Genomic DNA, 72,089 nt, shown 5'->3' on the forward strand with positions numbered 1-72,089 from the left:
CCTTTTCATGCGTCGTCAATACTTCCGGTCGATACCGGAAGTGAATTTAAGAAACGCAATTTTTCAACTTTTCTTTTTTAATATTTTTGTTTTAGAATTGAATAGAGACCCTTTTGCAAAAGCCAAATATGTAATTTGTTTGAAAATCGAAAAAGCCAATCTCGAGATATAAGCATTTGAAAACGCGAAGCGGCGATCCCAATGGCCGAATGGTTAGCGCGTTGGATTGTCACGCAGGCGATCCGGGTTCGATCCCCCATATGACCCAAAATTTTTTTCATTTTTTCTGCTAGATTTTTCGATATTTTTAAATTTTAAACCATTTGGAACAATATATGATAAACTTTTAAGCATATCTTGCGTAATAAGGGGCCACAAGGGGCCAGAATATCACATCTTTGACGCTTTATATCTCAAAAAGCGGGAACATTTTGATAAGCAATATTGAACAAAAAATGTTCAGAATAATGTTCTTAACAATATGCATACTTTGAATTTTTATAAAACGGCCCCGTTAAGGACTTGTAGGGGTGGCCCCTAAATATTTCAATTAAGCATATCTCCACAACAAATAAAAATCTCTGAATAGGTGTTGAACAAAAAATCTTCAAAATCACAAGACCTTTCATTTGATATCAAGAAAAAGGGGCTGACCTCTCAAATTAGGGGCTCAGAGGGGCCAAAAGTCTTTTATCTATAACTCTTTAACGATCAATATTTTGATGTACATTACTGAAGCAAAAGTATTCATCTTATCAATTTGAAACAATATATGATAAGAATTTGATCATATGTTACGTAACTAGGGATCAGAAGGGGCCAGAATGTCAAATCTTTGACGCTTTATATCTCAAAAAGGGGAAATATTTTAATAAGCAATATTGAACAAAAGATGGTCAGAATGATGATCTAGACAATACGCATACTTCAAATTTTTGTAAAACGGCCCCGTTAAGGACTTGTAGGGGTGGCCCCTAAATTTTTCAATTTAGCATATCTCCACAACAAATAGAAATCTCTGAATAAGTGTTGAACAAAAAATCTTCAAAATCACAAGACCTTTCATTTGATGTCAAGAAAAAGGGGCTGACCCCTCAAATTAGGGGCTCAGAGGGACCAAAAGTCTTTGATCTATAACTCTCTAATGATCAATATTTTGTTATACATTACTGAAGCAAAAGTATTCATCTTAACAATTTGCAACAATATATGATAAGATTTTGATCATATGTTACGTAATTAGGGGTTAAAAGGGGCCAGAATGTCAAATCTTTGACGCTTTATATCTCAAAAAGGGGAAATATTTTAATAAGCAATATTGAACAAAAGATGGTCAGAATGATGATCTAGACAATACGCATACTTCAAATTTTTGTAAAACGGCCCCGTTAAGGACTTGTAGGGGTGGTCCCTAAATATTTCAATTTAGCATATCTCCACAACAAATAGAAATCTCTGAATAAGTGTTGAACAAAAAATCTTTAAAATCACAAGACCTTTCATTTGATATCAAGAAAAAGGGGCTGACCCCTCAAATTAGGGGCTCAGAGGGGACAAAAGTCTTTTATCTATAACTCTCTTATGATCAATATTTTGATATACATTACTGAAGCAAAAGTATTCATCTTAACAATTGGCAACAATATATGATAAGATTTTGATCATATGTTACGTAATTAGGGGTTAAAAGGGGCCAGAATGTCAAATCTTTGACGTTTTAAATCTCAAAAAGGGGGAATATTTTAATAAGCAATATTGAACAAAAGATGATCAGAATGATGATCTAAACAATATGCAAACTTCAAATTTTTGTAAAACGGCCCCGTTAAGGACTTGTAGAAGTGGCCCCTAAATATTTCGATTTAGCATATCTCCATAACAAATAGAAATCTCTGAATAAGTGCTGAACAAAAAATCTTCAAAATCACGAGACCTTTCATTTGATATCAAGAAAATGGGGCTGACCCCTCAAATTAGGGGCTGAGAGGGGCAAAAGGTCTTTTATCTATAACTTTCTAATGATCAATATTTTGTTGTACATTACTGAAGCAAAAGTAGTCATCTTAAAAATTTGCAACAATATATGATAAGATTTTGATCATATGTTACGTAATTAGGGGTCAAAAGGGGCCAGAGTGTCGAATTTTTGACGCTCTATATCTCAAAAAGGGGGAATATTTTAATAAGCAATATTGAACAAAATATGGTCAGAATGATGATCTAGACAACATGCAAACTTCAAATTTTTGTAAAACGGCCCCGTTAAGGACTTGTAGGAGTAGCCCCTAAATATTTTGATTTAGCATATCTCCACAACAAATAGAAATCTCTGAATAAGTGTTGAACGAAAAATCTTCAAAATCAGGAGACCTTTCATTTGATATCAAGAAAATGGGGCTGACCCCTAAAATAAGGGGCTCAGAGGGGCCAAAAGTCTTTTATCTATAACTTTCTAATGATCTATATCTTACTATACATTAATGAAGCAAAAGTATTCATCTTAATGATTTGCAACAATATATTATAAAATTTTGGTCATGTTTTACGTAATAAGGGTTGCAAGGGACTAAAATGCTATATTTGCTATGCTTTATGTTTCTAAAAAGGGAGCATTTTTATAAGCAATATTGGACAAAAGATGTTCAGAATAACATGATGAAAATCAGAAAGTTTAAATTTAATGAAGGATTTCTTAATGGCATTCTCTTTAAACATATATCTCAGTCAAAATCACATCTCATCTTATCGAGTAATTCAACGGAAGACCTACTCGTTGCTCGCAACGAGATCTCATCTAGTTATTATTATTATTATTATTATTATTCTTTTTTTGACAAAATTTTGTGCACGCGATTTCTCGAAAACTATTCAGCGGTTTTCAACGAAACTTTCACAAAAAATGCGTTATTATATGAAGTTGTGCAGTCTATAATTTGTTTTGGAAAATTCGCTTCCGGTGCCAAGTTATGGACAATTTTCTGATTTTAAAATGTGTTTTTGTCGCGCACTTTTATCGAAAATGGCTAAAGATATGAACTGGAGACTTATTGGAGACAATAGCTCGTGACTTTCTGGTTTGCAGAATCACCTTTTTGTGTGTCGTCAATACTTCCGGTCGTTACGAGATGCAAATTTAAAAAACCGTATTTTTCGAACTTTTTTGTTTTCCAATATTTTTCATTTATTTTTGGAATGCTAACAGTTACCCTTCTGATAATGCTTGCTATATGATTTGTTTGTAAATTGATAAATCCAAACTCCAAATATTAGCATTTAAAAATCTGAAGCGGGTCCAATATGGCGGTTGTCTCTGTCAACTCCGACATTTGGCAATAGGGGTTTACGGAGTCAGCCGAGCGTTTGCTTGAACGAAGGTAACATAAGGATAAATGAAATGTAAAGGAATACTTGGATTGTCACGTCGTATTTACGTTGCAATTCTGTGTCAAACTAAGTTCTTCTTAAACGTCTTCTATAATTGATTTGGCTGGTTCTCAAAGTAGAAAAAGAAAAGACTAAATGTGCAAATGAAATACGATACCTAATACATGTATCTTCTGATTTGCAACACGGAAAAACAGATCTTAAATCATATTTATAAGTAATAGTTTTTCAAGAAAGAATATCAATGAATACAGTAAGTATAAAACTTGTGTCATATTAAACTAATAGAAAAGACAAAATAAGATAACTATTTTTTTTAAAAGATCGTTTAATGGGGTTTGTATTAAAATTATTGTCTCGAAGATCTCACTGCATGAAAATTCGGCTTTACAAAACAAGTAAAGATAATGTAAATTTATTATTTACAATGCCTTTAATTGGCTTTTCTAAAAAAAGTCAAAGTTGGAAAAGGTAACCTTTACATTAACTTTACATGCACTTAAATATGATGTAATGTCCCACATTGTCTTGACTTTACAAAAAAGTAAAGTTAATATTTACAACCATTAAACACCATATTTAGGATATATAAAATCTGATAATTACAGATATTGAATTTAATTAAATACCATCTTTAATTACCACAAAAGTTAATAATTCCTGTTTTCCATTCTAGTGAATAAAGCCTTATGCAATTTATATATAAGATTTTTCTTCCAAGTCGATACTGCGGAAGTCTGGACATCATAATTAATATATACAAAGTAACAAAAAGTTGACTTTAACTTTGTTTATTACTATTTTTTTTACAGACATAAGATCAAAAACATCAAGATTCTTGACAGTATATGTTGCCCACATCCTATCCTGCAAATCACATACACATAAATAAGTATCGAAGACAGAGTACATTTCACGAAAATGTTTTTCGTACGTGACATGTTTTATAATAAAACCAACTGTACATTCTTGAATTTAAAGTTGTGAATCAACATAAAACTACTATGTTCCTCTTTCTTGTGGATATTGGTTTCAGTGGAAATCAATAACTGTCAAAATGTATTTGTCACATCTCCCTTTTCAGAGTCCAAAACTTTTCTTCCCATGCAGGCATTCTTCTAATGCTTTTCCTAAAAGAAAAAAAATATCTATAAGTATATATTCAGTGCTATGCATAAGTATGAATATTTTCAAAGGCATCTGTTATCAGAATTCACAATACCATGATTAATAAAACTAAAAACAATGCACAACCTAATTAATAAATAAAAAGTTCATACATGACCTTTAACCTTAAAAATAAAAATTGTATTAATTTAATAAGATGAGTGGACCTCTTATTATTGACATATTATATGAAGAATCAATGGGTTAGGTCATGTATCCCTTATCACAAAAAGTCTAATCCCTAAAATTACAATTAGAGAATTATGTACCTTTTAAGGGTACTTATCACAATCAAAGAATAAATCCCTGATTCATAAAGAAATGATAGGCTTTCCTGACTACTCAGTAGTCAGTTTACAAAAAGAACAAAATAGTGCTACATATTTAGCTTAGCTGTACATGTGTACAGAATCATACTCAAGTTATGGTTTAGGATATATGTACCTTTTTCCAAAATAGTGTGTTTCTGCTCATGAACTTTTTCCTGATATGGAACAGTAAAAAGGACTTTAGGTGAGAGTCCCTCAAATTGAAGATGACAATCATGCTGAAATAGAATTCATACAGTGATTAACATTTTATACACCATGACCTGGACAAATATATAGTCAATATTTTTATTAAAAATTGTGAATTTGAAGCACACGGTCACCAAAGAATGAATTGATTTTGAAAATTCATACACAATGCAATCACAGTTAATAGCTATGAACTGCCAAACACCCTTTCTTTATCAAAAATACTTTAAAATTAAATCTAAACAATACTTGCCATCTATAATATGAAACTTGAGAACCCGCCTCTTCTTCATGGCAGATCTTTTAATTTTCTCATGGTAGGCTGAGTAGCTTGAGCCTATACAAAAGAAATTGAACATTTTATACAATACATTTGACAATAATGACTCCCGAGCAAGTCAAGCACTAAATAATGTAAATGTTTGTTCAAGTAACATTTCACGATACTTATTATTTGATTTTTTAAAAATGTGCTTGTACCAAAGAACTTTGGGATCCTCAATCATGTTTTGTCATCTTCCTCGCCCCGTCTTGATCGATGTTTTCCCTTCAACAATCTGCATACTGATTTCACTCAACCTGTATTTTAACAAAATTGACACAATTAAAATACAAAATGTTATAAATAAAATAAACTTATTTGTCAATTTCGGAGTTGAAACTCTCAACATCTGTAACTAAGTTTTATGACAACTGATTGTGTATATTCTCAGTAATTAGCAAAAACCCGGTTTCAGTTTCAAATTCCCGACCCGGCTCGGTTTTAACTACTCATTTTAGTCCCACTCCAGAATTGATTTTCTTTGTCTTGTTTAATATTCCAGAGACATACACCTTTACAGAATAAACTGAAACCCATAAACATTTAATCCCCAAATTATCAAAATACTAATCTAACATTCTGGCAGTAAATAACATATACAGCGAAGTTTTGTTTCACTACATTTATGCACAATGTACTGATCTATGCTGAAAGTGAAAACGGTTGGAAATCGTAAACAAACCTGCAGTGCATGCCAATCCGGGAGTTCGAGCAGTTGTCAAGACAAGAATCTCCTTAAATCTAGATGAGGTTTCAAAAAATTACCACAGGTTGCAAACTTCGTCAAAATAGCGATGCAGACCCGCTCCACTTGATTTGAAATGATTGGCTATTCAACCGAATACACAGCGCCATATTTGGGTTACTTATCAGAGTAGATCGTTCGTTTTACATTCGAGAAGAGTTTACATATTATTTGAATGAAGAGGATAACATAATACTGAGCTGAAAATTGTGTGTAAAGTATGTTTTAGTAGTTTACAATACAGACTGTAAATGTGCGGGAGATTTTATAGATATTGAAGCTTGTAAACAAAACCAATAAACGTAGGACTTATTCACGGCAATGTATGGGAACCAGAACAGGGAACCAGTCTAGAAGGCAAAGAAAATTCCGCCAAGTAAACAACAAAGAAAGGGATTTGGGATGTTGTCAGTTGTATGTATACATTATGTGCGACGGTGACTGCAAGGTAATACATGTGTCTTATTTGTCGCGAATAATTCGTTTCATTTTATAATGGAAATTTATCCGTCCCAACACTGGCAGAAATATAATTAATCCCTTCCTCTGTTACCCCAAGTACATGTAACACTGTTCGCTCTCATTTTAAAAAAAAATTCATTGTATATTTTTTTGTAGAAAAAAGGAAAGTAGAGCTAATGCATGCTGCTAAGGATGGAAAGGTCTTGTGTTTATTGGGTGTGCCTGAGACACCAGTCACAGTTGTACCTTATTTCCATTTTAGGTATTGTCTTTTGAGTTTTTTTAAGTAGAGGGAACAATGCATTTTTCATTCAATATAAATGTAAAATTCTAGAGTTTTTTTTTTCACCATTGCTGGATACTCACTTCATGATTTTATCTAAAGAAAAGTATTTAAATTATTTTCTCACATATTTTAAAGAGGCCGGGTATGGTGAAGAGATAATTCATTTTTTATTCAAAATTTTATTTTCCATGCATTTGTACAGGGAGTCTATATACATTTGAGGTGAGCGGCAGATTTGATTTTGAAGAAGGGTGACTTTCAGATGTTGTGATGAAGATTGTTGAAAGGGATTATCAGCATAGAACCAATCCATATGAATGTGCAAGTCAGGTGAGGATTGGGCCTAAAAAAAATTATGTTTGTTTCCTGTAACCCCACCGACCCATTCAAATTATCCCTGGGTGGATTTTTCTCCCTGACAAATATCAAAACTTTGTTTGATCAATCAGCTGATTCCATTTATTAAATTAAAACAATAGCTTATAGTTTAATTTGAGACATAAAATATGTCAACCTAGTTTACATTTACCTTAAATATAAAGAGTAATCATTATTGTAACAACAGTTTCCCCCTAAAACTTTCTGAAAATTGTTTTCTGCCGCTAGGCAGCCATTTTGGATGCCATGTTGGGTGTCCACTGTAAATATAACACCTGGTATTTTCAGTCTGGGGATGTTTCACCATTCATAAGCCAAAAAAAAAAAAAAAAATCCGACCTACCGACCCTTGATGTTTTTGGAATGTTACAGGAAACAAACTTATTTTTTTAAGTCTTGGACTTCAACATGTAATCAAGAAATGTTTATATATTGCATAGCTTAGTGAAAGCATGCCACAAACATTTTAAGTATCTCAGTAAGTTTCATGGATATTACAGATGTATCACTATCATATGTTTGACATTGAGTCGCAATGTCTAAATTTCCATTATGTTTAGTTATACATGTTTTAAGTTACTTAAGTAGGTCTTCAAAAGCTTGTGCTTTAATTTCAATAGAGGTAATGAAAACCTCTTTAAAAATTGTATTGTTTTTCTTTATAATTTTGAAAATGATTATTATTAGGACTTGTACAACACCTGAGTACCTAGATGACTGTTGAACTAATTGGTGAACAAGAAAAGATGTCAGAGAGGGGAATCCAATACAGATGTCATGATCAAGAATATATACTTAACAATGATATGATCAAGAATATGTAAACTTGTAACGATTTAAAATATCTTATCTGTAAATCACTCTTCATTACTTAATTGTTCACACATTATCATCTACACTTATGCTATAAATCTTGTCTGTATACTAATCGCCCCCTCTTATCTAACCCCCCTGCTGATCGTAATGACCTTTGTATTGACTCCTGATCTTAAGGATCTTGTAATGTGCTCCTGATCATCAGGAAGGGATCTTGAGTATATATATAGTGCGACAGAATTTTAGAATAAGATAGGAAGATGGAAATATAGAAGACTTAGTAGATAGAACTGTTAGAGATAGATAAAGTTACTCACTTACTTGGACTATTAAATAATGTATCTTGGATTTATATGTACATGTGATTGTTTTACTTGAATTTATTTTTTGTGAATTATTTTTCCTGAATGTTTCTATTTATGATGTGCTGTGTAAGTAAACTGTAGACTAGAATTTCGGCATCTATTTTCAAGATATGAGGAACAAGGATAAATTAATTTATTCATGCAAACTGACATTATGAAATGTGTTGTAAGACCGCTCGGTGCAGCGCTACAAACTAACTAGGAAATATCTTGGAGATTTATAGATGAACATGCAAGCATTCATGATTTTGAATAGTATTCAGCCAGAGAGTTTTTGCACAAATTTAACTTTCAGTACAGTAATTTAAACTGGATGTGTAATTTTCAGTACAGTTATGTAAAATGAATGTTACTTATTATGATTGTCAATTTCTCAACAGGACATAATTGTAGTTTATTTATACGATCACTCTTGCAGAACAAACACACAGAACTTTTTTTTCTCTGTGTGCATCATACACTTGTAAATGTTTTACACCACCATGTTTACATATTTTACATTGATGACATGTAAATCGAGCACACACATGAAAATGCGTATATCTTGATACATGCAAACATGCATCTACCATAACCTATTACATATTTTCCAAGGTGTGTGAAGTCGAGCACATACATGAAAATGTGTGAAGCTGGACACATACACAAATACACATGCATCTGCCACAACCTATTACATATTTTCCAAGGCGTGTGAAGTCGAGCACATACATGAAAATGTGTGAAGCTGGACACATATGCAAACACATTAACATATACCACAGACATAAAAACATAATCTAAACTAAGTCAAGCACAGACAGGCTCACTGGCCGGTGAAGCTGGATTCATACATGATCTCATGCATTTTGCAAACTGCATCCTCACATATATTCTAATAGATTTTTCACAATTTTTTGTGTTTTTGAATATGTAAAATGCATCATTTTGCATTACAAGTTGAAGATGTTATTAGCCTGTATGTAAGCGCAAATTAAATAGCCTTTTATGTAATTTTTTCACATTTTTAATTCAATTTAAACTGCAAAGTTTATTTCATATTTGTACATGCACCATAAAGAATAAATAATATTGTAACGGTATTATATTTTAAAGTGAAATGGGACCTCCATTTCATAAGCAGAAATGTGAAATTTATACTTATCATCTGTATTTTTTTTATTTTGTCTTACATGTATCTGAATGTGTAAAGGAAAACAAAAGTCAAAGATAGCTCAATATAATGTTTATATTCAAGGTTATAACTGGATATTGTTTGTGCTGTATATCTGACTCATCATATGATGAGAAGGCAAAATACAGAATATTTTAGATCATTTTTGTTTGGAAAATGAAAATTATCAATATGCCAATTTTTCCCATTGTTATATTATTAATTAATATATCATTAATATCAATGTACATATGAAAAATCTATGCTATCCAATCCAGAGAGTTGTAGGCAATCCTGGTGCAGATAATATTTTTTTCCCGTGTTATGTAGTAGAATGGGAACACATTGTATGAGAGGAACGTATATTAATGGTTTTGGTTGTATATGTGGGCGTGGCCAAAGGAAGGCCAATGAGAAATGAGTATTCAGTAAGGTGTTCAAATCATTCTAAGCCAGTGCTCTTCAATACACACACATTTATTTTTGCTTTATATATAATATATATATCATATTTGTATAAATATACCGGTAATGGAAATAACAAAACTGTTGAAATGTACCCGGTATTTTAATTTGGATTTTTTCATACATGCAAATATTATGGGGTGTTCGTGCATTTTTAACTATTGCATTGAATGCACGTCCGGCATTCTCCCTTGAGACATTATTTACATAGCGACGGACACAGGTTTTCCATAGTTAACCATCTATGGTTTTTGCCTGGGCGGTTTTTAATGTTTGTGATAGGGGTATAATTTATTACAGGTAAAATATTTTACAAATGCATTCCAGTGCTCTATTGTTTCACATTCAATGTAATGTATGTTAGATATGTATCAAAATAAACGCCAGCTGCTCCAACTAAGCTAACCTGGCTTACAGCATAGTTGTTGTATTATTTGAGGTGTAGTCTGTCAAATAATGATGAATCAAGTGTTTGATTCTGTAGATGACCATTTCTAATACTAATTTCAACTGGAAATGGATACAAGATAATAAAAAAAAAATATCTTTGACATTTGTCTTAAAATTCTGGGTACTGACTAGATTAGATTCTTTAAACTAACTGTGAAAATCCAAAGTATAAGTGTATTAAACAATAGTCAGCATTTAAATAAGACTTTTATAAAATATGTATATTTAATGAACTTTAATATGGCATTAAAGGTGAAAGGTTATATTTAATTATATTTTCCTGTAAGTAAAGGTTACCTTTTCACCTTTACTTTTTGTAAAGTTAATACAAAGATGACCTTGCTTTTTGGAGCACCTTTAATGAAATTTACTTTGCAAGTAAAGTTTTGTAAAGGTGTTTTTTCAAGCAGTGTCTGATTCAAGTTATTGAGCACAAATGGTATCCAATTCCCTGACTGTCGAAAGGCGAGCCATGTTTTTTGGCGAAACAGTATAACCTTTTCATGGAAATTTAACTAATCGGGAGAGTTCACTTTGGGGATAAACAGGAAATTAAAAAAGGTAAAAATCCGTAGCCGTATCACTGCTTTAGTCGTACTTGCTTACATACGATATGGAATTTGTAAAATTAAATGTGTTAAATATACTTTCTTATCCTCGAATTTAAGGCTATAAGAACATTTCTTTATTTCATTGAAGCTATCACACCTATAAGATAGAACATTCCAAAGAAAAGGCGCTAAGATTAATTCGTGGCGTTTGGCGCGAAATTATGAATAGTGACTCGCCTTTCATAATTCTAAGACAAAAGCACTGTTATACCGAGGTATATACAAGAAAATTTAGAGCACAGGTCCGAAAAGCGTAATATTTAGCGCGTTGGATTTCTTTGCTGGATTTTCATGTTGGCAACTCAATCCCCTTTTACGTGCAATTTTTGTTTACTTTTTCAGATCGATTTAACGTTTTCTTTCCGGAATCGGACGGAAGACCTCTCGTTGCTCGCAACGAGTTTCACATCTAGTATTCTTACTATTTTCGTATTGACCAAATTTTGGAAATGACCTTTGTCCGGTCCTTTTCTCCAGAACAGCTTAAGATATGAAAGTTAACTGTGTCAGATATCATAGATCATGACCTGAAGATTTGTCCATTAACATTTTTTCCGTCGTCAATACTTCCGGTCGTCACAGAAAAGGGAATTAAAACTCGATTTTGAACATTTCTTTGTCTTTCTTTCTTCTTTTTTCTGTGATATTCATAGTGAAAGTTAAAGCCCCTTTTTGATGATTTTACGTATAAACAGTTTCTTGAATTGATTAAGAAGGAATTAAATATCTTTGAATATCTGAGAACTTTCGCAAACGTAGGTTCAACGTTTCCTTAAACACTAAAAAATATTCATTTCATTTTCTCATAAATAGACTTCACGAGGAGAAAACACATTGTGTAATACACAAGTGTGCAGGTAAAGTCTTTGACGCGATGGCGAAAGGACCTGTAGAAAAACTTCCCTGGTTCAATTGAGACGAGATTTTAGTAAATAAAGTGTGTATATTGAATATATTTATATGTGTTCATCTTATCCCCCCCCATTTCTTTTTTGTGAACTGTAAAAGACCTATCTCCAACCTTTCTCACATATTGAAATGAATGCCAATTCGGCTTTAATTATTACATTCTACATAAACTGACCTTGACATTTACATAACAAGACACTCTTCTTAAAGTAAAGAAAATGATAAGGCTTAATTCTTTTTACAAAATAATGGTTATTTACAAGTCTATATTCAAGAACCCCCCCCCCACTCCCGGAAGCGCGCAGACAGGTAGACTTCGCAGATGTAACATCTACAACGTACAATTAACGTTTTAAAAGTTTCATTCATAAAAATCAGTTCCCCTGATGTCATCTGATAACTTGCCATCATTCATTCTTCCTATGTTTTGTATGTAGAATTTACAATTATTTAATTTCATTTTTTTTTATCTTGAGAAAATAAAGATTTTCAGCTGCATTTATTAGCATTTCGCGTTTTCTTGTATATATCTATTACATGCAAATGAATAATGTCATTAAATAATACAGAAGAAATCAAACTTTATTTCCATCTTTTTTATTCATTCATAAATCCTTAGATCCGCTCCAATAGCTGCGCGATGCCCTCACCGCTACAGTAAACAAAACATTCATAACGCCGAAAATGTCCATGATTCCGCTGAACTAAGAAAGTTTACACATGGTTTATCATCTCATAACAAACATCAGCTCTCTCCAATGCAGGATTGCTCGAGTTAAAGAGGAAAATTCAGGAATTATTTTGCGTCAGCCATTTTCTGACGTGAACCTATGCGACAATTTGTAATTAAGGTCTTCCGTCTTCACGGAAGACCTTATAGTGATTCTACTGTTTCTTATTATTAAGGTCTTTCGTCTTCCCGGAAGACCTTATAGTGATTCTATTGTTTCTTATTATTATTATTCTTATTAATATTCTTTTTTTTGACAAAATTTTGTGCAGGCGATTTCTCGAAAACTATTCAGCGGTTTTTCATGAAACTTTCACAAAATATGTGTCATTATATGAAGTTGTTACATCCGAAGAAAAATTTGGAATTCGCTTCTGGTGCCAAGTTATGGACAATTTCCTGATTTTAAAATGCGATTTTGTCGCGCACTTTTATCGAAAATGGTTGAGGATATAAACTGGAGACTTACTGGAGATGATAGATCATGACTTTGTGGTTTGCAGAATCGCCTTTTCGTGAGTCGTCAGCACTTCCGGTTTCTGCCGGAAGCATATTTAAAAAATGCAATTTTTCAATTTTTTTGTTTTTCAATATTTTTCTTTGTTGTTTTTATTCTAAATAGAGACTCATTTGCAAATGCATAATACGTAATTTTTTTTAGAATCGAGAAAGGCAATCTCGAGATATTCGCATTTGAAAATTTGAAGCGGTGTTTTCAATGGCCGAATGGTTAGCGCGTTGGATTTTCACGCGGGCGATCCGGGTTCGCTCCCCCGAATGTCTGACTTTTTTTAATCGCTTTTTCTGCTAGATTTTTTGTTTTTTATGTCAGAATCGGACGGAAGACCTCTCGTTGCTCGCAACGAGTTTCATATCTAGTCTTATTATTATTCTTACCGATTTTGTGCAGGCGATTTCTCGTAAATGCGTCGATGGATTTTCATGAAACTTTCAGCATTGATGACAAATTATATGAACTTAAGGCGTTTTTTTTTAATTTGATGACGTCACTTCCTGTTCGGAGTTTTCTGCGATTTAGTGAGTTTTAGAGGGTTATTTTGACCGGCAGTTTTCTCAATAATGGCTCAAGATAGAAGCATGAAACTTTCAGGCATGATAGACCAAAGTCTATAGATATGTATAAGGCATTTCATTTTTATCGGAAGTGCCGCACGTCGGCGCTCGCTATGACCCGAAAATAGGCCTATCGCGAATTTCACGATTTTTAACAACTTTTCTAAAATATCTTTTTACCTGGAAATATTTTGTTAAAATATATAGAACAAAAGAAGTGTAAAATTTCACGATCTTTCAAATGATATGTCGAAAAAAGGGCTGGCCCCTAAAATAAAGAGCCTAGAGGGGCCGAAATTGTTTTCTTTATATCTGAAAAAGTATTGAGAATTTGTAATAGGTCAAAGAAGCAAAGTTGTTCAAAATGTGAAGTTAAATCTATTGGTGTCGTCAAAATACGTCCGGCGTCGTCACTTCCGGCCAAACCGGAAGTAGTCGGAAAACGCGTATTTTTACCGTTCTTCACAAGTTTTTGAATTACATATGTCTCCGGGAGCGTAATAATTAATTTTCCGTCCGTCGTCGTCACTTCCGGTAAAACCGGATGGAGCAAAAATGGCTTATTTTTGCATTGATTATTATAGTTTTAGAGGATTCAAAGCAATTTTGGCGTTATTTCTCATTTTTGTTAAAAATGAAAGCTACTTCCGGTGAAACAGGATGGAAGACCTTCTTGTTGCTTTGCAACGAGCTTTGCTCTAGTTTTAATTATTATTTTGATATATATATACACATGTATAATATGGTTAAGTTTGAATATGCGTTTTTCACTAAGGCCCTGTCACACCAAGCTGCTCTCACACGGAGTCATTACGGCGTTGTTAAATTTTTAAAATCGCCGTGGAATCGCAGGAAAATTGCACAAATTTCTGTAAAAATTTTCACAATATGAAGATATCACGGCGTCCCTACGGCGACGGATGCGATTCTATGGCGATCTCATGGCGTTCCCACGGAGATCTCTCGGCGATTGACTGCGCTTCCGCGGAGTTTTCACGGCGCGTTAGGAGTTGTCACCTCATGTTCACGGCGTTCTCACTGCGCTGGCTGCGTTCACAATACGTTCACAATGCGTTCTATATACTCATTGATTTATATTCAGAAGGAATGTTAAACATTTCTGTTTAAAGATTCAAGTTACACGATGAAAAGACTTCTAATCATGCCAAGAAATATTCATGTTCTATTTAAATAATTTAGTACTAAATATATTTTAAAAAGAAAACAATTATTAATAGTTTTATGATTAAACTCTTTTCTTTCAATTTTATAGGTTCAGATGTGTTGTTAGATTTTCTTTGATTTTATTATGAATGTAAAAAAAATAAACACACTGAAAAGTTTTCTAAAAAATTTAAGTGAAACAACAGAACAAGTTCTGGTGTAATTTTCTCTTCCATTTTTTTTTTCACTTAAATGCTCCTAGAGCAACAAATACGTTGGAATTATTGCTGATCAAATATGATCCCATTGCTCTTGTTTTGTGATCTGGCTGACAACGCTCTATCAACGCCGTGAAAGCGCATTGTGATCGCCAACAGACGCTGTAGAAACGCCATGGGAGCGCAATGATCGCAGTGACAACTCCGTGCTGTCGCCGTGTAATCGCTGTCGGAAAACCATAAATCTCATTAGAAGCGCCGTAAAAACGCGATAGAAACGCAGTGACATTTCCGTGATGTCTCCGTGGAAGCGCAGTCTACTATCACTGCGTTTGTGCCGCGATCATGTGCGTCTTCACGGCGTTCGTACGGAGCTCCCACTACGTTGTTGAAGATCTCACCGCGCTGCTACGGCGATCATACTACGTTTCTACTGCGTTCTTAGACCGCGATCGCACGGCGGTACTTTGTGCATGCCCAAAGTGATCGCCGTCCCTTGGCGTTCTAGGAGACCCTACGCGACCCCACGGCGTTCAGTGGAGATCTCGCCGCGTTGTCAGGGCGCTGTAGGAGACTCTACTGCGATCACCTCGGCGTTTTGCATTTTTTGAGGACGCCGTGAGGACGCAGCCCCGGTGTGACAGGGGTTAAGGACACAACTAAACATTTAGAAACTAAGTTAGCTTTTGTGTAGCATATCAGAAAATGTTCTTGGAGAGTTTTAGTATTTCTCGTCAATTTAATAATTTAAATCTGTGGTGAGGACAATACACTGTTTTCTTTGCCAAATTTACTTTTCAAATTCAATGCATCAAATCATATATAAACTATTTCTTGACATAAATGATTGTACACTTTTGTTTTTTATTGTAAAAAGTAGTTTATATAAATATTTTTGTATAATGACAGGTCGAGCTGTAAACAAAGCAAGAGGAACAGATTGACTATGCATATTCTTTTTTTGATTCTTCTTCTTGCTATTACAGATGGAACTAAGACCTGTAAAGGTATTGAGAATTTTAAAAAAAATTATAAAATAAATAAATACAGATTTGTCCTTTTCATTTATAATATTTTCTTTGCTAATATAAATGTAATTAAATCTCTGTGAATCTTTTGTATCAGTGAATTTTGCGTTTATTAACATTATAAACGGCTTCTTAGTCACAAGGAAAATCGAAATTCGCTGCAAGGGCATAAAATAGGGCAATTGTTCTTTTATTTTAAGACCATTTGGGAAAAAAATCAATTTTTTTTTCGTTCTTAATACCTCTTTTGTTTAAGGTGACTGGCAACTTGTGTTTCATGCTGTAAGTGGAAATGGTGAAAGCATTTTAGAAACGTGGAAAACAAAAAATGCAAGATGCGATATGTTTAGAAAAGATTGTTCTTGTTCAACTGCCAACGGCTGCCTTCCCCAAAATCTTCGATTCGAAACACTTGGTGTTGTTCCAAGAAGAATCTTACGAAGTCCTTTAATAGATTACTGGGACTGTCTCAATGTTCATCAGGTAGAGTATATTGTATACATGAAGGAATGAAGTATTAGAAAGGAATCTTTTGCCATTCAGAGGGTGATAAAATCAAATGTGTTTCTATATATATATTTTGAGAATTTAAAGTACGATATTTACATGTTACCCATTTTGATAGTCATTTTGTGCCAAGAAAAGTAATATTTTTATATTAATAAAATGTAGTTCATTCTAGCCTTACGTTTTCAGGTCAAATTTGAGTTGAGTACTCGGGGAAGAACTGTAGCATTGAGCATTTGAGTTTGATGGACGTGGATCCAACTACATTAATTGGTTTCATAATAGCAGAATACTACAGACTAGCTGGACGGACATGAAGAAGAGTGGATCTTACAACGTCTTTTCAATTGACAAGTGCATTTTTCTTTCTAAAGACATTTATCTGTTTTTCGTGTGTTTTTTTTTTGGGGGGGGGGGGTAATTAGGGTAGTGAAAAAATTAAATTATTCTTGCAGCTTTATAGAGTATATAAAACTTACATACTAGATTGTTCTCTTGAATTTTCTAATATGAGTATATTTCCTTCTAGAGAAACACGGTACAGTCGAAAATTTTTCATCAATCACAAGTACGGTGGATGCACTGCTGACAGCGGTTGGTTCGTTGTTTCTGAAGCGAAGGGTAACAAACCTTGTGAATGGGAAAAACAAAAGCCGTATCCCCAGTTTCTATATAGCAAAAATGGAAAGATTACCAATTGGAATGATAAAAGTAAGTCTAATCGACGTATCAAAAAAAAAAATTTGGACGGAAAACAGCGCATTGATGAAAAAGTTTTCCGTCCAATTTTTTTCTTTGATACGTCGATGAAAGGAAAAAATATTACATTCATTCCTTATCATTTAATTATGATTTTAAATTAATAAAATAAAACTTTCTTTCACTTTTCTATTAAATTTAGGCATCAAAATGAGTGCGCGCGAATACATCACAACAACGTTAACGTTGCTGAAATTCAAAATGGCTCTGACGAAGAAACGTTCTCAAATATTGTCGTGTCATTACCAACATTCTCTGAAATAATTTACAGTTCTTAAACACAAGAAACTTACCTGTTGTGATATTTCCCAGTGGTTATATTTTCCTCGGTAAGTTATCCAAGTTCGTAAATGTAAATGGAAGCTACTAAAATATCCTAAAAGTACTTGGTCACCGAAATTTTAGATTTCATTTGCGCATCTTTTCATCTAAATTTCAGACCGAAGATATAGCATAAATACGTATCACAACCTGTCAATGCCGTACACCTGGAAGAGTCTGCTGCCGACTGTTTGAGATTAAAAGAATTCGGTCTTCATTCATGCAGTGTCGTTTTTCTCGATCATTCGTTGCCCAAGATTTAACAGATTAACTGTTTTCCCCGCTTTGGTAGCATAAAAACATTTCTACAGGGTTCAATTGTTCATACCAGATATCTCGAAGTCAAATATTTAACAAAAGTTCGATTTCTTTCCTTCTTTCCCAAAACTGTATTTGTTAATTGTTGTTATGCAGACGATTTGATTTGTATAGCAAAGGGGGATAATTCAAAAAGAAACGAAAGTAGAAAATAAGTCAGGAACGTAACGGACAGGTTTCGAAATTCAGGAAAATATTTATTAAAGTAAAAGTATTTAATTATTCTTTCAAGAAGTAACCTGGAAGCTGGAAATTTACATGTAGAGACTGCCTAAGTAGTTCCGGCTGCTTAGTGCAAGCGAACTCTAGATTTTATTGATGCAGGTATCAAAAGAATTTTTAAACCAATCAGAATCAAGTATTTTATAGAAATTAAATGATTACTTTTTGAAGGAATAATTAAATACCTGAAATTAAATAAATAAATATTTTCCTGAATTTTGAAACCTGTTTTGGGAAAGAAGGAAAGAAATCGACATAGTTTTGTTAAATGTTTGGCTTTGAGATATCTGGTATGAACAATAGTATTCTGAAGAAACGTTTTTTATGCTACCAAAGAGAGGAAAACCGTTAGTCTGTTAAATCTTGGTAAACGAATGATCGAGATAAACGACACTGCATGAATGAGTACAGATTCCTTTCATCTTAAACAGTCGGCAGCAGACTCTTTCAGGTTTTACAGCATTGACAGGTTGTGATACGTATTCATATGTTCGGTTTGAAATTTAGATGAAAAGATGTGCAAATGAAATCTAAAATTTCTGTGACCTAACGTTAGAACTGTTAGGATATTTGAGTAGCTTCCCTTTACATGTACGAACTTAGATAACTTACCGGGGAAAATGTACCGATTGGGATAACACAACAGGCAAGTTTTTTTGTGTTGAAGAACTGTAAATTATATCAGAGAATGTTGGTAATGGCACGACAATATTTGAGAACGTTTATTCGTTTGAGCCATTTTGAATATTTCAGCAACGTTAACGTTAATTTCTTAAATCTGGAAGCGGGAATATACATGTAAAGACTACCAAAGTAGATCCGGCTGCTTAGTGCAAACGATCTCTAGATTCTATGATGCAGTTATCAAAAGAATTTTTTATCCAATCAGAATCAAGTATTTTATAGAAATTAAATGATAGACAGTAAAATAATGTATAATTGCTATTTCCGCAATATTTTCTAGTTTTCTTGAACGGCAGAGATGCAACATTGAAGGAAAAAATTTCTTTACGTTCAGTTGTATGAATGCAAGTTCTAAATAAATTCTATTCAAAGCATCATCAATAAGGAAGCTCAGTAGATGAGTGCTGCCTCCGTGATTGAAGGTCATAAGTTCACATTAGAGCAGAAACTAAACTAAGTCTATAACCAGAAGTCTCTGTCGAGACTGTAGCTCTACTGGTTTGTACTTATAACAAAGGATGAGAAAAGAAACCATTGCCACCAGACCAAAACTGTAGAAGGAGTAGAGTTTTAAAGGAATTTCACAGAAAATTCTATTTTTAGTAACCATGGCAACACCATTCATCGAAATCAAAAACCGATGCACTATTCCATGTATCTTAGTGTAGTCTACTTGTGTGCCAAGTAATATTGAAATCAGACCAAAACTGTAGGAGTAGCGATTGAAATGAATTTCACATTTTTAGTAATCATGGCAACACCGTTCATCTAAATAAAAAAGAAAACGATGAACTATTTTATGTATCATAGTGTAGTCTACTTGTGTGCCAACTTACATTGAAATCAGACAAGAACTGTAGAAGGAGACGTCTTTTAAAGAATTTCACAGAAAATTCTATTTTTAGTAACCATGGGAACACCGTTCAACGAAATCGAAAACCGAAGCATTATTTTATGAAGCATGTAGTCTACGTGTGTGCCATGTTAAATTGAAAACAGATCAAAACTGTAGGAGGAGTAGCGTTTTGAAAAATTGTTTACAGACAGACGGACGAACGACGGACACCTTACTATCGCAAAGCTCTTCTGGTCTCTGACAAGTAGTGCTAAAAACCAGAGGCTCACTGGAGTTATGGGTCATCTGAGTATCATGTAACAACTTTCCAACAACTGAATTTGATTCGAGTTTTAAACCAGAGGCCATGGAATTCACAATATAGACGCATCATTGCCTATCATAACTATACACAGTAGCATGCTTATTTTGGTTACTTAATACCCAGAGGTACACGTAGATCAGATTAACAAAGAGAATATGCATTTCCACTTTATACATGTAACCAGTTATACATGTGCACATATCTAAAAAGTTTGGAAATTTTATCATAAATTGTTTATCATAAATTTTATTTCATCGTAAATTGTTGATTAATACTAATTTTAATTCTTAATCATAACCCGTGCAAATAAAGAAAAACACGCAAGTGGCAACAATTCAAAGCATTATGAGTGCTACTGATTTGGTCAATAATAACGAAAATCATTCGAATACTGACCTTATTGACGTTGACGAGACTGAATGCTTATCCAATTATGTAAAATTATACAGAAACCGAGAAAAATAAGTTGTGGAAAAATTGAGCCCATGTGAAGACATATTAATGGGTTAAGATGGTCAAGTGTGTACAACCAAAGTTGAACATTCTATAAATACAGGAGAAAATAAACCCATAAAGTTATCCCCAAAACGATTATCTCCAGCCCTTAGAGAAATCATGGAATAAGAAATTAAAAATATGTTAAACCAAGATATAATTGAGACTAACAATTCTCAAAGGGCGTTTCCAATGTGTTAGTTCAGAAGAAAAACGGTAGCACGCGTATCCGCGTCTACTTCTATGTACATTAAACCATTTAACATGCATTCTCTGTAAGCACCAAAATTTTACTATAGGCTTGGAAACGACATATCTCCGACTTTGATGAAATTTGCACCTTGGTACAAAACCAGCAAATATGGTGTTAGAAGTTTCCCACGTGCACCCGGTTGCCATGGAGACGGATCCATTGAATTTGGCCATTTTTGACCAAACAAAAACATGAAAATTGAGGAAATATACATGCATTTTTATCTTTATGTAGTAAACTCAAATATAAATCTTTATATCATAAGAAAACATCAACTGTTAAGGAATACAGGGCATATAATCAGTTATTCAAGAATTAACCCCACTCTTACAAAATGATCCTGCAAAAGGGCATAGTTTCTGAAAATGTGAAAAATGGAAAATTTGGCATTTTTTGAGAAATTTAAGGTTAAATAAAAAAATTGTGTACGGAAATTTTTCAAATCTTGTGCGTGTCGTCAAATGTCAGTATTAGTAGTGTCCCTTCATGAAAAAATTGGAGTGGGATCTCAATGCTATTTTTAGTAACATGTATCTAAAAATAGAGATATTTCAGAAAAATCAAAAAAATTAAATTTGGGCAGAGTTTAAGATGCCATTGCTAGGTAATTATGAAATATACTGTAAAAGTAAATATGTTAATGTCAGTGACTGGACACCAATAACTACCATGCATATTATTTTCAGGAATTTCCGTTTTCTATTTATAGCTTTGAATGCCTAAATATAGACATGTCTCATAAAATGCTGAAAAATGTCAATTTTCCATCATTTTGAAGCTCCACTGAATCATAAATCATAAACATAAGGATCTCTCCAATATTTCATCAATAAGAACAAGGAATAGTATAATAACTCACAAATTATTGAGGACGGACTCTATCTATAAATAGTACAAATGTCTAAAAATAGACACATATGAAATTAACTGTTTAATGTTGATTTTCCACTAATTCTCAAATTAGAGATGGACAATTTACCGACTTGCTGTCATTAACTGTAACTGACATGATGTGGAAAGAACATTCAATGGAATGCAGCATGATAAGCAGAGGTTTCCATTTCTATTTATAGTAACACATGTTTAAAAATAGACGTACTGCAAAATATCGGGAAAATGTAGTTTTTAGTACTTTTTTTCTCACATTTTGGATGAACAATTGCCGACTATCTGTTTTTAACTGCTATTGGCATATGGTGACCAACAAGTAAAAGAAAACAATATATGAAATACAGAATGAGAAGCAGAGGTTTCCATTTCTATTTATAGTAACACGTGTTTAAAAATAGACATACTGCAAATTCTCGAGAAAATGTAGTTTTTAGTACCTTTCTTCTCACATTTTGGATGAACAATTGCAGACTCTCTGTTTTTAACTCTATTGGCATATGGTGACTAACAGGTAAAAGAAAGCATTATATGAAATACAGAATGAGAAGCAGAGGTTTCCATTTCTATTTATAGTAATACGTGTTAAAAAATAGACATACCGCAAATTCTTGAGAAAATGTAGGCTTTTGCACTTTTTTCTAACATTTGGGATGGACAATGTGCAGACAAGCGGCTTTTATTTGTTATTGACTAACGAGTGTGAAAAAGCTTTAACTAAAATGTAGAAGAATAATGTTTAAGGGTATTTTTCCATATCTACCTATAGTAACGTATATTAATAAATAGACATTCAGCAATTAATCAAGAAAATGTAGAATCGTTCTATTTTCTCAAATTAGGGATAGGAAATTGCAGTAAAACTTTCATTAACTATAACTGACATAATGTAATCAACACGTACAAGGGAGCAGTAACCGAAATGCATAATAATAAAGGCTCAAGTAAGCTTATATGATCATTTGTGCGTTGTCAGTCATTGTCGTTCTCGTTGTAAACTTTTTACATTTTCATCTTCTTATCAAGAACCACTAGGTTAATTTCAACTAAACTTGCCGCAAAGTATCTGTAACATATGATTACTTGATATGTTTATTTGATCGGGTTCGTTATACAAATTATCTATTAATAAACTTGTTGATTGAACACACGTGTTATCCCTAACAGTTCAGGTTTCGGGCATACAGGCAGACATTACATGGTGTCAGAAGTACTAGCTGTGTCAGGGCAGTCATTCAGAACATTCCGTTTCAGTTTATTGCCGTTTCCGAGAGAAACAGCTATTCGCATTCTCCAAAAAAATCTCGGACATATCAGGTCAGTGAATGTGAAATTTCAAGATGGCCGCTGCTGCACAGTTCGACCCGCCAAATTTAGACTGGGAAGCACCAGACATGTATCAGGAATTCTGTCGCTTTAAACAGCACGTACAGTTTGTATTCAAAGGACCACTTACATCTGCTAAGGACAAAGATCGAGCAGGAAGGCTGGGAATCTGGGTCGGTAAACAAGGACGTGAAGTGTACAAGACATTTGAGTGGGACTCTGGAGACGAGGACAAACCCAACAAAATTCTCGACAAATTCGAGGCATACGTTAGCCCAAGGAAAAATAAACGAGCAGCCCGATTCAAGGTGAAACAGAGAAAACAAGGTGAGAGTGAGCCATTTGATAACTTTGTTAAAGACTTGAAGCTAATCATTATGGACTGTGAATATACAAACCCTGATGATGTCCTGATAGACGCTATAATAGCAGGAGTCAGACATGTGAAGGTACAAGAAAGACTTTTGGATCAAGGTGGTGACCTTACACTCGCAAAAGCTCTCAGCATTGGTCGTCAGTATGAAAACTCACAGAAACAGCTTAAACTCATTCGAGGAAGTGAGGATCAGACAGTCACTCAGCAGGTTTCACAAGTACATGCCGTACATAAAAAGGTGTATCAGCACAAACCCCGTCACAAGAAACAGCCTTACGTACCCAAAGCCAAAAGTGAGAAGTGTAGTAGGTGTGGGCTTGACCCTACAGAAGGCCATGCAAAATCAGGTCAGTGTTCGGCAATCGGATCAACGTGCAAATATTGTCATAAGAAGGACCATTGGATAGCCGCATGCCGAAAACGTACAAGAGGAGTTAATACACTACAGGAGACAGATAGTGAAACCAGTTTTTCAGATGAAGGAGTACTTCACATATACAGTGCACAAGATGACAGTTCTGTGGTTAATGACAAGTGTGTAGTGAAAGCAAACATCAACAACAAGCCTGTGAAATTCAGAATAGACACTGGGGCAAAGTCTTCAATTATTGTAAAATCAGTGTTCGACTCTCTTGGATCTCACGCACAGACTCGCAAGAGTACAAAGGTTCTCAAATCCTACACTAATCAGAGGATCCGTCCCTTATACAGTGTTGACCTTCCAATCAAACATAAGGGAAAGCAGGTGAATGCGCAGTTCGAAATAGTAGAGTTGGAACAGGAGAACATTATCAGTGGTGATAAAACTAAAAACTAAATCTGATTGAAAGGATACAGAAACTGGATACCGGGATCGACAATCAACCAGAATCCAAGTTCAAAGACTTTCCTGAGCTAATTAAAACTTCAGGAACCCTGCCGGGAGAACACAACATTGAAATAGATCCAGATGCTGAAGGAGTTATTCATGCACCTCGTAGACAGCCAGCATCACTGAAACCTAGGATCATAGATAAGCGTAAGGAAATGGAACAGAATGGCTACATCACAAAAGTAAATACCCCAACTGAATGGGTCAGTTCGATGGTCGTATCTATGAGAAACGACAAGATTCCCATCTGTTTGGACCCGTCCGACCTGAACACAGTCGTCAAACGAGCTCATCACCCCATGAAAACAGTCGAGGATATTGTTTCAAACATACCAAACGCACGTGTTTTCTCCAAGCTAGACGCAAAGTCAGGATTCCTCCAAATTAAGCTGAATGAGAAATCGTCATACCTTACAACCTTCAATACTCCAATAGGAAGGTACAGATGGCTTCGTCTTCCATTTGGCATTAAATCCGCTCCCGAAATCTTTCAGCATATCATGGATCAGATGCTCGAAGGGATAGAAGGTGCAGCAGCAGTGATGGATGACATACTTATCGGAGGAAGAGATGTAGAACAGCATGATCAGATATTCAGAAAAGTCATTGAGAGAGCTACACAGTATAATCTGAAGCTTAACTATGACAAATGTGAAATCAGACAGCCGCAGGTCTCATATGTAGGACACTTGATTACAGAGAATGGTGTTAGGCCAGACCCAAACAAAGTCCGAGCTTTAGTCGACATGCCAAGGCCAAAGGATAAGGAAAGAGTGAGACGCTTCTTAGGACTGGTTCAGTATTTGGCCAAATTTATACCGAACTTAAGTCAAGTGGATGCACCACTAAGAGTTCTTGTGAAAGCAGAAACACAATTCGCGTGGAATCACGAGCAGGAAAACTGTTTCAGGGAACTTAAAAGACTCTGTAGTAGACAACCTGTGCTTGCGTTTTACGATGTAAACAAGCCGGTGGAGATCCAATGTGACGCATCTAAGGATGGACTCGGTGCAGTTCTAATCCAAGCAGGACGCCCTGTCGCATACTCATCTCGCTCGCTCACAGACACAGAGAAGCGCTACGCGCAGATAGAAAAAGAAATGCTGTCCATTGTTCATGCAGCAACCAAATTCCATTGTTATATATTTGGAAAAGAAACTATTGTCTACAATGACCATAAGCCACTGGAAATGATCTTCCAAAAGCCACTTGCATCCGCACCAATGAAGTTGCAGAAAATGCTACTGGGGCTTCATTGGTACAACCTAAAAGTCCGTTACCGCAAAGGAAAGGATATGACAGTCGCTGATGCTCTATCCAGAGAGTACCTACCTGAGTCTGATCCGGAGATGGAGACTCTAGAAAACATCAATATGTTCGATGTTAGACGTCACTCCAGATCGCTACTTGGACATAGCCCAACGTACCAAATTAGAATTGTCAGACCTATGTAGCATAATAGTACAAGGATGGCCAGACATCAAATCCGAAACACCTCTTAGCGTCAGAGAGTATTGGGATTCTAGAGATCTGTTATCAGTCACAGATGGCATTGTCTACAAGGGATTGAGGATCGTTATACCACCAAGTCTACAAACCCACATGCTGTAACTGATTCATGAGTCACATTTAGGAATCGTTAAGTGCAAACAGAGGGCAAGAGAGGTCATGTATTGGCCCGCCATGAATACAGCCATTGAAGAGGAAGTCAGAAACTGTTCAAAATGTGCCACGTACCAAAACAAACAGAGTCGTGAACCACTTAAGCCAACAAATACACCTAAGATTCCTTATGGGGAAGTTGGATGTGATTTGTTTGACTTTGAACAGAAGAAGTACCTTATGATAGTGGACTATCATTCCAGATACTTTGACGCGATTGAACTGAAATCCACAACAACATCAGCAGTCGTCAATGCTATGAAAGCTACATTTAGCTGTCACGGGATTCCAATGAAATTGCGATCAGACAATGGACCTCCATTTAATTCACGAGAATTCCATTTGTTTTGCAACCAATACGGAATACAACACACCACATCAAGTCCGCATTTCCAAAGTTCTAATGGAGAAGCAGAAAGAGCAATACAGACAGTCAAGAAACTGTGGAAAAAGTCAGATGATAAATATCTCAGCTTGTTAAACTACCGCACAACACCTCTGGAGTCAGTCAACCTATCACCAGCACAACTCTTAATGGGCCGTAGACCACGGAACAACTTACCAACCCGAACAGAGCTACTCAAGTCCAGAAACGCAGGACCAAATCTAAGTCAACAAGTGAAAGATATCAAGGAGAAACAGAAGTTCTATTATGATAGGAGACATGTGAAAGAGTTACCACGCTTAGATATCGGTGATCAAGTAAGAGTTGCACCCCCAGAATTCTCGAACATCAAGGAATGGAAACCAGCAACAGTAGTTGAACAACACAAACAGCCGAGATCCTACGTCGTTGAGTTTAACAACAATCAGAGGCTCCGACGCAACAGAAAACATCTCAGACGAACAAATGTGAATGCTAACCATGTGCCAGAAATGGAACCAGAACCGGATACAGAAAGTGATTCCGAGATTGATTCGCACGAACCTCCAAACACAGTGAACAAACATTCTTCGAAAGGTGTCGTACTCGCAGACTCACCTAACCCTGTCGTTACTTCATCCGGTCGTGTTGTGAGTAAACCGAACCGACAAGACCTCTGAATTCCTATTCGTTGACCATTGTGAACTCAGTAACTAAGTTTATTGCATGGAATTGATTGCCTTAATTATTTCAGAGATTGTCTAATTGAACAGTGCTAATTAACAGAATTTCTAATTGATGAGTCAAATTAACTTTCATTTCATGTATTCATTTGAACTGAATTTTGATTTCATATTGTATTAATCTTTCTAAAGAAAGGGAGATGTAACATATGATTACTTGATATGTTTATTTGATCGGGTTCGTTATACAAATTATCTATTAATAAACTTGTTGATTGAACACACGTGTTATCCCTAACAGTTCAGGTTTCGGGCATACAGGCAGACATTACAGTATCCTTGGGTGAAGGGATAAGACTTGTTCTCTGTTCGTTTATATTGGCCGCCACATAAATTATTTTGCAATAGGTGAGTATTATTGTATCTTTATTGGGTTAAGAACTGGGAAGATGGATGTTGACACAGCCGCTGCTTATTGATAAAAAAGCTAATGATAAAATACGAATTCTGAAATATTGGAACACCATTCTTAGAAATCCAGAATGCAAAACTTTATTTAATTCTCAACCAATCATAGCTTACAGCAAACACAAGAATATAGGTGATGAGATAATCCGGTCTCACCTAAAACTAACACCATGATTTATGTCCGTGACCCCTGATGAGGCTTCTAAATAGCCAAAATACTCTACAACTACTTGCATAATTCAAATCAAATGTTAATCTGCTGTATGCAAAAACATATCTACTAGAAGTGTGGTTTGGAGTGTCGGGTCCTAATAAATCTCTTACAAGTTTGGTTGATTGATGTCGCGTATTTTCACACTGTATCCACTTCTTCCTGAAATCACACGTTCAAACATGCGCGCACATCAGGAAGCCATGTGTTATCTGGCGGACGCCAGATAAATTATGTGGCAGCCGCAGATAAATATTTGACGGCCGCCAGATTTTATGTAGCGACCGCCAGATAAAATATGTATGTTACATGGCACCAACGGGCTTCCGTACCATCCTCTCATAAAGATAAGTTAATTTTTAGTAGTAGTAGTTTTGAAATGTAACAAGGAATCTTTTTCAAAAACTGATACCAATGTATGACAGCTTATTGCCATGAAAATCAAGTCTTTAAAAAGGAGGTAAAACTCTAGAGTCTAGGGTCATAACAAAATACTGGTGAATTTTTTATTTGTTACATTCGTGTCGGAAGCAAATTGAAAGTGGGGAGGGGGTGAAAGAAAAAAAATCGAACCTGAAAAATAAAAAAGGGGGGATGTGTCTATTGTCCAAACATGAAATCCTATTTGGTGGGAGGAGGGATCAAACTTCTTTCAGTACCATTTTTTTCTTTCAAACACTACCCACTTACCCTTCTTCGACTACACTGCAACATGCCTGCTGAAGGGAGGGGGGGCTAAATCTACTCCCCAATGTTTATTACCTATATGATGTCTATCTTTGTAAGCCCCCCCCCCCCCCCCGGTTCCAGCACCTACATGTACGCTTATGCGTAAAATAAATTTATAAAAACCAAAGCACTAAATATTTTTAAATCCTATAGTTAAAGTCTGGAGAAATATGTACATATATGTGTGTAGAGAGAGAAATCGAAAGTAGGTCAACTCAAAAAATTGGGGTAAATTTCGGATTACTGTTGAACAAATTGTGGTAAGGCATGCATGGATCAAAGGGGATCCGGATCCCTCGAATATTCAAACTTATTTGAACTAACATAGTGAAATTACTAAAGCTATGCCTCGTACCTCCTTCCCCTTGCGATTTGAGCCACCACCTCCTAGGGAAAATTTTCTGGATCCACCTAACAAAAAATAAGTCAATCAGGCTCAGACTGTCCACCTGAATATAAGCAATAATGCTTTAATTATAAAGAAAATCGCTGTCATTTGAGTGTTTTAATGAAGGGAGAAACATACTTTTGTGATATTGGAATAAGATGGACGCGCTGGCGCGTCGAATACAATTAGCCATCTAACGAAAGTTTGATTGCAAATTTCCTATCCCTAATTTGAGAAAAAAGACAATTATAAATTTTCCTGATTATTTATAAATACCGGTATGTGTTACTATAGGTAGAAATGGAAAAATACCCTTAAACATTATTCTTATAAATTTTAGTTAAAGCTTTTTCATACTCGTTAGTCATCTTCTGCCAATAACAAATAAAAGCCGCTTGTCTGCACATTGTCCATCCCAAATGTTACAAAAAAGTGCAAAAGCCTACATTTTCTCGAGAATTTGCAGTATGCCTATTTTTAAACACGTGTTACTATGAATAGAAATGGAAACCTCTGCTTCTCATTCTGTTTTTCATATATCGCTTTCTTTTACTTGTTGGTCACCATATGCCATTAAAACATTAGTATGACATCATCTTTTGTTCTTTTAATGCTTTCTATTTCTTGCAAGGCCCAAAACAGTCCAATAAGTTACCTGAAACTGTCCAATAAGTTTAAAAATCTGTCCATTATTAAAAATAATGGACAGTTTTCAGTTACTTATTGGATGGCTACAGGTAACTTACTAGATTAAGAAAACACAACACAAATAAACACAAATAAATATTTTTCAGGCAATGAATCCAACAGTTTCACAGTGTAATTAAATAATCCATTCCAAGTCACAAAAACTGAAACATTGTAATTATTCCAATAAATGATGAAATGTATATTCCAGCTCACAATGAACATCAAAACTTAAATTTGAAGGAAATATCTCGATCTGAATACTATTAGAATGTAATTTGCACCAACAACACACGAGGGGATATCACTTCTCCTGGCAAGAAACAGTCGCTCCTTAAATTCTTATTTCACACTAGTACTTTGAATAATTTTTCTCATTTTTCTACAGAAACACAACCATCGTTTTTCTGCTACAGGAATGCAAGGGTGTTTTGTCAATAGCCTTGTCTACTCATCTCCCGATTTGTTTCTGATTTCGGCGAAAAGAAAGCTTATAATTTTGTTGATGTCTTTATCACTCAACACTTTAACGTACATCAACGTTTGGTACCGTGTAACATTCTCTCTGTCAGTTAAAAAACACAATAAGTGCATTTACATTTCTGCTCTGATTATCCTCTTCTAAATCATCTGAATATTGTTGATTTAATTACGGAAACCTTTCTACGTTCCCTTTGTTTTTCTGCATCCTTGAAAACCCTTGATCAAACGTTGAGAAATATTTGAAAAATAAAACGTCCACCTTGAGCTCAAAGTTCATTTTCTTGACAATCCTAGGCTCACAATATCACAAGAATGGCATACCCCGTTATGCATTGCCCTTCATATCTGAAGTTGTTTTGCATCAAAATATGCTTCCTTGGAAGAAGACATGCTTTCAACATTCACAATCACATCAAAATGGTGATGGAATCTCATGCCTTGTGATTAAATATTCTTTAGTCAGTTGTTTAAAAATTGAACTTACCTGTAACTGTCCACTAAGTTAACAATAACAATGAATACAAGTTTCTTTTGACTTCTTTTGACTGTCATAAAACCCTCACCTGAGACAGTCCAATAAGTAGACAATGCTAACTTAATACAATGGATGAGAAAAAGTTCTAAGAGAGTACATTATGAACACAATGGGGTAAATGTTTTAAGTAGGTTATAGGCCTCAAACTGTCCATTCTGTGAGAAAAAAGAACTATTGTCGGGCCTAACGGCCCTCCAACAGTTCTTTCTTCTCACAGAATGGACAGTTTTTGGCCTATAACCTTTACATAGCAGTTAAAAACAGAGGGTCGGCAATTGTTCATCCAAAATGTGAGAAAAAAGTACTAAAAACTACATTTTTCCGATATTTTGCTGTACATTTATTTTTAAACATGTGTTACTATAAATAGAAATGGAAACCTCTGCTTATCATGCTGCATTCGATTGAATATTCTTTTGTTCTTGTCAGTCACGTCATGTCAGTTACAGTTAATGACAGTAATTCGGTAAATTGTCCATCTCTAATTTGAGAATTAGTGGAAAATCAACATTAAACAGTTAATTTCATTTGTGTCTATTTTTAGACATTTGTACTATTTATAGATATGAGAGTCTGTCCTCAATAATTTGTGAGTTATTATACTATTCCTTGTTCTTACTGATGAAATATTGGAGGGATCCGTATGTTTATGATTTATGATTCAGTGGAGCTTCAAAATGATGGAAAATTGACATTTTTCAGCATTTCTGAGACATGTCTATATTTAAGCATTTGTAGCTATAAATAGAAAACGGAAATCCCTGAAAATAATCATCGTCTCAAGCCACGGTCCGGAGTCCGCATATATACATGTAGCTCTCTCCTACCCGTGGCTGTTTGATAAGAAAAAGTGTCGTAATCTTGAATATTTATGCCTCTCTATTGTGAAGTCATATTCAGTCAGTGGCAAGTTTTGTTTCCATCGCAATCGAAATCAACAATTGACGTCAACAGCATACAAGAAATATTTCCTTTACTGCGATTGGTTATTGAAAGGTCGCAATCAAGTTCATCATCCGACTATGCTTTACTCGCATTGGTCAATATTTTAATGAGCTACGAAGAATTCTCTCCTCGTTCAACCACGGCCAGATGGGAGAGGAGCGTACATTTTGGCCGTGGTTTGCGACGATGGAAAATAATATGCATGGTAGTTATTGGTGTCCAGTCACTGGCATTAACATATTTACTTTTACAGTATATTTCATAATTACCTAGCAATGGCATCTTAAATTCTGCCCAAATTTCATTTTTTGGATTTTTCTGAAATGTCTATTCTTAGATACATGTTACTAAAAATAGCATTGAGATCCCACTCCAATTTTTTCATGAAGGGACACTACTAATACTGACGTTTGACGACACGCATAAGATTTGAAAAATTTCCGTAGACAATTTTTTTTATTTAACCTTAAATTTCTCAAAAATGCCAAATTTTCCATTTTTCACATTTTCAGAAACTATGCCCTTTTGCAGGACCATTTTCTAAGAGTGGGGTTAATTCTTGAATAACTGATTATATGCTCTGTATTCCTTAACAGTTGATGTTTTCTTATGATACAAAGATTTATATTTGAGTTTACTACATAAAGATAAAAATGCATTTCTATTTCCTCAATTTTCATGTTTTTGTTTGGTCAAAAATGGCCGAAAATGGCCAAATTCAATGGATCCGTCTCCATGGCAACCGGGTGCACGTGGGAAACTTCTAGATATGTCGTTTCCAAGATTTTTTGGTGCTTACAGAGAATGCATGTTAAGAGTAAAAGATGCTTATTCCCTTCCTCGTATAGCTGAATCTGTAGACGCGTTGACAGGGTCTTAGTACTTCTGTACACTAGACATGGCAAGTGGGTATTGGCAAGTGGCCATTAATAAAATTCAAATGGAAGGTTATGCCTTTTGACCTTACAAATAGCTCTGCCATATTCGAAAGATTGATGGAAACTGTCTTAACCGAATTACAGTGGAACGTTTTTTGGTTTACGTTGACGATGTTTTTGTCTTTAGGACAACTTTTACATAGACCTTATCTAATTTGACGAAAGTATTTGAAAGATGTAGAGACGCGAATCTAAAAATAAAAGCTTAGAAGTGCATTTTATTTTGTGAAGAGGTTTCATTCTTAGAACACGTTGTATCAAACGATGCATGGCGTAAAATGCGATCCTAATGGGATCCGCAGAATTCAAGACTGGAAGACCGCACACAATGTGACTGAAATAAGAAATTTCCAAGGACTTGCTTCCTATTATCGGAAAGAACGAAAGCACTTATAGGCCCCGGTAAAATGTGAAAAATAAACAATCAAATTAAGCAAACTTTTTCATCTCAAATCATTGATATCTAAACCATACGATTCATCAAATTTTACTGCTGAAATCCACGAATATACAAAGAACAAAACTATTCAATATGGAAACAAATTGTGGAATAAATTATTTAAAATTATTTAAAATATTGATAGTCACGTGATTCTAGTGCTAGAGCAGGGCTATACTGATTATGTATGAAAACGAATTATTTCTTTCAAAATCTTCTTTTCTGTGCCTTGGTATTAAACCAATGAACTAGGTACATAGTTATGAGGAGAGGGGTTAGGGCTCCAATATTTATATAATGAAAATGCATGAATTCTTTGAAACTCTTTTCCTTTGCTCCTGGGTATTGTGCCAATGATCTAAATACATATTCATGATGAAGAAATCTGCCTCTTCCAAATTGGTTGATTTCCGGGCCCCTGGGTCAAAAAGTACATGAAGGGGGTGGGGGTGGTTACATAGTCTAAAAATATTAATGCTTTGAAATCTACACTTCGGTAGTAATCAACATTTTATGAAATAAAATTCATGATAAAATTTCCAAAATTTTGAAATATGTGTCCCCAGGGTCAGTGGTTCCTGTGTGGTTGGGTGCACAACTGAAATGTATTTTCTTTTTGTTACCCTGAGCTACCTCTGGGTATTAAGTTACCAAAATAAGCATCCTAAGTGCAAAGTAAGCATCCTAAGTGTATACGTTTGATAAACAATGGTGCCTCTTTCAAAATTGTGAGTTTCATGGCTTCTGGTATAAAACACGAATAAAATTCAATTGTTGGAAAGTTTTTACGGGATACTCAGGTGACCCATAAGGCCCGTGGGCCTCTTGTTGTTAATAGTACCGACATCTATCGGAAAAAGACCTTACGTATCAACTACACAACAAGAAACATATATTGACGCAAGCGTAAAAAATGGGCCGCAGACAAATTAATTGTTCCGAAGTAATTATAGAAACTGAAATTTGCGTGACCTGTTAATTCAAATTTTTTTTATATTTTTCTGTTTAAGTATCTCCGTGACATGAATCCCTTCCTACGACATTGCCGATTTTCTTCATGAATATTACATGTATAAGCAAACTATATATAGATCTCGGGTGGAAGTTTGATGTCTATGTATAGTTTTTACATAAAAAGTACAAAACTAAAGTTTAAACTTAGCTCTAACTATAGATAGTTTTACTTTAATAAAAACGCAACAAATATGTGGGCTCCTCGCTCGCTTCCAGCAGAGGATGCTCACCACCACCCCCTTCCCAACTCCCTCTAGATCCACCACTACATTTCTTCTCTGTCAGTCTCCGTTTTTTGGTGATGAGATGTGGCGGGAAAATGCTTGGCACATTGTAAAACGTGCTAGTATCCTAGTCTCCTGGGCCAAAATGTTGTAAGATTCTGCGCTTTTAGGAAATCAATATCTCATCATATTTTTGAAAAATTTCCATTTGAAATGTATAAATATGCACATCATTTTAAAATAAATACAACAAATCCTGTTTAAAAAGAGAAAGTAAAATTGTTGATATCCAACGAGGTCTTTGTTTTAGATTATGCCTAACACTCTTGTTAATTTTCTCCGCACTTCTTTCATGTCACAGTTTGGCAATCAGGATTGGATGAAACATTTACTCCATTATTTCTAAAATTTTAATTTTATGATTATTGTGCTTTTTGTTAAACATTTAGACAATCTTTGTTTAATATTCTATAATATGAATGTTAAATATTTTTATTTAATAAATTGTTTCAACTCCGCAGAAACGCACGACGACTTCAAACTTTCATATCAAATAACCGACCGCCTCCTGGCGGCCGGTAATAAGCGCGTAGCAGGACATTTGGGTAGAGACAAGACATTAAGAGTCGATACGCACGAGATTTTGACATTTACGAGACACGTAGTACCCCATAGAGACCTTAGTCAGACGGAATGGTGGAACTATTGCCTTACAGCAAATGCTTTCACTCTTCGTTAATAAACATAGAACTGACTGGGATAACCAACTACCATATGTAATGATGGCGTACCGTGCTGCAATGCATGACAGGACCAAATGTTTACCCTAATATTTAATAATGTTAGGCTGTGAAACAGAATATCCGATTGATATTATTGCAGGCCATCCCCCTAATAATAAAGAAAATATTTGCATAAATAAATATGTTAAATTTGTGAAAGAATCCATATCTTCTGCGTTTCAGCATGCTATAGAATGTCTCCAGAAAAAAATATGATGAAAATATTAAACTAACGACTTTCAGTGAAGGTATTTTAGTTTAGAGGTGGTATCCTCCATGAGCCAAACAGAAATTAGGATTACTTTGGCGGGGTCCATACAAAGTGATTGAAAAGATCAGTACTGTCACATATGAAATCCAGACGAGTTTTTCTAAACTTCGTAAGTTAAGATTTAATCGTAACCTTAAGTTACGATAAATTCCTGTCTTACTAAACTTATCTTAAGTTACGTTAAAAATCTTATTGTAACTCTACGATAGCCTATGGACTACCCCAAGTTAAGATTTTTTTCGTAATTCTAATTAAAAATGGCTGCCCTCATAATATTTCACGACATTTTGAGAGAAAATGAAGACAAATCTTCCCCTCGCCCCCGGATTTATAGGGACAGGTGTAATGTTCTTGAGACTTTGACAGACGTTGAAATCATTGAGAGCTATAGGTTTCCGAGACACGTCATTCTATACTTGACAAAGGAAGTGAAAGACCTCATCCAACCAAAGACTTGGAGATCCCACTCTGTTCCTGCACACATTCAGGTACCTATGTTCCCAGTAACAATTTGGTAATACTAGTAGATATAAATCAACAGAGGAAATTCTGGACAATGTTATAGCACCTAAACAAAGTTCCAAACGTTACAATGTCAAAACTCAAAAAGCATAGAAACTTACCGTTATCCTGAAGAAAATGATGAAGACGAATATTCTGACTCAGAATACTGTAATCATGATCCATGTCCTTTAAAACTGACTTTGTCCATTTTCCAGTATTGAAGAGTAAACCAAGGACAACTACTGTACCAACTTATATTTGAATTGTTTCCCTTTAATAAGTGAAGAACATGCACACACAGTTACTCAAAATGTTTTCCTCCATTTATTATAAGCCAAAAATCATCAATCATTTGTTGATTCATAATAAAAATTCAATTTTGAAATAGGAAATAAAATAATATTTGAATTGTTAATAACTGAACTTAAAAAAAAATTAGGACATTGCCATTTTATTAAAAGGGGGGGGGGGGTATTTTCATGCCTTCGTTGGACAGAGTTTAAAGTTTTTTTTCCAGAGATGACCAAGGATAGTATACATATTATTATGCGCCCCCTTTGAAGAAGGGAGGGCAAATTGCTTTGCTGCTGTCGGTCTGTATGTCCACTTAGTTTTCGTTCATTTTCTTCGCAACTGTTGCACATACTGAAATGAAATTTGGTATACAGCTATATCACATGAATATCTAGGTCAAGTTCTGTTTTGGGTACGATCGCACTATCTATGCAGAGTTATGCCCCTTACTTTTCAAAATTGTTTATTTTTCCTTATAACTTTTGATAGAGAAGAGAAAGGGTTTTCATCTTTGACATTTACATTGCCTGTGACAAGATGTTTCCGAGCATGCTATAATTTCTGACACCTTGACATTGACCTTCACGATTGATCTTATTTTTAAAAGTTATTAACTTCTAATTTCTAAATCAAATGATAGGGCGTTCATATTTGACACAATATGTCATAAAAATGACATCTCACCTACAAAGACACTGAAAGCAGGTAACCACAATTATTCTTTGAATTTTCTTGTTAGTACATGTATATATTTACCTTTGAATGAGTCTCTACCTCCAGTTTTCCTTCTGTCATTAAGATTTTTTTTCGATTAGACACCCTTCCCTGACACACAAACATATCGGGTATACGTACATTCAGAATCTATATAGTATATGATCATTGAGTACAACTGGGGGAACATTACTCCTTAGTTCAGGTTCTAACGTATCTCAGATTCCTAGCAAAAGGCGACTACCTCTCAGAAGCAGCAGACCACGGCATTTCGATCTAAAGCGTTGGTGAGCATGATCATACATAGAATAGTAGAAGCAATATGCCAAACACTAGAGAACATTAATTTTCCAACCTCTACTGATGAACGAAGAAAGGTCAAAGCACACTTCTACAAGATTGCAGGCTTCCCCGATGTGGTTAGTGCCATTGATGGTACGCAGATTCCTATTCAGGGAATGAGTTCAGAAGATGAGCCCTTGTATATATGCAGAAAAGGGTATCATTCCATTAACTTGCAGGTTGTTGTTAATCCCGATTTAAGGCAATATGCGTTAGTAATCTTAATCAAAATACGACTAAACTAGAGGTACTGTGCATGAGCAATGAGCTCACTAAATGATATCCCCGCCTTCCATATGAATATAATGGCAGTGTCAATGTTTTGCTGTGGGAAACCCAAAATATGTGTCAGAACTACAAGTAAAATAGGAGGTCACAATAGCAATATGTAATAAAGAATCTGTGAAAGTTTCATTAAATTTCATTCATTGGTATGAGATCAGTTTCGTATAAGAAATGTTACCCCAAAGCGTAACAGACAGGCGGGCGGACGTATCCCTAACAAAAAAGTACTATAGTTAACTATAGTTAACTATAGTAAATCAAAGTTTTCACTATAGTAATTCAAAGTATTTTTACTATGAATTTCGGATAGATATATTTTATTTTATAAACTTCCTACAAATACTTTTCTGGAATTAAAATGAAGTATTCCTTGAATATTTACATATTTTATCAAAAAAGGACTTCATTAGTATGTAATTAAAGATATATTAAGGCTTTAAATCTTCAAAAAAGTTTCAGAGCAAAGTTTCATAGTAAATCAAAGTGTCAAAGTTTTCACTTTAGTTAACTATAGTAAACTATAGTTAACTATAGTAAATTTTTGTTAGGGTACAGACAGATGGACGGAAATACCGAATACTATATACCCTTCCGTTTTTCAAGCGGGAGTATAATAAATACAATAAGGTAACGATTGATTATTAGTTAAAAGGGTACTTAGAAAAAAATGTAACTAAAAAGTTTCATTCATGCTCAGGTTTACAAATGCCGTTTGTAAGTTTCCTGGGGCCTTCCACGACGCATACATATTGCAGAGCAGCAGAGAATGGAGGATGGCTTGTAGGGGATTCTGGCTACCCCCTGAAGGAGTGGCTGATGACCCCTCTAAGCAACCCGAGAACTAGACCAGTGGCGGATTTAAGGGGGGGGGGCGCACCCGGCGCCCCCCCCCTAAAATTGTCAAAGTTAACGTAAATGACAGTTTCGTCAAGAACATGTAAATGTGTCTACTTGGTAGGCCTCATTTTTACCCTACAAAATCTCTAGAACCCAGGAGCTTCAGACCCCTTGCCTACTTTTGGCGCCCCCTCTAACTTCAATTCCTGGATCCGCGCCTGTAGACACTTTCATCGTTGAGAGAGCTTTCGGTGTACTGAAAGCCCGCTTCAGGTGAGTCGAAAATTTTGAAATGTCTTAGTTGTGGGTCATGTATTCCACCTAAAGCCCTGTTTGTCAGAAGAACTAGACTCGTCAAATTATGAGCTTCACAATACCTTTAAGGTACAAAGCGAGCATGACTCGAGTAGCGCGACTCAAGAAAATATGACGTACGAACAAGAATCGTTCAGAGAATTGTCCCAACACACAAGACATGCTCGTAGATAAGATATATATATATATATGTATTCTCGAAATTGATCGAGAAAATTTTTGTAATTTTTAAAATATATGACCCGCGCGTTGTCATTGCGACATTTTAGACGGGTACATGTGTATTTTTCCTTGCATTTCAGATATTTTTCACAGACTTTTCATTTTAAAGAAAAAGAACAATACACTTTATTAGTGATATAAAATGCTAAGCAACATGTTTGCTATTTTTACAAATTATGTGTTTATTTGTTTACAGATCCATTTTGATCATCATTACAACATTTTCACCATCATCGTTATATCTCATCAGTATCATTATCGGAGATTCTGTCACTATCATCACCATTTAGTCATTGTCATCCATCATGGACACTGATATCCTAGACCTATTGGTTGAAGATGAGGATCTTGAGGAACTTTTGAAATCATCATGTTGTCCTCTTGTGTTTCATCAAAGAATGAATTGTCCAGTTGTACTGTCGATTCAGCTCATTCACCACCAAGAAGAGCTATTCCGGGTACTGGGAAACCAAACACAAGATGCACTATGTCAAATTTTATTGTTCTATTCCTGGATGCAAGTCAACATGTAAACTTGAAACAGATATGCGATTTCATCTCAGAACCATTCATTATTTAAACCAGCAGTCTCCAGAAAATCTACTTCAACTTTGTCAACATTTTCTTAAAACTAACAGTAACTACATCGATCCTGACAGTCTGAAATTTGTATCGCATCTTCCCGTCATATAATCTACCAGCACCCTGGAATCAGCTCCGCCAAAAGCACCCGACAATTCATTCATTACCTCCGTTTATAATTCCTCTGCCACCAGTTCCTCTTATGTGACATCATCCATTAATTCATCATTCATACCATTCGCCATTGTTTTATCGTCCTCTGTCATTTCATGGTTCAGCCATCCATCGTTTCATCATTTCTGTCATCATCCGTTATGTCATCTGCGATCTTGTCACCAAACATTGCCTTCAAGTTCGGGTCAGGTCATCTGGAACTCCTTCGTCTCCGCCGATCCGCGACTTTTGTGCTCAGCCAGACGTCGACGTTTCTCTTGTAGGCACTACAACCACGACCCAGACAGAGGATTCGCATCACTTTCATTGCATACCGTTCCTGCTGAGAAGGATCTTGAACAATTTGTCTTAGATATTGATATTAACAGATTAATTATGTTGAAAGAAGTAGCCAGTGGAAACTTGAACGAGAGGAGTGAGCTTCTGTGCAAGAGTTGAGACCAGAGTTAGAGGGAGAGTAGGAAGTTAAGAAGTGAGATAGCATGATAAGGAATGAGAGTGAGCGTGGGAAGGCTTATTTTTCTAGAGATGAACGTTTAAAGATGTTTGAGGGAGCGAATGGGATGATAGTTTTAAATTGCTGTCAAACAGGTGAAGCAAGATGGTTGTGTTAGAACCCAACAAGATGTTTGTAGAGTAATACCTAGGTCAAATTTCAGCCGATGGTCGTGCGACAAAATTTTTCTGGTCTTGTCGGCTAAAAGAACCTGATTGGCCGACATGAGTATTGGGCGACGGGGTCTTTTTTTCTTTAGAAATGAGCAATATTTTTCATAGATTCTATACTCAGTGACGTGAATATTGTTTGCAAGGCAAAGTGGCAGAATTTTGCAAGATTACGACTCATTGTTGAAAATGTGTGCAAAATTTTGTATAGAATTGCATAAAAACGACAAAATCGATATGACACGCAATTGTAGTCACAATACATGCTGAAAATCGTTAAACATTTTTTTTATTTGAATGAGCTCGTTTTATTGCTATGTGTGGGCAAAGTTAGAATTTAGCCAGGTTCCCCAAAAGTAAATTGAAATTTATTTTAACATACGCCATGAATTCTGTCCCTATGCAATGAACAGTGAAAAAATAAAAAATTAAAGTATGGAAGTTCACATTACTAAAAATTTCCTGGCAATTTCCACATCTACACAGTGTCCTTTATATGGTCTCATCCAACGGACCTTTCTTCACGGACCACAGCGGGATTCGAACCCGCGACATAAGGACCAATTCTTACTTCGCGACTCAAGGTTAGACGCTCTAATCACTGAGCTACGCGGGCAAAAAAAAATCTGAAGGACAGTTTAAAAACACATCCCACGCAAATTGTTGCAAGAAGCCACAACGTCTAAGTGGCGCTGTACTACTTAGAAAGTCTACTTAGGGTTGCGAAGTAAAGAGAGATTATCCTTATGTCGCGGATGCGAATCCCACTGAGGGACGAGGGAGCGAGTCCTTCAGATGATACTGTATGCACATAACAATATATACCGCGTCGCAGGTGCTGGCACGAGAGTGTTGCTAAAACGCGGAACGGAAAGCGGGACGGAACGGAAAACGGAATATATCATTTAAGGACATTGGCAACGTTTCTGGCTTTCGTATAGAATTTTTCAAGTTTTTTGAACAGGTTTAATGGTACCAAACATGTTCAAGTGAGGTCCTTTTTACCCACCAAGCCAGCCCTCCTTTATAGATTTTGTCAAATCAATGTTTTTACAATTTTCTATGCATTTCCTATGTAAAATGTTGATAAAATGGGCTTATATTATTTTTAACCATACGTTTTTTTTTCCAAAACTCGTTTTTTCATAAGGTTTATACATAAAGTACATTGTTGAAACCTTATTTCCGTTGACATGCATATTCTTTGGCTGAAAATGCAAATATTGAAACAAAACACAGAAATACCATCACTGTTTTTTTAATTTTGAGTTACTTCCCTTAACATCTAATCAATATTCATAATGATCAAAAGACTCCGTGTTTGTTTCCATTCTATAATTCACTCTATTAGAAACGAACTGTCATAAAACTTGTTTGCAAGGATTTATTAATAACTTTTAATTGTGCCTCCTTCATTTAACCTATATAATCGTCCTAGCTATCACCACTTTCAGCATAATTATTTCAAATCTTTGCACTTCCCAGCATTCATGTACCTATTCTAAATGACGACCTGTTGACTGTCTGCCCCCTCAGCACAATGTAAACAAACCCATCGCTGCTTTTCTTTTATTACTGTAGAGTTGAATATATCCGAAAAAAAAAAAACACACGTGCTTTTGTTAACCTCTCAGCCTGTAACATCGGAATCAGGACAACTCGTCCCCAAGACAAGTCGCCCCCATCACTTCTGAAGACAACTCGCCCCCACTCAAGACAAATCGCCCCCATTATTTTTATCTTATAAATTACAAGGAAAAAAAAAGTGTTATTCAATAATGTATATTTTATATGCAAAATTTAATTCTAATCAATACTTACAGTTTTAATAGCTAGGCCTAAAATAAAATATTGTTTGTTTGCAGTTGCCGACCGACCCATTGAAAATGCACCCGACCCAAACTTTTTTTCAGCCATTTTGTAATATTATTTTTTTTCTCTCAAATTTTTCAGGATATTAAAACTGTTTCATTTTCAATTTTTGTCTTCATCAATCAGCAGTTTATACCAAGAGTGCAGCTTGTTCATGTATAGTAGACCTATGAAAAACTCTATTTTATGTTATCTAACAAAAATCTGAAAACAGTTTTTTTTTTCAAAAAAAAAAAAAAAAAAAAAAAAAGATTGCCTACCTACCTACCCAGTCTAAAAGTTATAGGTCGGCAACTGCAAACAAAGAATTTTTAGCTCTACTGGTCAGAGACCAGAAGATCTTATGCGATGGTAATGCGTCCGGCGTCCGTCCGTCTGTCTGTCTGTCTGTAAAAAAATTTTCAAAATGCTACTCCTCCTACAGTTTTGGTCTGATTTCAATATTACTTGGTACACAAGTAGACTACACTAAGATACATAATTCTGTGTATCGGTTTTTGATTTCGATGAACGGTGTTGCCGTGGTTACTAAAAATAGAAATTTCTGTGAAATACATTCAAAATGCTACTCCTCCTACAGTTTTGGTCTGATTTCAATATAACTTGGCACACAAGTAGACTACACTAAGATACATAATTCTGTGTATCGATTTTTGATTTCGATGAACGGTGTCGCCGTGGTTACTAAAAATAGAAATTTCTTGAGAAATTCTTTCGAAATGCTACTCCTCCCACAGTTTTGGTCCAATTTCAATATTACTTGGCACACAAGTAGACTACACTAAGATACATAATTCTGTGCATGGGTTTTTGATTTCGATTAACGGTGTTGCCGTGGTTACTAAAAATAGAAATTTCTGTTAAATTCTTTCTAAATGCTACTCCTCCTACAGTTTTGGTCTAATTTCAATATAACTTGGCACACAAGTAGACTACACTAAGATACATAATTCTGTGCATTGGTTTTCGCTTTCGGTGAACGGTGTTGCCATGGTTACTAAAAAATAGAAATTTCTGAGAAATTCTTTTAAAATGCTACTCCTCCTACAGTTTTGGTCCGATTACAATATAATTTGGCACACAAGTAGACTATACTAAGATACATAATTCTGTGCATCGGTTTTTAGCTCTACTGGTCAGAGACCAGAAGAGCTTATGCAATAGTAAGGTGTCTGTCGTCCGTCCGTCTGTCTGTAAACAATTTTTCAAAATGCTACTCCTCCTACAGTTTTGGTCCGATTTCAATGTAACTTGGCACACAAGTAGACTACACTAAGACACATAATTCTGTGCATCGGTTTTTGATTTCGATGAATGGTGTTGCCGTGGTTACTAAAAATAGAATTTTCTTTGAAATTCCTTTAAACCACTACTCCTTCTACAGTTTTGGTCTGATTTCAATTTAACTTGGCACACAAGTAGACTACACTAAGATACATTAAATAGTGCATCGGTTTTTGATTTTGATGAATGATGTTGCCATTAATACTAAAAATAGAAATGTCCGTGAAATTCCTTTAAAACATCACTCCTTCTACAGTTTTGGTCTGATTGCAATGGCTTCTTTTCTTATCCTTTGTTATAAGTACAAACCAGTAGAGCTACAGTCTCGACAGAGACTTCTGGTTTAAGTTTGGCCCTATAATTAGTTATTTTTTTTCATCATGCATTTACATAATATTTTTGCTTAAAGCAATGAGTTTGCATCAAAGATTTATCATAATATAGTTTATTATTTTTTTTATTTGAATCTTCATATTTCCCGAATTGTTACTTATAAAAGATTTCTATTTTAATGACGCATATTTTCTTCAGTGTTAAAACATGTTTAACTGACGGCGTTAGGATACTGATGATAATGATAATTACTTAATTTCAATTGAAAGCACCAGACAGAAAATTTAATGACATACCCAAGCTAACAACTTATTTTGATATTTCAAAGTGATTTTCTAATTCAAATTAGTACAAGCAAGCTCCGAAATTAAACATAGTTCATGTCTTTTGCTTTTTAAAAAAATTGGCGTGTCGTATCCAAGCTCCATTTGCAGTTTCAATGTGATGGAGAAATTTTGCATGCAAGCTCTGAAAATTAAATTTATTTAGTTTTTGTGATGAAAGTGTAAAATAAATATATGAATTAAGAGAAGATATAAATAAAAAATGGCAGTAGCGACAATACATGTAGTGTTTAATTTATAAATAGATTAAATACATTGTATTTCTGTTTTGTTTTCAACAGAATGCAAAAATTTATTTTCAGTTGTTTATTTTAACTTTCTAGAAACAATTTCATATCAAATATCTGTATAATATATTTATTATTCGCTGGTTTCTTAAACTTGGGGCGAGTTGTCTTGGGTGGTGGGGCGAGTTGTCCTAAATAGGGTGCGAGTTGACTTGGGGGCGAGTTGTCCAGCATTCGTAACATCTGCTTTATTTGTTTTCAGCGCCTAGAGAATTCCATACGGGAGATCACTCTCAATGACTTGTTTTCGTAAGTGAAAAAAACCTATGTATAAACCTTTTTTCTCCGGAAACCCTTCATTGCCAATGATCTTAAGATTGAATCACTTAAAATACACAAATTTTTAACATAAACGATATATCTTGTACATATTCAATCCCCCATTATAAAATACAAGTTGATTTAGTCATAATCAGTCTCTTATTCACGAAAATCGCGAACATAGCAGTGACGTAGATTTACTAGAATCGAATATGAAAGAAATTTGATTAGCGAAAAAAGAAGACGATTGTTTTATTCGGCAGGGGGTGCGGATAAGTCTACTGGAACATCTTTCAGAACTTTTTATTACACATATCTTACTACATTTATTACATAAACAAGTGTGTGTGTGAAAGGGAGAGGGGGTAAATGAATATATTTTGTGGAAAATGTAGCATTTTTACATTCAATAAAGTTAAAGCGTGTTTGTCTGTAGTACATGTGTGCGGAGAGGGAGGGGAGGGGGGGGGGGTAAATGAATTAAATAAAACATTTGAGCTTGTTTTTCCGCTCATCGAATAGGTCCTCAAAATTGTAAAAATTTCCGCCCCTTTCGGGTTCAAAATATACATCAGATATAAATAATATATTGTTTTTAGTGTGGCTGTGTGCACCTACACCGAGTCTAAACTTGAATACCTTTTTTAGACTTTTATATAAAGAATATTGATTTATATCTGATTTATATCGATTGGAGCTTATTAAGGTACGATTCTTCTCTGAATTCTGACTAGATGGAATATTTAAAGTATATTTGTTGACATGTTATGTATTTAGATGTAAGAGATTTAAAAGACCATATTTTTCTTTCCTCATCACAATTATACAACTTTAAATAGAAATGGTAAACTGTGTTTGAAAACTAGCAGGGACTATATTTTTGGCGGAATGGTGGCGTATGAAAATATCTTCTTTTCTGCCTCTCAAAATGATTATAGAACTTTGAATTTAGTTATAATTTTTACGAAATCAAAGACCAGACGAAATTTTCAAATGTAAGTTAAATTAAGAATAAGGGACTAAAGTTTCAAAATGTATCAAATAAATAAGATTTTTCACACATACTACAACGACGTTGGCTTTTAAATGCTTCAATTCTAAATACAGATTCGAGCCAAAAATCCGTAAAAAGTGTTATTTCTCTCTTAGTAAACGATCAAAACTTTTAGTTTTTGTATCATTTTGTACCTTTATGTGACAACTTTACTATATGTGAAAACTGGAAAAAGTTAAATATAGGAAGCATATAAAAATAGCTAATAAATCCTAAAAATTTAAGAAAAGTAGAGGAAATTCGGATTAGCAAATATCCATTTTATTTAAATTATCCATGTCAATTTGGTAATGTCATCTTATTGGCCTTATATGGTAGCTTCTTTTTATGCAAAAAACAAACAAAAAACAAAAAAAAACAAAAAACATTCAGTCTTTTGAATTACAAGTAGGAATCGCATGATTAGAAATGGTAATTTTTATTCTTAATGTCCAGGACAAAAGTAATGACCTTGACCTGACCTTGCCTCTAATATTAAACGGTCAAGTTTTATCTCACTGATATCATCACTTATTGATATTGTCCTCTTGATTCTATGAAAATTTCATTAATTTTAAATAAAAGAAACTTGAGAAGAATCCTATCTTAACAATATATTCCGTTTCGCGCTTAAGCAACACCCCTGGCAGGAAGAAGATCCCTCACTGCCCGTAAGTGCCGAGTAAAAACAAAACTTGCAGCTCTCTGCTAACGCTTAAAAAATATGTTTATTTCCTGTATCATTCCCAAAAAAATAAGGGTTGGTAGGTCGGGAATTCTTTTTTTTTGCTTATGAATGGTCAAACATCCCCGGACTCAATATACCAGGTATCATATTTACAGTGGACACCCAACATGGCATCCAAAATGGCTGCCTAGCGGCAGAAAACGAACTTCAGAAAGTTGTAGGGGGAAATTGTTGTTATAATAATGATTACTCTTTATATCTAAGGTAAATGTAAACTAGGTTGACATATTTTATGTCTCAAGTTAAGCTCCAAGCTAATTTTCTTTTTTTAATGATTGGAATCAGCCGATTAATCAAACGAAGTTTTGCCATTTGTCAGAAAAAAAATACACCCGGGGGTAATTTGAATGGGTCGGTCGGGTTACAGGAAACAAACATATTTTTTTAGGCCTAAGAAGTAATGGATTTTTCATATATGTGAGAAAAAAAAATATCTAGCACTGGAAAAGCTTAATTTAATTTTAATATTTCGTACGCTCCCTCACCGATGCATTGATCAAAAGTTGTCCACAGATGCCATCTATAAATTAAATGCTAACTAATGTTTAAAGCAACCGTAAGGGGGGTGTTCAACAACAAAACGTATATACAAACACAGTGGGTTCTGGCCTGTGTCGACTCCCCGCTTCGCTGCTGATACGTCCGGTCTGCTCGGCATCCACGTGTAGAAGAGAGAGAGAGAGTGCGATTAGCCCATAGTCTGACGTAATACAGACAGTAAGTCGTACCACGGGACATTCGCACAGACACTACACTCCCCTCTGATTTCTTTGAAAGGCTGGAGTCTACCACAGAAAAGAGTGTCCGGAACCATCTCCATCCTCCCCAGGTTTTGGGGTTTCCTCACCAACCATGACTGGTCCAAGCGGCTCCAGAGTGGAGTGGGGACTTACAGTCCCCACCACCTCTTCCATCATGACCAATTCCTCCTCAGCCAAGCAAAACTCCAGTGATGGTGGCATCCCAAAGTGACCTTTCAGCCTGCGGCGCTTGCGTCGGCGCCGCACACTGGAGCGGGGAATTGATCCCCAGCTCCCTGAAATCCGACCTAGGAAACGACTCTACAGAGAGTCCTCCAGTACTTGTCCCGCCCCAGTAGCCACCATCTTCCCTGCAGCTCGGGTGGGGCAATCTCTACGGAAGTGCCCCTCCTCTCCACACTTGAAACATACAGCAGGCTTCCGGTCCCGCTCCGTCCATCTAGGGGGTACCACTCCTCTGATGTTTCTGAAGGGGGCAGCTTCCCTCTGCCTAATCAACTCCTCAAGTTTATCTATCCTGCTCCGGAGGGCTCTAAGCTCCTCCCCAGGAGCAACAATTTCCATCCCATGATCATCTTGCTGGACATCTGGGCCACAATCAAGCTTCCTTACTTCTCTCTTGGCTTTAGGCCTATGTAGCCGGGAATGCTGGTAGTACTGCATCTATTCCACGGCTTCATCCACAGTCCGGGGATGCCCGTCAAGCGCATCCCTAACAAAAAAATACTATAGTTAACTATAGTTAACTATAGTTTACTATAGTTAACTATAGTGATAACTTTGACACTTTGAAAACTTTGATTTACTATAGTGATAACTTTGACACTTTGAAAAACTTTGGCAAAAACTTTGACACTTTGAAAAACTTTGGCGAAAACTTTGACACTTTGAAAAACTTTGGCGAAAACTTTGACACTTTGAAAAACTTTGGCGAAAACTTTGACACTTTGAAAAACTTTGGCGAAAACTTTGACACTTTGAAAAACTTTGACGAAAACTTTGACACTTTGAAAAACTTTGACGAAAACTTTGACACTTTGAAAAACTTTGGCAAAAACTTTGACACTTTGAAAAACTTTGACGAAAACTTTGACACTTCGAAAAACTTTGGCAAAAACTTTGACACTTTGAAAAACTTTATCGAAAACTTTGATACTTCCAAAAACTTTATCGAAAAGTCCGATACTTTGAGAAACTTTGTCGGAAACTTTGACACTTTGAAAAAATTATCGAAGTCTTTGATACTTTGTAAAATCTTAATCGAAAACTTGGATACTTTGAAAAACTTTATCGAAAAATTTAACACTTTGAAAAACTTTGTAGAAATCTTGGATATTTTAACACTTCGAAAAACTTTATAAACAACTTTGAAAATTTAAAAAACTTTATAAAAAACTTGGATACTTTAACACTTTAAAAAACTTTATCGCCAACTTTGACACTTTAAAAAACTTTATCGCCAACTTTGAAAATTTCAAAAACTTTATCGAAAACTTGGATGCTTTGAAAAACTTTATCGAAAAGTTTGATACTTTGAAAAACTTTATCGAAAACTTTGACACTTTGAAAAACTTTATCAAAAACTTTGACACTTTGAAAAACTTTGGCGAAAACTTTGACACTTTGAAAAACTTTGGCGAAAACTTTGAATTTTTGAAAAACTTTGGCGAAAACTTTGACACTTTGAAAAACTTTGGCGAAAACTTTGACACTTTGAAAAACTTTGACAAAAAACTTTGACACTTTGAAAAACTTTGGCGAAAACTTTGACACTTTGAAAAACTTTGACGAAAACTTTGACACTTTGAAAAACTTTGGCAAAAACTTTGACACTTTGAAAAACTTTGGCGAAAACTTAGACACTTAGAAAAACTTTGACGAAAACTTTGACACTTTGATTTACTATAGTTAACTATAGTAAACTATAGTTAACTATAGTAAACTATAGTTAACTATAGTAAACTATAGTTAACTATAGTTAACTATAGTATTTTTTTGTTAGGGATATAGGCAAGCATCACGGTCCTCGCCACCATAACACAGATGAGGTATAGCGTGAAGTGTGCTTATCAGGCACACTGGGGAAGGCTCGGGCATGTAGAGGGACCCCAAGGGGCAACCCCCTCCCATGTAGCCTGACAATGACAGAGCAAAAGGTGTGTGACGGGAGCCAATAGACTCGCTCCCCCGGGATAACCATACACACTACACGGAATGCGAGGGTTAAATCTCTCTGGCTGCATGACACTATTGATAGCCCGGCGCGTGTCCAGGCCTAAAGCCGACATGGCCTCCTCAACAGACATATCCATAAATAAATAGCACAATAAAGTAAATCATTGATCAATTCAGAAAGTCGATTCAAGAAAAATACATACAAAATAAACACGTGCTCTCAAGTACCTAGCAGCGCCAAAAATGGCGGCTAAAAACGATGCCTAAAATAATATCTAACTTGACAGCACTACGGGAATCTTCGTGCCCCACGTTGGGCGCCAGTAAAGTAACCGTATAGGGGGTGCTCTGAACAAGTATTTATTTAACAACAAAACATATATACAAACACGGTGGGTTCTGGCCCGGGTCGACTCCCGCTCCTCTGCTGTCCCAGACACGTCCGGTCTGCTCGGCATCCACGTGTAGAGGAGAGAGAGTGCGACTCAATTGCATCATCTCGGGTCTTTCCGTCAGAGGTCGGAAAAACAACCTGGAATGTATTAACATCACCGGATGTTAAAAATTTATACATCTTTCTGTTTATTCAAATATAGGATAGACGGAGGTAGAAGTTCCTTCTATGGTACATTTTAGGTAACATCATTACATTGAATAAAGTTGAACTCCATATTCCACAGATGAAAGGTCTCCATGCATTTATTTCAAAGATCGTGAAAAGGGGGAGTTGCAATGGCGTCTTTCTAGTACATTCGAGGTCGTTTTTCCGCTGGTCGGAAAGACCCGAGAAGTTGCGATTTGGTGCGACTATCCCACCGTCTGAAATAACACAGACAGTAAGTCGTACCACGGGGCAGTCGCATAGATACTACATGTTCTTCACTAAAATTGTAGAGTTTTCTTTTCACACGGGTTTTTTAACGGATTCTACCGTTTTTACCTAATTGGATAAATCCCATTCCTGGCTCTGCGCTTTCGGAAGAGGCAAGATATTTTGTAGTTAAATGAGGTCTTCATTCAAACACGTAGTTTCTGGTTTCTTGTTGAAAGAATGTGAAATAAGATACCAACTGTCCAATTTATTAAACATTTCTTTTTTAAAAGTTAAAAAAAAAATGGTACCACATTTGTCAGAATGGCACCTCCTATACTTTGTGTACTCTCTCACCCAAACAGTTGGGTTACATATACATGTAGAAGTCATGCTGCATGCATTTTTACCATCGTACATGTTGTCCCTGTAAGTTTCACTTCAAGGTCATTGGATGAAACAGCATAAAATTCTTTTTTATGCGGAAGCTTGATTTATGATTTTATGCTTTGCTGCTGTCGGTCGCTCTGTTTGTCGGTCAACCATTAGCTTCCATTCATTTTCTTCGCAGAGGTTCTACATATTAGTGAAATTTGGTACATAGATTTATCATAAGAATATCTAGGTGAAATTCTGCTACGGGTACCTAGTTCAAATTTTATTTTGGGTACAATCGCAGAAGTTACATCTGCTGAATGAAATTTGGTATACAGAATTTTCATAAGAATATCTATGTCAACTTCTGTTTTGGGTACGATTAAGCGATTTTTGACAGAGTAACAAGTATTCCTCTTGGGCTTAGAAAAATTCCTATAATTATTTGGGGGAGGGGAATGTCATGTTAATGGAGAATTTCTGACAGCTTTTAATTTATTGAGTACAAAGACTGATAATTATTCAAATTCAAGGTCCTCCCGGCAGATTCAAAGTTACTGACTGAAAAAGTGCAAAACTTCTCATCTTTGTAATGGAAAATGACTAAAAGCTCACATTCAGTATACACTTCGACATCTATCAGAACCTTGGTCCAAGTCATTTCGGCTAGTACATTGTTACTTGCAGAAAACATTTTCCGGGGTGTAGCTTTGTAAAGGTGAATCATTACACATTACGCATTTTTTCTTATTCTCCTGTTTTGAATTTTTTATTACGAAATATTCTTTTTAAACAAAGCGACTCAAAATGCGAATTAAATTTACATAACTTGATCATTTCAAGATTATATTAGAAACCAATCTCAAATTTTAACTGATATATTAAATAAAGTAAACTTTATTTCATCTGAAAAAGCCATATTAAATCATTTTCAAAGCCTAACTCATATTTGTCATTACCAGTGAGAAGAGAGGAAACCCAACAGCCGTTTACTCTAAGCGTTACAATTACGTACTACTTACTTTCGTGGTTAGATGGCATATGATTTTCCTTATCTTTTAAACAATAATGTATAATCATTAGCAATTTTCCACAAAAAATTAAAGCCTGGACGTACAGCCTGTAAAATTTATAAAAGTCAAGGCCCAAGATTGATGATTGATAAATAATGAAATGTTCTGAGGATGCTAAAAACTAACCTCAAATGTGAACAAGGATCAGAGAGAAAAGAATAAAATACCGCCGATTTTAATTAAAGTTCTCGGCTAGTCATGGTGAAAAATGTACGCCTGATTATCTCTGCATTAAATTACTATCAATCAGAGCTACTGTAACAAATTGTGCCATTAGAAAATATAACCTAACTTTATATACCGGTGTATGTTGATACAGAACGTTCTATGCACATTAGATTATCTTACATGTGTATATTAATAAATAATAATAAATTTAAAGCCCCTTAATGTTTAAAGAAAGGAAATCAAATAAATACAAAATTAGCATTCACGCAGCGATACATTTGGTAAATTTCATCCTTTCAAATACTCTGAAGTTTATTTTTTGAAATTCAAATTTTATTTGTTAAACCTGTTGGAGCCTCTACACAACGACACCTACATTTGTTTACAAATGGCCGCGCAAAGTATTGTTCGCAACCTATCGGAGGAATACTTAACGTGTCGCGTTTGTTTACAGTCCTACGATCGTCCGCGTCGTCTTCCCTGTCAACATTCCTACTGCACAGATTGTATACGCCAGCTGATAAGGACTACAGAAAATAGGCGTGGAAAATTGACGTGTCCACTCTGTCGATCCGATGTCATAGTACCAAACGTTTCGCATGACGAATTTGTCAATAATTTGCCTCTGGATTCGCTGATTGCTGACCTACAGATAACTTTATCAAAACACGACCAAACTCCGGAAATAACGCGAGCAGACGTTTGTTGCGATCATTCGGGGAAGGAGCTTGATCATTACTGTTTTCATCACGCGCAAGTAATATGTGCAAAGTGCATTGACACCTCTCATTCGGGAATACTTTGTCGATGTCTGCCTATAAATGAATCCTATCGAGAGCTTCAGCCACGAATAGAACGAGTTCTAAAACGACTGCATTTGAAGGTATGTTTTGCTTTTTCATACAACGACTTGCAAATGAATTTTATTTATTTATAACTATGGTAAGAAATCGTTTAAATTAAACTTGGGTCAGTGTTGAAAATGCCTTTTAAGCCGTGCATGGGATTAAATGGGCTTGTCTGTTTAATGAAAAGGTTCAGAACTAGGTCATTTAAATATATGCTGTTGGGTTGTGAAACCTATAGTCAACAGAGTTGGTATTTGCATTTAATGTGAATTCAATACAAGGAACTCTCTATACATTTAACACCGTACACTGTATGTTTTTTATTCTGATAAAGAGCTTAGAAAAGATTTGTTCTCTGTGTATTTAATTCCCCCCTGCTATTATACTAAATCAATAGTTAATAGGTTCAAAATATGACGGATAAAACGAAGATAAAGTCTTACAATATAAATGTGATGTAAATCATATCAGTGAGGGAAATGAGCGCTTAGTGCTTCCTCGAATAACGGATGATACCAGTCTGGCATTTATTTATATTACTTGGATTAGAGGTTATTTTGAGTGTAGCCGATGAGTAAAATTAAAAGGTTGTTCCAAATATTGTATTGCGAATCTTTTCGATTAAGAATTTCACATCAAAGAGGGTTTTTACCGACGTTTTGATGTTATGTATTTCAATGAAGGAAAATATTAATTTAATAGGTACGTACGGTTCTATTTTTTTATATTTACTGTTAAGCCATTAATTATTAATATATATCTGTATAGATGTTTTTTTCAAGTAACTCTCCATGAATTTGCACTTACAAAAAATGATGAGTTCAAACAATGGATTTTTTTTGTACTTTTTAGCTGAATGATGCAGAAGTTGAGACAATCCACGATCGCTCGTTTGAGGAAAGTAAGCAGAAAACTTTAGACGAAATCGCTAACTTGGAGAAAGGAATAGAGAACATATTTGAAACCTGCAGACGACAGATCTCGGTTCTTCGCTCTGACATTCAGAAGTTAAATCGAGAATATTTATCGAAAAGAAAAGATTTTTTTCATGCTGTTAATTTACTGCTGGAAACAACAAGTCACATTGAATGCCTAAAGAAAGATAAGAAATACAAACACTTAATTGAATTGCTACCTATTATCGAAAATCAACTGGAAACTAACTTTGATACACCGACCTCCAAAACAGCAAGTTTAAAATTGACCTTGTATGACGAGGTAAAGGAATTTCTTCGTGGATTTTCTGCAGTAGGATTTGTTGAACTAAAGGGAGTGAGAAGTGACTTGGACACCGATTTTTCAGATTTGCAATTAAAAACGAACAACTCCAGTGCACCTCCTCTATCCATAAGCCATATTTTGAATAGAATTAATTAAAATGGCGGGGAATAACGTTGCGTTTAGCGTCGACCAGAGTTTTGATGCTAAATTACCCGATGAATTGTCTTGCTACCTTAACAAAATTGTTTACCTTCCAGGCACTAGTGACTTGTGTATTCTAGATAGAGAAAATGCCAAACTCAAACGATTTTCTGTATTTGGTGACATTAAAGGATCACTTTCACTAATCGATGTTCCACATTCTATGTGCTGTATTAGACAGAATGGGAACATAGTTATAACGAAACCAGACAAATCAGTGTTAGAAATAGTTGAAACTTCACGCGAGAAATTTAACATTCAGAGATATATCCAAACCGACAAGAAATATTTCGGAATATGTCAGATTTCTGAAGATCGAGTAGCAGTTTCCTCATGGTCTCAAGCTTGTATCGACATTATAACCGTATATGGTGTCGTGGAAGTGTCCATTTCAACGGAACTAATCTTGACCTGTCCTGAGAGTGTCCCCAATATGTTATGTATGACATCTGAAGGTCACATTGTAGTTTCGGATCTGAAGAATTTGGTGTGTTGTATTTCACAAAGTGGAAGAGAAATATGGCGATTGTCAGTGAACGGTCACATAGGTGACGTAACCTGTGACAAAGAATCAAAAACCTTGTACTTAGCGCTAAAAGATGAAGGATCTATTTTAAATGTTAGTGAATCCGGAAGTAAAATGTCAAATATTTTAAGCTTCAAGGACAAAATACCGATTTCTCTTGATATAAAAGAGATGAACATGTACATTACAGATAAAGATTCCAAAGTGATCATATGCAATAGAAGTTGACATGTGAAACTGTATGTCTTTCTCTCGTAGACATTACAATTAAATAGTACACATTCTGTAATTAAATAAAAAATATAGATATATACTACGCACTGATGTTGCTTTTCTTTGATATTTCAATAATATTTTCTCTAACATGAATCGTTAAGGATTAATCATTTTACTTTGTACACTTGATTTACTATGATCTGAGGAATCTTCTAAACACTGAACACCAAAAAAATGATTAATTTTATGGCGTTTGTAGAGTGATCATCATTTGCTTATGATCTAATAAAATAGATATCTACAATGTACTACCCATTTTAATTCAAAGCAAGGATTCTAAACGTACGTACATGTATATATTTATTTCAGGCGGAGAATAATTCAACTTTTCAAGTAACATTATAGATGGATGATACCTTTATTGTTCAAATGTTATACTGCAGAGAAAAGTTCTTGCTCTATAATGTAGCCCCTTTCTTTTGTGAACAAATTCCAAAAAACATCCAATAACCTTAAATATTTTTTCAACACTATTTAATTTAATAGAAAGGGGGAACTATTCATTTTAGACACAATGAGAAAAATTGCATCCTAAGGGTGACGATCGCAAAAGATGCTTTATTGGCGTAAGATATTACCATCATTTTACCATCATTGCCCCTAGGGAATGTTGACATTCCTAATAATTGGCTTCTTCATCATTATTGGTCTAGTAATTACTTGGAAATAGTATTCTCACAAGACAGATAATGCTTCACCTCTCAAGTTTTCGGAAGAAGAAAACCGATTAAAACTGAAGATCTGCAAACTAAGAAAACGTCGCCGCAAATGTTAGTTGTAAAATTGTGATTTACTTTTTAGTTAGCTGAATGACATCTCATATCAGAATGACAAATTGTTCGTATTTGAAAGAGTAGGTCGGTATTTTCCTTTATTTCTATTTGAAGAAGCTGTTACCGATATCCTGGTCGTGTTTTTCATATGCACATTATTTGTCTCGATCGCCAATATTTTAATAATTTCTCTCATTCTCAATAAAAATATTTGATAAGCATAGATGCAACATGAATGGTTTTCAAATTACTGTTACATACCACCTTGTTTTAATAAATTAAAAACACCTGTCAAGTACATTAACTTGCGCGACTTCGTCTCTTCTCTTCAGATTATATTGGTGATAAATTGTCTTCACCAAACTTTCAAAATTCCATTATATAATCCTTTTCTAAAAAGGAGAATTTATTGTAACGGTGTAAACTATATATTCTTTCAAAGTTGTTCATTATGAAAATCTACTTCTCTTTGGTCGTTATATTTTAATAAGAAATTTATTGCGTCTGACTAAAATGTAACATCAATATTAGAAACAACGCAATTTTTAGAAAATTTATCAGCTACCGAGTAATTGATTTCCTTGATTTCATGACTATGTTACACACATAACTTGATTTATTAACTTCATATACATTAATGAAACATTGTAGATGTACAAGTATATTTTAAAGTCACAGAAACTTATGCTCTGGTTTTTATAATTCATTCATTTTCTTTCCAGTTTTTTCCTCTGTACAGTGATTAAATACAGGTTCAGTATTAGGTTTCGAAATTTTTATCCTTTTTTTTAATAAACTTCATTCTTAAATATATAGTTCAGAAAAAAATCTTGGCAAGTATCCTTTGGTTTATAAATATGAGAACTTGAATGTTTTTAAAAAATGTTTAAATTTTCTGGTTATATTTCATGATAAGAGAAATCCAGGGATCTGTCCCTCGCTAACCGTGGTTCCATTTGACGAATTTCCTGATTCAAAAAATTTGATCTGAGTGTCTTTGAAATTTATTTCTCTCTTCCCCTCGACCCCCCGATACATGTGACGAAACTTTCCCACAACAATGACCACGACATTGTATCGTGATCCTGCATTTGTTTGAAAGGGGGTAGGTAGAAGTACATCATATATTTCCTCAGACTCAACGCTTTTGAACGCCAGGCCGAGGGCTCTTATAACGTTGTTACTGCTGTCAGAAATCTCTAAATGGACATTTATAGTTTGTTCTATGTAGGAACCATATAGAGCCACCCCATGAAACCATAACGGCTTTGACGTCTCAAACATGATTGCATCTGGCCGACCTGTGTGTTCCTTCAATTTCTTGTCGAGTTTCTCGAATCGAAGAACTCGGAAATATTCAGTTGTCTTTCTCAAGTTTCGATTGAATTTAAAGTCGCAATTCTTTGGACTTCCATCTGTTAAACACTCCATTATACTAGTCTTTTCTTCATCATCAAGGATATTTCTGCCAAATATTTCATAATGAAAGTATTCTTTTGGCATAAGTGTAAACCTTATTTGATAAATACTCTCACCAAACTGATCCCGGATATTTTCGTCTGTGATTTCTAAAGCTTTCTTGAGGCACTGTGTTGACGACCATTTCAAACAACATTCGTACAACTCTTGTTCTGAAATATTCAGATCGTCTGATTTCAGTATATAATCAAGTGTCTCTAAACTAATATTACAAAATGCCTCTGAATTCAAACATTCTCTTGTAGACTTATTGATCATTTCCATTGCCCTGTCGCGCATTGTTAAGGCGTGTGATAAGATTGCTTGATCTAATAAATAGGAAACATTATTGACATCAACTTCTTCATTTAGCAACCTCAAGCAGAGTTGCACAAGATGGTTGACTCGAAACCGCCTGGCAACAGGCAACAATGACTTTGCTAATTCTAAGTTGATATCAACTTCATCGGTGTAGAGATATCTAAAAAAAAATACCATGCAATGTAAATGGCTGTATGTATGTTTTCCTACTATACTTAAAAATTATTTTGCTGTGTAATTTTAGGGTTATTACCTAAGAAATGTTTGAAAAGTATCCACTTCAATGTTAGGTATATTCACTTTGTAGCGGAATTCTTCGCTAGCAGAGCAGGATCGGAGTTTCTCGAAGAATACAGGACTTCTAGCGATTAGAATGAATCGGTGTGCCTTGACTTCAATTTTTTCCGGGCCAACAAAGATGGTAACATCGCAAGCTATTTGATTGGTCAACATATAATGGACACATTCCACAACTGATTTGTCACACTGCCATTCCTGATTTCTTATGATCTTTGAATTTGCTTCCTTTTTAGGCTGTTCCAAAGGAGGCGGTAAAAAGCATTTTGCTTTTGCTTTTGGGGTTTGTTCATCAAAACCTTTCGTTTCCATACTGAAGTAATAAAGGACAACCTTTTAAATATGATTATCCCTGTATTGTCGATACGTAGGTCTTCGGATAAACCATATCAAAAATGCTGTAAATATGAGAGAGACTCTTAAAAGTTAAAATACCTTTAATACCTACTATTTTTGTAGAAACCCTGATTTTCTTGTAAAATATTGATTTACTATTATAGAAAACAAACATTTTCCGTAGTAAACTAAAATTTTACTTCTAATATTTTTGTGTTAGAGTAGTCATTGGTGTTACATAGAATTTGACGTGTTTGCAAAGCGATATAATTCTAGCTACCCTGCCTTGGAAAAAATTGCCTCACATCAATTTGATCCGAAAGTACTGGAGATAAATGTCAAGCACGTTTAATAATTTTAAACAGTCTTACAAATAAAAAATTAAAGAACTAGCCTCTTGAAAATGTTACCATAATTTCTAACGTTAACATTTAAGAAAATAAACATCTAATTTCTCTGGATTGAACTTTGATATTTACTGCATGTATTTGGTGGACTTTTCATAATAATTGCGTTACTAACCTCCAGACGTCCTAATTCTAATAAAATTAAAAATAAATCTGTAAAGATTTGTCATACGTCTTCTGAACCATAATGGGACTAATGGGACGGCCTTTTAATGGTATTTTATCCTGAGACTTCTTTGAAGTAAATACTTAAATGTTTTCTTTGTCTAAAAATGTTACTTTAATTAAATGGTCTCATCAGTGATCTCAATAATTCATATAAGATTGTCTGGCTAAACTCTTTATTGCCTTTCATTAATGCAGTATAACACCTCGAGTGTACGCTGTAGATGTATGCCAACTCCGTAAACAGTGCGTGCTGAGTTGCTAATTCAGCTCTAAAATATTTCTTTATATCAGATAATTGTCGACATATGTCAATAAAGACTCATATTTGACGTTTGGATTGCGTGTAAAGAACACTAATGAACATAATAGAGAAAAAATACCCCTGTCGGCCGAGTTCAGATTAAATTGATACACTGTCAGTGTATCATCTTCATTTAGAAATTGTTTCTTTAATAATGACATACGGTATATCAGATAAAGCAATATTCTTCTAAGAACTCCATTAATAACGATATTATACTGGTATGGTATCTTGTATGTAACATGATGCTGTGTGATTATTTGGAAGAATCAATCATAGGTGGCAATTATTTTGTATTTAAGGAGAAAATATCAGCAAGACAACAGAGTGCAGACAAGTAGTGAAAATACTGTCTAGTAGTTTGTTTTGAATTTTGACCACTCACTTGGTCTTTTTTTAAAAATTCAAACAGTTTAATGTATAGCACAATATTGGTAATAATAATTATCAATTCAATAAAATGTGTCATACTATTGAATATCAGATAATTGTTTGAACTATTGGAATAACGGAAAATTGGAATAAAAAATTGAAATAATATTATTGAAGAATGGTGTTTTTCTTTTTATATCTCAAAACTAACAAATGAAGGAGTTATCAAATTTTATAACCATCAAAAATGACCTTTTTATACAAAGAATATCAACACCAAACTTTAACATCAAGTATAAAATGATTAAAAACTTTAACTTACAAGATGAAGTTTGTGAATCTCTTTCGTATTCAACACAATACAAGCATGGCCGTACGGAACATTGAATTCGAAAAGAATTTTAAACTGAAGTAAAAACAGGTTGTTGATTATTCAGTATTAATAAGTTACGTAAAATATATATTTTACATTTGTTTAATTACTTGGCTATATTGCCTTGAGAATAATACATTCTTTAAAATTTATGTTAAAATAATTTTTCCCATAATTTGTTTTATGTAACAATTACTTTTCTCTCTTCTTTTCGGTATTGTCATAGAATTATTAAGTTCATGTCCTAAATTTTTATTGAAAATTTCTTTTGCTTAACATCTGTCTTGAGAAATCTCTTTCTTAATCTCTTTCTTCATTTTTATTTTAATGTAGGTCAATGTTTTATCATTCACATTGATAATTGTACATTAAATCAAATACAGATCGAGAAAACATACCTGGGACTGTCGTACTTGTCTTGCTGAATTTTCTTCTACAAGAGTTATCTCTCTTAGCTCACTGTGTACTACAGGTGCTCAACTGCTCATTGGCATTTTCTTTATACATGTTTAAAAAAATTAAAATATCTGTTCTACTTTTCCTTCTTGTACTTTGGATGGTCTGTGTTCATTTACATCAATTATAAGAGAACCAGTTGTGCACATTGTAACTAAATTTGTCAGCATTTTAAGAAAAATTAGCTTAGTTTTCACCACATTTGTATACAGATCTAATAGATAAATGTATTAAATTCTAAAGACTATTAGAAAAAGCACTGAGATGATTGATCAAAGCACACAGTCATTTAAAAAATGTTAAGAAAAATATATTTTAAAAAATTAAAATGCACCACTTTTACTCTATATCTTTAAATAAACAATCATAGCCACATCGTCTCAAGCCACAAGTAGAGCTCTATACATGTATATCATTCTACCAGAATGGGAGAGGATCATACATTTTGGCCATGGGTTAAATAAATGCAACGATGCCATAGCCCTTAATCGATGTTTTTTTCGTAAATTTATAAACACAACAAACTATATATTCATAAACTCATTTTAATTTACCTATTGCTTCACAATTATTTCCATATCCATTCGTGATGAACGCCTCGATTTTTCTTTTAAGGAGGCCGGGGGTCAACAAATTAACCATAAGATATAACTTCAATAAAGAGTTATGTCAGAGGGAAACAAACTGATTTGCACATTTTGTTCTTTAATAGGGAATTCAAGAACTTTTAAAACAATTATACACTGTACCTATTGTATTCCTAGAGGAATTTGTTTGTTTGTATTTTGTTTAACGACCCTCTCGAGAATTTTCACTCATATGGAGACACCACCACAACTTGCCGGTGGATAGCTGCAAATTTTGTCCTGTACTCGGCACTTAAAACCACTGAGCAATGAGGGATCTATTACCTCGGTTTATATGGTCTCATCCAGACGACTGGTTTCCATGTCCCAAAGTGGGATTCGAACACGCGACATAAAGATCAACACCTTACCTTGCAACTCTAGAGCAAAGACGCTCTACCTCTGTCCTACGCGGGAGGAAATTAGAAAATTTCAAAATTTCTCTTGTAAACATTGCTTCCTAGAAGTTAAACAAAATAGAATCGGGCCATTTAGCAGTCAATCGGAAACGATAACAAAAGCAAACACTCTTTTTTGTAAGATGAAACAATGAAAGAATGGTAGGGTAATACCGATATTGACTCAGGTGACCGTTGTGGCCCATTGCATTAGAAGCAATAGCCTGCATACACGCTTGCTGTGGCTTTGTAGAGTTTTGAGACGGTTCCTATTCCTCTTCCATCGGTAGTAAAAATGAAGTTTGTGACAATAGGAAGTCTGACGGTACAAGCGCCTGTGTGACGACGTAGTCGTTTTGTGAAATCTTGTGATTGATATTATTTCGTCAGTCAAAATTATAATCAAAATTTGTTATCGTCATACATTTTGTAATGTTTTTTAAAAATGAGATCGATATACAAGTATTTTTTTTTGTCGAAGAAATACAATTTGTCAGTGAAAATGCACCTAAATTGAAAATTGCAACAATGAACGTACAATGTACGTGTGTATGTATATTGAACGAGAAGAATACTTAATTATGCCCTCTCCCAAAATACAGTGTAATCGGAATTTTTATTAGTCTCATTGACATAACCCTTTCAAAAATGGCTCAAACGTACCCAAAAAAATAACTCGACCTAGATATTTTCAAGATAGTAAATCTGTATAGTACTGCATTTCATTCAAGTATGTGCAACTTCTGTAAAGAAAATAAACTGACACAGCAAATAATTGGAATTTTTCAAAGTCAAAGGAAAATTACTCTGTCCAAAATGGCCCGATCGTACCCAAAACAGAACTTGACCTTGATATTATTGTGATAAATACGTATACTAGTAATTAATTTTATTAGATTATGAGCAACCTGTGCAAAGAAAATGAACGGAAACTGATGGTGGACCGACAGACAGACCTATCAACCGATAACCAGGAGCAAAGCATTATCGAAGGGGGTGCATAAAAAATATTGGTTTTTACGATCGTGTAGGTCTACAATTTTTACATTCCCGTACCTTTAGAGCTGAGCTTTCATTGTACAAATTCAATACTACTGTCTATAAATATACTGTTAGGTAATGAAGAATGAAAAAAATAGTGTACTAAATTGTAAAAACCATGCGTAAGTATTCTCTAAACAAAAACAATTCTCAGCTTTTGCTGGAAGACGTGAAGAAAACGTGTATAAAAATTCATTCAGCCACATTAAGTTAATGATTTAGTATTGAATAAAGTATTCTTATTCCCAGTAACATATTTCATGTTTAATATACCCTGTACTTTTTGCCCCATATTTTTTATAAAATAGTCGTAGAACATTTATTTTTCCCCCTTAAAAAGCTATTTATGCATATAGCTTTTTTAAATCAAAGGTACCCTCGAGAAATATACGCTTGTAGATCTATTTGAAAAAGGATTTAATTTATGGTTAAATTCTTTTGACTTTGAGAGGTCGATTATGTAATATGCATTTCAAAAAATTCAAAATTTAAGAGTACAAAAATATTGTTCTTTATTTGAATAAAAAAAAAACCAACATCCGGATCCAATTGTTTTACAACATAATCTGTCAGTCGACAAAATACGTGCGTTAAATACAGTATTTAAATCTGCATTTTATGAAAATAGACAGCATGTGTTCATCGAGAAAATGTGAAGATACCTTAAACGCTGCATTATATATCAACAAAAGTACACACATAAATATATTAAGATATTATAATCAAAGTATATAAATTTAAAGAAAAATGCAAGGCTGTAGGAATGATTCTTTTTGGTTTTTGTATGCAACAATTCATTAATAAGAAACTTTCATGTCAAATTTTAACTGAAGGCCTTTTCATGCTTGATATTTTGAAAAACATACACGTGTCATGGTATTTCAAAAAAATAAAAAACCCACAAAGAATCATTGGAAACAAAAATCTATTTGATGTAGAAAAAACCCAATGTAAACTGAATTTTGCTGAGAAAGTGAATTTTCTAATCCTTTGGTAAGTCAATATTTTAGGATATGAAAGAAAGGATTTAACCACTCTCTCGTCTTTTCGAAATTAATGTTATATGTCCATCATACATGAACTACTTTAATTAGCGTTTCGCAAGTATCAACTCCTTACTCCGCGACTCTAGAGCAGACGCTCATACATGCACCTTTTTGCAACGCGGGCGAAATGATTGACTTTAGAAACAAGATGTGTTTGTGAAACACTGAGGCCCCCGTATGGCAGCTTATGGCGAGGGTTGAATTCTCTCAAATGCATGTCAAACTGCAAAGTTCAAGGTCAAAAGATCAAAATGTTGGTACCCAAAGGGAGGTCTTGTTACAAAGAATACACCTGTGAAATATGAAAGCCCTTTTTCTAACTATTCAAAGGTTATGACCAAGGTTAATATTTTTAAAATGTGGGTCAAACTCTTAGGTCAAGGTCAAAAACATTTGTACTAGCTGAAAGGTCTTGTCACAATGAATACCCATTTGAAGGATGAAAGCTCTAGCTTCAACTGTTCAGGCCAAGGTTAAAGTGTGGCATTTTTATGCCCCTGGATCGAAAGATCCCGGGGGTATATTGTTTTTGTCATGTCTGTCTTTTTGTCTCTCTGTCTGTTGTCAGCTTGTAAAAGTAGGTAAAACTCCAAGGTCAAGAGGTCAAATTGGTACCCATGGAAAGTTCTTGTCACAAGGAATACACATGTGAAATATGAAAGCCATAGCCCCATCCACTCAATAGTTATTGGCTGGGTTTAAATTGACAACAGACAGACAGAGAGACAAACAGATAGACAGGACAAAAGCAATATACCCCCGGGATCTTTTGTTTAAGAGGCATAAAAACACTTCAATAAGATATAGTGGAATTCCAATTGGTATCAATTGCGCCTTATTATAAGCAGACCTTTCTTTGTGTTCATATGAAGCAGAATATGCCTAAAATATACTACATTGTACGTGAAAAGAAGCCACTTGCTGTGGCCTTCAACTCGGCATTTAAATATACTGAAGACGTATTGTCAATTAACAATCTGTGTTTATTTTCATTCTTCTGTGGACTCGATATATCCCGGTGAGTTTGAAAGAAAAGACACCACAGAGTCTGATACATCCGCTTCATATTTCAATATTTTACTTGAAAAAGACATTTTAATCTAACAATCAATCTATAATGTGATACACGTGCTGACTTTAACTTTTCAGTAGTCAACTTCCCTTATTAATGAAGCAATGTACCTTCATTATCTTCATATGGGGCTTATATCTCTCAGTTGATTTGATAAGCAAGAGCATCCTGTATGTTAGCTGCAATAATGTAGCCCTCTCTCATTTTTTATTGTGATATTTTACGGAGAGGGCTGAAATTCTACAGCATCTTCGTAAAAGTGCAAATATACTTTTTGTGTTGTCTGCGGAGCAGAGCGGCAACAAGGGATCACTTTACCCGGCGTCTGTCTGTCTTTCTGTCACACCTTGTATCTCAAGAACTGTAATTATAGATATAAGGATTAGATAATTTGCACATTTATTGCTTAGCACTATGACATGTGTAAATTGCCATGGTTACCGACCTCGGCTCCCTTGACCTTGTCCTTTGACTTACTTTACTAAAACGTTTAAAGTGCCAATATGCAGCATATTCTTGACATTTAAAGGGGGCAATTCTATGCTATTTAGCATGTACACCGATTGTCGTAAAATGTTATAAAAATTACCAGATTACAATTCACTTGACCTTAATCTTTGACCTACTTTACAAAAAATACCCCGGTCAATTTAATTAAACTTACGAAATTTGAGTGGCGGGTGTTGATAATTAATATACATATAATTAACATTTATACATGTTTATATACTGTATGATATTCAGTAACATAAACCAGTTAAAATATGATGAAAATACATCGGGATAGGGATCCCACAACGGATCGTGTAGAGTGACAATTGGTGTAAAGACTGAAACACATTTTAACACATGTAAAATGATACATCATTATTTATAATGATTTCAACTTTATTATTCATTTGAGGGTCGGGAATCATATTTTTTCATTGACAGACTCTATCGCAGTCTAACGCTATGTGTGGATGGTTTTTGTGCACTTATGAATTATCATGCTACATTTTTTTTTACATGAATTACTGTACGTATATGCTAGTAGCATACATGTACATATTTTTTGGGAGGAGAGCTACAGTTCTGCAGCTAGGTCTGTAAATATGGTGGATTAATTCAAGTTGCAGTTATATTGACATACACGAAAAATAACCGATATATGGATTAATTGTTCTGTGTATTTTTGGATTAATCTAGTTTTGCACAATTACACTTTTAGAGTTCAGGTAAAAAACGTTAACTAAGTAGCCATTTTATGATAATTTCAGCCGAAACTTGTGCAGGAAGGAATCAGTCCCACACTTGCACCATTACGGATATCCTAAAGAGTTGTAACCCCCCCCCCCCCCATCAATGGGAGGGTTACGTTATTGCAGCTACCTCTATGTATGAAGAACTTCTAATGGAAGTAGTACATCATTCACAAACAAGTTAATGAAACAAGAATATCGGCAGTCTCGCTCAACGTCAACATGCATTTTCGTATGTTTTATTGCAGTTAAGATGACCTTGTCAACAAATACAATTTATCGTTAAGTCAAATGCTGAATAACATTTTTCATACTAATCCGAAGAAAGCTTTCATAATGTACCATTTCTATGTGACATCTTTACATGTAATAAGTAATGCGATATTCTAATATCCATAAAAAAACTGACAAATTAAATTCAACACAGTTCTCTACGATGGCCGATATCAGCCTGTACAAATTCCGACTGCTTTTAAAATTTGTACATCTAAAATGTACATTGACATGTACATTTTGCACATCGTGTTCTTAACTTTTTTCTGTACATGTACATTTTGCAATGACAGTGCACACTTTGTGCTCTTAACTTTTGTCTGTACATGTACAAAATGGCAAAAAGACAAATGTCAAAACGTGAGCTGTTGAAACGCATATGCTCTTAATTACAATTCCTGGTCGGCGAAAAACCATTAAATATGAATAAAAGTGTACAACGGGGAAAAGTTGAACAATTAATATCAAAACAAGATTTGTTTTGTAAAACACAATGCCAGCAATGATAACACAATTCGGGGTGGGACATAGACGTGGTATACACCTGTAAGATGCAAAGTCGAAAACACTTAAGACCTTTTGTTGTTTAAAAAAAGTATTGTGTTATGGTTAATTACTAAATACTTTATGAAACGCAATGTTACAGTTTTTAAAATGATGGTCAAAGGTTAAAGTTGAGGTCACAATTTAATCTTACGTTATATTATGGTTAGACTCTTACTCGATCATAAAATGTCCTTTACAACTTCCCTTTACTTTTGATCAAAAAGTAGTGTAAACTATATAATCATAATTTTCTGGGTTGGATGGGGGCAATTCATTGAACAAGAAATGTTTGTGGAAGGTGATTTTAATTTATGGGAAATTAATTCTTTTCAGTAAAAGAAGACAAATTTTATCATTAGTTTTAATGTTCACAAGAATGTTTACATTTTCTTTTAATATTTCTCATCCTTTTTATCGCAAAATTAATCTTCTCAGTGCCTTGTCCAATTTAATTCATATTTAATCGTTTTTCGCCGACCAGGAATTGTAATCAGAAGCATATGTGTTTCAACCGTTCACGTTTTGACATTTGCCTTTTTGTCATTTTGTACATGTACAGACAAAAGTTAAGAGCATAAAGTGTGCACTGTCATTGCAAAATGTACATGTCAATGTACATTTTAGATGTACAAATTTCAATAGCAGTCGAAATATGTACAGGCTGATATCGGCCATCGTAGTTCTCTTATGGTATTAGAAATTAAAACGCAAAAAGAAGTACTTTAAAACGATTTTGTGGTGCACAGAGAGATAACGGCGACGTCTAATGCGGAATAAAAGTTGTTTTATGTTTCACTATCATCTGAGAGAGGGGATGTTCTTTATACGTATATTCATTTTTCGTCTATTTTTATGCTGACTAACTGTGGCTTTTTTAATCTTTAAGTTTGAACTTACATTGTGGTCAAACCTTCCCCAAACCTATACATGTACCATCTCACCCCCGGTCATGATTTGGACAAATCTAAATTTACACTTCCTGAATATTCTTCCATATAAATGTGACCGATTACATGAATGGCTTTGTTGTTCTTGAGAAAATAGATTTTAAAATTTTTTCCTGTATATTTCTATGTAAAATTTTGCTTGTTTATTGTAGCCTCGCCCTACCCCGTCATGATTTAAAACAAAACAAGAAAACATGAATACACACAACTGAGAATGCTTCCATACAAATATGAACAAGAAACATATATTGACGCAAGCGTCAAAAATCGGCCGCAAACCAATGGTTTAAAGTAGTGAGTTATCGTTCCTAACATAGCGGCGCTACATGTCCCGGTCCTTGTGATACTTCCGCTTCGTAGTAAACACACGTGAAACAATAACGATAAGAGTACATATTAAGTAAGTAATAAGTTGAATTAGAACACACAACAATGCCCAGTAGTTGCTGCTGTGTACCTGGATGTCATGAAAGAGGCGGGCATCAGTTCCCGACCGAAAAATCAAGGAGAGACAAGTGGATTATAGCAATTAAACGCTTGGACGAACACACGAGAAAGTTGTGGGAGCCTTCCAAGTCTGCCGTTGTATGCAAACGACATTTTAAACCTGACGATTACGTGACAGAAACAATAAAGGTATTGTTAATCAACTTTCTTTTGTTCACTATCGAATGTTGTAGCAAATGAAAAGATAACATTTCTTGCAAACTGTGTCAGCTGAGTGTATAGCCGATTTGTATTTTTATACAACCCACTTTTTTTTATTTTCATGTTCTTTTACTTGCATTAAAAATTTTCATTGAAGCACACATATGTGAAAACGAATAAAAATAGCGTTTTCAGTATGAATAGATATACACTACATTGTTTATCAACAGGACAGAAACCATTACATGGAAGACTAAAGAGTTCTTCAGTCCCTAGTATTTTCTGCTGGACAAAGTCATCGGCGGCATCTACTTCAAGATCTTCCCGGGTAGAAGGCCGGGTGCAGAAAAAGAGAAAATTTGAGGAAGCTTGCCATGATGACCTTGAGGACAGCATTAATGAGTCAAATATAGACTTTGTTGAAGAGATTCTGTCAGCTGACGAGTCAACAAGCAATGATACTAACATTACATCATATAGTCCAGAATTTAGAGAAATGCAGACACAAACACAATCACAACCATTATTTTCAGTAGAGCATTTTGATAAAGATGATGCTGCCATTCACTTTTATACAGGTCTAGAAACATATAGTAAATTTATGTATGTACTTTATTCACTTGGACCTGCTGCATATTGTCTTAATTATATTTTTTTTAGAGTGCAAGGAGTGTCGATTCCAGATCAGTTTTTTATGACTTTAATGAAATTAAGAAGGTACACTACAAACTTTGAACTTTCTAGATTTTTCAATGTATCTGAGAGCACTGTAAAAAATATTGTTTATACTTGGATTATATTCATGTCAAAGCAATGGCAAGAGGTGTCCATATGGCCGCCTCAATCCCTTGTCAGATATTTTTCACCTTCAGATTTTAAAGCCAAATTTTCTAAGACTAGAGCAATCTTAGATGCAACTGAGTTTCCTATTAAAAAACCAAGTTCACCAAGAGCACAACAAGCCACATTTTCAACCTATAAAAACAGAAACACGATGAAAGCTTTGATAGGTTGTACACCAGGGGGTCTCATAAGTTTTATTAGTCCAGCATATAGTGGTTCAACCAGTGACAGACAAATTGTAGAAAGAAGTAGTTTGAAAAGTCTGTGTGATCAAGGTGATAGTTTAATGGCTGACAAAGGTTTTAATGTACAAGATATATTTGCTACAAAAGATATTACAATAAATATTCCTACTTTTTTTAAAAACAGAAATAGAATGTCAGGTACTACAGTTTTGCGTGACAGAAAAGTTTCGAGCAAAAGGGTTCATATTGAAAGGATTATTGGTTTAGGAAAAACATATCAAATTTTAACACATCCTCTTAAAAGTACTGAGGCATGTTTATCATCAGATATAGTATTCGTTTGTTACATGTTGTGCAATTTTCGCACTGGAATTATTCCAGCAGATGCTTGATTGTTTTATGTAAATTAAGTGCATTTTAAATTTTGAACAGTCATATCTCTTAAACTTTTAATCATGTAAACATTACCAAGTCATAATACATGAACATTTGAGATTTGACTATTTCACAAGATCAATTGACTGTATGGAATGTGTAAGAACTTTTTCTACATGTAAAATGTACTTTTTTTTTTTTACTGAAATTCAATGTCATATCAGATTTTCACTCATTGTCGTTGTAGGACTTGTAGAAATATTTTTCAAGTACTGCATCCTTGAAGAAATTGGTGTAAAACTTTTCTAATTTGTCTACCATTTCATGTATGAATGTATCATCCCGTTTGATTTGAATATACGCAATGTCATTTACAGTCAAATTATTTGCTAAACAAACAATCAGAATACAAGATTTTGCACCAGTACAAAGAAGTTGTCCTTGTATTTGATAAAAATAATCATGATGATTATCAAGAAAGTATTTCCCTTCCTGGTTTGTTTTCAAATATGGCACTGTAGTCGGTGAAATTTTCTTGTTTCTAGAAACATATGGACATTTCACCTCTACGAGTTCCTCTTCATTTATGATTCCATCTGGTGATGCAGCTAGAAATGGATAATCTTTACAAATTATTAGGCCACTTGCCTGCACATCTTTATGGTGATCATTTTTAAACTTCTTTATGGCAACAGATTCATGCTTGTGGCCGTGTTCAATGGCATTTGATTTTATATTTTTGGTAACTGTGAGAGATTGAGCAAGTTTTCTTTTGTCAGTTCTCTCTGTGCATTTGCATATCCGCCCAAACATTGATGATGTTAAACGCTTTGTTCTCCGCTTTCCAAGTTTTATTATTGCCCTGCCCCATTGTTTGATGTTTGATCTTCTCAATTTGAGAATTGGATATATGAGAAATGAATGATGTTTGAAGGAAATGGTCTTCAGGTGTCAGTTTTAAGTAGTCATGGTCATGTGCCACTGCCATCATATTGGCAGGGGTAAATGTTTGGAATATTGGAACGTTAGAAACTCCAGGGAAATTGAGCCATACATTTTTGAAGTGATCAGGATATGCTGGGTTATTTTGAAATTTTTCTGGTCTTGGGTCAAAGTTGACAGTTGTAAATTCATCAGCACCAGGTAGATGTAGATCTGTTGATTTCATTGGGCTACCTTTAAATCTTTTACATTTATGAAAGGTCTGTAAACGCTGTGTGCAAGTTTCTTCTGTCTTGATGAACTTCTGTTTTGCAAACATTACCGCCCCATACATGACAGCTCCAACATGTTTACAGTGTGCATTAGGCCCCATGCCTGCAGCACACTCACACTGAGCTTCCGATATTGACCCCTCCTCAGTTATTTTGAGATCAACTGTATACGACACACCTTTTCTCATTTCGGCACGACACTTGCCTTTGATGTATGTGAGTGGGTTTCTATCAATGGAGATACGGTAACATATTAAAAAATTATCATTGTACAGTTGAATAAAATGATTATCAAACTTCTTTTCAAATAGTTCAAAATAGGCTTGAACCGTTTCCATAGTCAAACCATGGAATGGGGGTATCAGAATTGACGTCCGAGTATGTATCGTAATCAGGTAATATCATGTAAAAATCTGGGTCAAGCTTCTCAACTCTTCCAACAGTCCAGTCCAATACGAAAAATCGTAATATTACAAAAATTCGTAATATAAGCAATTTCTAACTCTTCTAAGAGTTACTTCCCTTTTTTCTGATACAACCTGCTTGTTATGTTTCATGAGAGATTATACGTCTCTGGTTTCATCAAATCACCGTGGATATGCATGCATTTTCTTTGTTTTGATGCATTTGATCCAAGTGCATGCAGAGTCAGAGCCTAGTGAAAGTTGTACAAGTTATATCCCGTAACATCTCGTTGTTGGAGATGAGGGTCTGATTTTTAGGGTAGACTTCGGGAAAAATATAGGGAATTCGGGGATTATAGAACACTATGACAAGTTTTAGGATACATTGAAGTTTTATGGAAAATTGTTCCCATCCCTGGGAAAATTCTTATATAAGAATAATAATACAAAATTTTCACTCACCCATTACTATTGTTACTTTCTTCTTGCATTTTCATACTTTTCGATAGACGTCACTGACCAAAATGACCACGTGATACTAGTACCATTGGGGCATAATGTATTTCTGACGTCATACTTTCCTTAACATCATTCAGTTTCTTTCAATGTTAATTTTGTCTTACATTACGAAAACTCGTAATATAGTCTCTCACAACATGCTATATTACGAGTTTTCGTAATTTAACTATATTACGAAAAATAGTAATATAAGAATAATATTACGATATTCTGTAATATTACGATTTTTCGTATTGGACTGGACTGTCCAAAGTCGGCATTTCTATCGTATGCGTCAAGTCTGTTAAAAATACAAATACTCGGTTTTTATCATGTTTTTAATAGTTTAATTTTGCAAATATTTACGGAATTACTTGATTGACTAATAACAGAAATTACACATGTTAGAGTCGGACATTTAGCATGCGGTTTTCAGTATCGAATTACCTGTCGACCAGTTCTGCTTTCCGACCCGATATTCTTGCATTTCGTTTTCTTAGTTCGTTTTTAAGCTCAATTATACTCAAGGAACCGTATTTTGAGTTATCCATGATAATTTTCAACTGTTTTGATCTTAAATACACACGTAACAAAATACAACAACGAACGATAGTAATCTCGCATCCAATGTAAACAAGATGCTATGGACCGGGAATAGTATCGCCGCCTAGCGGGAGGCAGGGGAACGCA

General features: G+C 34.7%; 2 protein-coding genes, 1 long non-coding RNA gene and 1 pseudogene across 3 annotated transcripts; 3 read left to right on the plus strand and 1 right to left on the minus strand.

Moving 5' to 3' along the window:
- Positions 1-6,486: 6,486 nt before the first annotated feature.
- Positions 6,487-10,193, plus strand: LOC134248051 (uncharacterized). Its single transcript, XR_009987965.1, has 4 exons — positions 6,487-6,584; positions 6,755-6,860; positions 7,087-7,214; positions 7,950-10,193. It is a non-coding gene; the product is annotated as an uncharacterized LOC134248051 (long non-coding RNA).
- A 5,939-nt stretch (positions 10,194-16,132) lies between these two features.
- Positions 16,133-18,027, plus strand: LOC134248016 (uncharacterized; annotated as a pseudogene).
- Positions 18,028-52,075: 34,048 nt separating this feature from the next.
- Positions 52,076-54,820, plus strand: LOC134248045 (tripartite motif-containing protein 2-like). Its single transcript, XM_062730466.1, has 2 exons — positions 52,076-52,591; positions 53,409-54,820. Exons 1-2 carry the CDS (start codon positions 52,097-52,099, stop codon positions 53,931-53,933), a joined length of 1,020 nt encoding a protein of 339 aa, XP_062586450.1. The 5' UTR covers positions 52,076-52,096; the 3' UTR covers positions 53,934-54,820.
- A 1,633-nt stretch (positions 54,821-56,453) lies between these two features.
- Positions 56,454-57,941, minus strand: LOC134248034 (BTB/POZ domain-containing protein 6-like). Its single transcript, XM_062730455.1, has 2 exons — positions 57,586-57,941; positions 56,454-57,492 (listed from the first exon to the last, which is right to left on the minus strand). The coding sequence occupies exons 1-2, from the start codon at positions 57,939-57,941 to the stop codon at positions 56,460-56,462; spliced, it is 1,389 nt and encodes a 462-aa protein (XP_062586439.1). The 3' UTR covers positions 56,454-56,459.
- Positions 57,942-72,089: the final 14,148 nt, after the last annotated feature.

The sequence above is a fragment of the Saccostrea cucullata genome, unplaced genomic scaffold, assembly GCF_032062105.1.
Source record: "Saccostrea cucullata isolate Sc308-1 unplaced genomic scaffold, CSIRO_AGI_Scuc_v1 ctg502, whole genome shotgun sequence".
In the NCBI taxonomy this organism is placed as follows: domain Eukaryota; kingdom Metazoa; phylum Mollusca; class Bivalvia; order Ostreida; family Ostreidae; genus Saccostrea; species Saccostrea cuccullata.

Excerpts from the sequence above, each read along its gene's own strand:
- LOC134248045 (XM_062730466.1), top strand. The coding sequence starts at position 52,097 with ATGGCCGCGCAAAGTATTGTTCGCAACCTATCGGAGGAATACTTAACG. Across the intron at positions 52,592-53,408 it reads TAAAACGACTGCATTTGAAG|CTGAATGATGCAGAAGTTGA; the intron begins GTATGTTTTGCT and ends TGTACTTTTTAG.
- LOC134248034 (XM_062730455.1), bottom strand. The coding sequence starts at position 57,941 with ATGGAAACGAAAGGTTTTGATGAACAAACCCCAAAAGCAAAAGCAAAA. Across the intron at positions 57,493-57,585 it reads ACTTTTCAAACATTTCTTAG|ATATCTCTACACCGATGAAG; the intron begins GTAATAACCCTA and ends ATTTTTTTTTAG.